Genomic DNA, 72,089 nt, shown 5'->3' with positions numbered 1-72,089 from the left:
ATAATCCTGCTTGGAACCCCATACCGACATATGATATTATGCTTGATGAACCGAGTGACTACTTGTCTCGTTACGTTGGTGTAAGAGGCAGCTTCGACCCATTTGGTGAAGTAGTCTATGGCGACTAATATGAATCGGTGCCCATTTGAAGCTTTTGGTTCTATCATTCCTATCATGTCAATTCCCCACATTGCAAATGGCCATGGTGAACTCAGAACATTCAACGGGTTTGGTGGTACGTGCACCTTGTCAGCGTAGATCTGGCACTTGTGACAGGTCCTTGCATATTGGAAACAGTCGGCCTCCATTGTTAGCCAGTAATACCCTGCTCGCAGTATCTTCCTAGCCATTGAGTGTCCATTTGCATGGGTCCCAAAGGTTCCTTCATGTACCTCCCTGATAATCTCCTTGGCCTCGTTTTTATCTACACACCTCAACAACACTGAATCATAGTTCCTTTTGTATAGGATGCTTCCGCTTAAGAAGAACTTGGATGCAAGTCTCCTCAGTGTCTTTTTATCAATTGTTGAGGCATTCTCCGGGTATTCTTGTTTTTCCAGGTACTCTTTAATGTCGTGGTACCATGGTTTGTTGTCAGACTGCTCCCCGATCGCAAGGCAATAGGCAGGTTCGTCGAAGTGTCTAACAGTTATTCGTGGTTCATGATTTGGCCAGGTCACTTTGAACATAGAGGAGAGCGTTGCTAGTGCGTCGGCTATTTGATTCTCTTCCCTCGGGATATGAGTAAAAGTGATAGTATCAAATTCAGCCGTCAACTCCAGTATAAGGTCTCGGTACGGGATTAGTTTTGCATCTCGAGTGTCCCATTCTTTGTTGACTTGATGGATTACCAATGCTGAGTCTCCGTATACATCAAGGAGTTTGATCCTTAGGTCGATTGCAGCTTCTAACCCCAATATGCATGCTTCGTATTCTGCAATGTTGTTAGTGCAATCGAAACATAGTCTTGCAGTGAAGGGTAAGTGCCGGTCATCGGGAGATGTCAACACTGCCCCTATGCCATGTCCTAGTGCATTTGAGGCACCGTCGAACATGAGTTTCCATACCAAACCCGGTTCGGGTCCCTCGTCGGGTCCTGGTATTTCATAGTCTCTTACTAGCATGATGTCTTCGTCGGGGAAGTCGAACTTCATAGACTGGTATTCTTCGAGGGGTTGGTGAGCAAGATGTTCTGCCAGTACACTCCCTTTTATTGCTTTTTGAGTTACATACTGTATGTCGTATTCGGACAACAACATTTGCCACCTTGCAATTCTACCCGTGAGCGCCTGTTTTTCGAACACGTATTTTACAGGATCCATTCTCGATATTAGCCACGTGGAATGATTCAGCATATATTGCCTTAGACGTTTGGAGGCCCATGCTAGGGCACAACATGTCTTTTCCAATGGTGAGTACCGAGATTCGCAATCCGTGAATTTCTTACTGAGGTAGTATATAGCGTGTTCTTTCCTGCCTTTTTCATCTTGTTGCCCCAGTACACACCCCATAGATCTTTCAAGTACTGTGAGGTACATGATCAGCGGTCTTCCGGGTACGGGAGGTAAAAGTATCGGTGGTTCTTGTAAGTAGTTCTTTATAGTTTCGAAGGCTACTTGGCAATCGTCGTTCCACTTTATAGGTTGATCCTTCCTGAGTAGTTTGAATATAGGCTCGCATGTAGCTGTTAGATGTGAAATGAACCTTGAGATGTAATTCAATCGGCCCAGGAAACCTCGCACCTCTTTTTCTGTTTTTGGAACGGGCATCGCTTGTATGGCTTTTACTTTATCAGGATCAACCTCTATACCTCGTTGGCTTACAATGAATCCCAACAGCTTTCCCGATCTTACACCAAACGTACACTTGTTCGGGTTTAACCTTAGCTTGTACTTCTTTAGACGTTCAAATAGCTTATGTAGATTTGTAACATGCTCTTCTTCTGTGCGAGACTTGGTAATCATATCATCTACATATACTTCGATCTCCTTATGAATCATATCATGAAAAAGTGTGACCATGGCTCTTTGATATGTTGCCCCTGCGTTTCGTAACCCAAAAGGCATTACTTTGTAGCAGAAAGTGCCCCAAGATGTCATGAAGGTAGTCTTTTCCATATCCTCGGGAGCCATCTTGATCTGATTATACCCGGAGAAACCATCCATGAAGGAAAACCACGAAGCTTGTGCTGTATTATCCACCAAGATATCTATATGTGGTAGTGGGAAATCATCTTTTGGACTTGCTTTATTTAGATCCCTGTAATCTACACACATGCGCACTTTCCCGTCTTTTTTAGGAACCGGTACTATGTTTGCAATCCATGGTGGGTAGTCAACCACAGCAAGAAACCCGGCATCGAACTGTTTGAGCACTTCTTCCCTAATCTTACTGTCCATATCTGGTCGAACCCTTCTGCGCTTTTGCCTGACCGGCGCACATCCTTCTTTGAGAGGTAACCTGTGTACCACGATGTCTGTATCCAACCCCGGCATGTCACGGTATGACCAAGCAAAAATTTCTGCGTACTCGTGGAGGAGCTTGATTAGCGTTGCTTTTACGTCCTTACCTAGCGTTGCCCCAACCTTAATGTTCTTGGGTTCTTTATCCGTTCCCAAGTTTATGATTTCAATGGCCTCTTGTGGAGGGAGCATGCTTTTGGATTCCTTATCCACTAACCTTGACAACTCTTCCGGAGGTTCATCGTCTTCCTCATCCCCTTCTTCGGCCTGATTAGCGAGAGCCTCGAGTTTGTATAGAGTCTCAGCAGTATTATTATCGGTGGTGTCAGAAAGTGATCTGCACATGTTTTATGTTTGTTTTCTTTTAGTATGCAGATGTGAACGTGCTTTGTTTGTGCAAGAAATTTATTTGTCATTTTCAGAAATGGAAAAGGAATAAATGCGAGGAAAGACAATATTTTCAATACCAAAATGCAAAGACAATTTTATTAATAAACTTCAAACTTGAAAGTAAATGGGGCCCTTACAAACTAGCTCTATGCTTCGGGCGAGGCATGAGCGTTATTGTTTTTCTTTTAAAAAAAAGGAAATAAAACACACAAAAGCAAATTACTTCGAAATGAAAACTATCTCCGGTATCTCCAGGCTTGTCCAATTCTGAAGCTGTTCTCCTGGCCTGATCTCTCGAATGAAATTGGACGTCCCTTCTCGAGAGTCCTGATTGGACACCATAGCCACATGTTCATACCCGCCAGTCACAAAAGTTTGCATTATTGGGGGAAATGGTCGTTCTTCCTTCTTAATGCTTGTGACCTTGGTGGGTTGGTATCCTAACCCCAGGCGATCCTTCTTCTCCATAACTTCTGGCAGCTTGCCCCAGCCTTTAGTATCTGCGTCTTGTAGGTCTTTCCATGAGGTTACCGCCCTTCGTATCTTCTCCACTGGTAGTGTGATAGCAGTTGCAATTTCTAGAGCTTGAAATGCGGTACCCAATGCTTCGTCTCCAGCCTCAATATATCTGTATGAGTTTAGATTGCTGACAAATATATCCTCTTCTCCATTGATAGTCACTATAGAGTTCCCATTCACAAACTTTAGTTTCTGATGGAGAGTGGAGGTGACTGCCCCAGCTGCGTGAATCCAAGGACGCCCTAGCAGGCAGGTATAAGCTGGCTCGATTTCCATCACTTGGAAGTTGATGCAGAAGGTGTGGGGACCGATTATGACAGGAAGGTCTACTTCTCCAAACACCGGACTCTGTGATCCATCGAAAGCCTTAACCACCAGACGACTAGGTCTAACCACAAGTCCTTCCAAGGCTATCTTGTCAAGTGTTGCTTTTGGCATCACGTTTAAGGATGACCCTGTGTCAATCAGAACTCTAGCCAAATGAGCCTTCCCACACTGCATGGAGATATGCAAGGCTTTGTTGTGTGACTTTCCTTGTAGGGGTAGCTCATTGTCACTGAAACCTAGGCATGCCCCAGCAGTTAGATTGGCCACCATTCCGTCAAATTGATTGACTGTGATGTCCTTGGTTACATGGGCAGCGTTTAGGATCTTCATCAGAGCATCTCGATGTTTCTCAGAGTGTATCAATAGTGATAAGAGCGATATCTTAGATGGTGTCTGTTGCAACTGATCTACCACTCTATAATCACTTTTCTTAATCAGAGCGAGAAACTCCTCAGCATTCTTATTAGAAGTTTCTTTATCCTTAGGTTCAGCCTCGTCACTTGGTCTTACAACCGCTTGTCCTCCAGATTGTGTCAAGTTTTCACTAGATGTTTGTGGTACTTGCGCAGTTTTGAATATGCGCCCACTACGGGTCATACCTCCAGGTCCAACGATGCTTGATACTGCAGTATTAGTATCGGTCTCATATTCCCATGGTACCGCTTTCATCTTGTCCAAAGGATATGGTCCTCTGACTGGGATGATCTTGGTATGCTCTTGCGTAGGTATCATCACTGGTGACCTTGAGCACGGGATGATTAATGGCTTTCTTGCCCCTTGTGCGGGTATTATTAAAGGCTCGTTTCTTTCCACCATCGCCACATATTCCTCTTCAGGGTGTTCCTCCAATTGGATCAACCCTTGATCCGTGAGTCTCTGCAAAGTGTCTTTGAAAGCTTCGTTGTGTTCTAGGACAAACCCCTTTATAAGAAGATACCTCTTAAGGGCATCTATGGGGGAGTTCCGTTGTTGAACCAACTCTTGCTCATTGACAATTTCTATTGCATTGACTGCGCCTTCATGGTGTGGCATCGGGTTCGTCTTCACGTTGGGTTTATCAAAGGCGATTGCCCCTGATTCAATCAAATCTTGAACGACGTGCCTGAAGGCCCAACATTTCTCCAGGGTATGTCCAGGAGAATTGGCGTGAAATTCACACCTTTCATTCGGCTTGTAGTTGGGTGTAACCTTGCCTGGAGGGAGAGGTGGCAGTGGCCTAACTTCTACCAAGGATTCATTTATTAAATATTTCAGAATTTCTTTCTTGGAAGTAGGTAGCGGATCGAATCTCCTTTGTCCTCCCGGAAACCGGTTTTGTTGTGGTGGATATGATATGGGGGGTCTGTTCTCCTGATGCCCTACAGCATTAGTCTCTCCTTCCTTCTTCTTTGTGAAGTTGGGGGTAGGCCTCTTTGCCTGATAGGAGTTAGATGATGCCCCTTGTATTTTCCCGCTCTTAATTCCGTCTTCTATTCTTTCACCAATAACCACTAAATCTGAAAACCCTGAGGACACACTCCCTACCATTTTGTCGTAGTATGGCCCTTGTAATGTAGCCATAAACATTTTTACGAGCTCTTTTTCCAACAGGGGAGGTTGGACTCGGGAGGCCATTTCCCTCCATCTCTGTGCATACTCCTTGAACGATTCCTCTTTCTTTTGTGACAAATTTTGGAGTTGCATCCGATCGGGTGCCATGTCCAAATTGTATTTATATTGTTTTAGGAACGTATTAGCAAGGTCGGTCCAGCTTCGGATGTGAGACTTCTCTAATTGCATATACCAGTCGACCGATGCTCCACTCAAGCTATCTTGGAAAAAATGCATCATCAGCTTTTGATCATGGGCATAAGCAGCCATTTTTCGCACATACATGCGCAAGTGACTCCTCGGACAAGAGAGTCCCTTGTACTTTTCAAAGTCGGGTATTTTGAATTTATGAGGAATAGTCAAATCCGGCACCAAGCTCATTTCATAGGTATCCACATCGAAGGCATCATATCCTTCCATTGCCTTCATCCTTTCTTCCAGCGCCTTGATTTGTCCACTCTCTTTGGAATTCTCCCCAGAATCAGCAGAGGTCAACTTTGGTTGAGGGACTTGATCTGTGTCATTAGTGTCCCCATACTGTAGGTTCAAGTAGTCCTCATCCCTAAGCGGATTGTTGATTGGAATGCGAACTGTGCGAGACGTCCCTTCTTTCTGAGTAGTAGGGATAAATCCTTCTTGAGAGGCCTCTCCCTCTTCATGGGTCGTGGTGACCCTTTTAGATGCGTGAGCATTAGTTTTGTGAGGGTCATAGCCTCGAACATATCCTAACAATGGGTTGCCATCTTTAGGTATTTCTTCATACTGATCATGAACCTCTTTAGCTTTGTCTTGCTTATCTTTGAGGTCTTTCATGAAGCTCAGCACTTGGGCCATTCCTCCCTGGAGGTCTTCAACAGTACCTTTCAGCTGGGTCATTTCTTCACGAAGGGCGGCTTGGTTCTGCTCTAGCTGTTCCATTGCTTTCTTCTTCTGAGCTCTGGTCTGGATGAGTGATCGAGTTGCAATGGTGTGACTGGAGATGAAGATAGTTTTTTTTTAATGTTTTGAAAAATAAATATGATATGCATGCTATGAATGATATGGTTATGCAATTTTTATGTCTTATCCACACTATTATAATACACATATATATTTATATATTATTTTTATTCCTCTCTTTTTTATATATACATGTACATTTTTCTTTTCTTTTTTTTTTGCACATATGTATTATGTATATATTTTTTGCATATGTATTTATTTTTCTTTTTCTTTTCTTTTGTACATGTATATACACATATGTTTTTTTTTTTAAGAGGTAAACAAGGTTGGCGAATATTTATAGAAACGATGAGTAACGAAAAAGAAACACACTTTATTGAAAAGAAAATACTAATCCATTGTTGGTTCACAAAGAGGAAGGGAAACTGAAATTAAAAATACTCAAAATAAATTAAATTAAAAGTACTTAAAAAAAAAAAAAGCAACAAGGAAACAACATAAAGCTAAGAACGCCTTTGGATGTCTTCTTTGAACTTGTCCACCATGCTCCTACAAAGCTCCATAAACTCTTTGACGACTTTAGGAAGGATAATGGGAGAGGATTCTGCTCTTTCCAAACTTTTTGGAATATCCAGGATTAGATCATTACACAAGAAGACTAGCTTATCATAATCATCGCGACATTTCTCATAGTCTTCAAGCATCTTAGGAACCATGCTCACATGTTCGTAAGCTGTAGAAACGATTGTGTATTGTCTTTCCCAATAGTCTCTTTCGTTCAAGGCTGCCTCGTGTATCTCTTTTTCTCTCATGAACACTTCCCGAAGTGATACCATAGCCTGAAATGCTCTTTCGTACTCACCAGTACGCTGTAAGAGTTCTTCTTCCGTGGTTAATCTTCTTGCGTGCTCTTGTTGTCCAGCATTGAGGGCTTCTTGAAGATCATATTTGAGATTCCTTATTTCATCCTCTTGATCTTTAGTCCTATCAGTTAATTCAAAGATTACAGCTTCCAGATTTTTCTCAGATTCTGCTTTGTCATGGGAAGCCTTCTCATAACGCCTTCTCCACCTTGCAATTTCCGTATTAGCTTGCTCCAACCTCTCATCATGAGCCTCTAAATTAAAGTTAGCACTTAAATACCCTTCAGTTGCACGCTTTCTTTTACTTCTTTGCCTATCATTTTCTTCTTTCATCGCTTGGAGTTCTTGATTTTTCTCTTTAAGGTCAAAGCGTAGTTGGCTCCTTTCATTAGTAAGCTGATGCAAATCAAGCTCTAATTTCTCTTTCTCCTTTCGGGACGCCTCTAGGGCAGCCCTAATTCCTTCTATCTCTTCGATGGATAAAGGAACAGGATCAGGAGAATCAGGCTTGTAGGCGGGATCCACAACAAAAGGAAGCAATACTTTCTTAACTCTTTCTTGAACCCATGTGGTGTAAGGTTCTTTTGCAATCGCATTCTTTGGCCCAAAATCTCTTCTATGAACACTACTCCAAGCTTGAATTACCTTCTTCCATGTCCTTGGCTCACCTTTCCCATTATCATGCAAAATCAATTCTTTTGTACGTTGCTCGGAAGGTTCTTTATCCATGGAATGACCCAATTGACGTAGTGCTAAATTAGGATTATAATTAATACAACCAAGAGTTCCTATCAATGGCACATTGTTGAATTCTCCGCATTTGTAAATGATCTTATCTGAATTTAATTTTCTTGCATACCACAGAATAGAGTCCGCTTTAAGAGCCCTTAATTTTTGAGACCAATCGTTCCTAGTTAATTCTTTGATAAAGCAACTAGCTTTGTAGAGATGGGAAGTCAACCAAGAATAAAGCAAATGAACGCAACAAACTAGCACTCCTCTCTTTCTTTCATACCTCATATGAATAGCATAGTAAATGTTAGCGAGGATAGTCGGAGTTGGATCTTTGTCAAAAAGCCTAAAAGAAGTAAAAGCATGAATAGCGGTAGGATCAACATAGTCAATATTCTTTGGCAATAAAACAACACCAAAAACCAAGAGAGCTAACACATGTCCACAAATGTCCCATTGTTTCTTTTGAGCAAACATTAATGCTTGATTTTCTAAATAAGATCTTTTGAACCCATGCACTTCTCCTTCAGTTTTATAATGAGCTTTTAGTTCTGCAGCGGACATTCCCAAAGCTTTCTCTAAATCTGAAAAGTCAACTTCTTTACCCACACCAGTATAGAATTCCTTTTTTATTTTTGAGAAACCCAACATAGCATCCATCTCTTCTATGGTAGGTGCTAACTGAAAGTCTTGGAAGGTAAAGCATCTCATAGGCGGATCATAGAATTGTACTAAAGCAGTGATAGCTTCTTCTTGCACTTTTACCCTTAGCAAATCCAAGATATTACCATAGCGAATCTCAAACCTATCCAAAGCACCGGATGGCAATTTTTCTTTGATGATCTTCAATTTCTTAATGTCTGGAGTAGAAACAGTAAAGTGCACGATTGTCTTCTTCATACTCATCCTTCCTACACATTTACCAACAAAATACATTTTACCAAATATATATACATATATGTGTATTATTATTTTTATTTGTGGATAAGACATGATGAAAAATGCAAATGGTTAGATGATGCATGCAAACACACAACGGCAAACAAAACATAATAAAAATAATGCAAACATAGAAAAACAAAACAACAAAAAACAAACAATTATCATGAAAATTCAAGAAACCCAGGTTCATAGGTTCGACGTAGGGGGCTCTCGGGAGCCAACCTTTATATGGGGGTTCTAAAAGGTCTCATGGGGTCGTTCGTAGCCTCCGAGACTTTTCGTCTCTTCGGATTTTGGAACAACTCATTTTATCCATGAGGTTCGAATTTTTGGGTAGGTTCCCGGAGAGATCAGCTAAGTATCCAGTCCAGCCCTCCACAAAGTCTAGCTTCGTTTCGGACCTTTCCAAATACCTAACCCACTCCGAGTGGAGTTATCAGTGAGATTCGTAAGGCGATTCATGTCCCCTTTTGGTCTCAAAGTTAACTCCCACATTTAAGGTTTAACCGACATAAAAATAGAGCAAATATATATAAAAAAAAAATAAAAGCAGATATTTTCAGGCAGATAAAAAAACATAAAACAAATAAACAAATAATACATTTATTAAAAGATGAACCTCCCCCCAAACCCTAATTGTGGCAAATTGCCATCCCTACAGTGCGCCACAAACCAAATCACAAACCTAACCCTAAACCCTCTCAAGCCTTAAGGAGCATAATAATTCACTAAAAGTGTTGTCCCCAGCAGAGTCGCCAGCTGTAGCAACCTGCCTAAAAAATTCAGCTTTCGAGTCGCCACCTATTCTGAAGGGCGAATAGGAAACCCTACGCAGATAAGAGATTGAGGGTAAGTTATTATAATCAGGCTGAGGGAAGGTGTTAGGCACCCTCAGCCCTTTCCTAAAGGCTAATGTTCAAAGATTGGGGTTGCATGGCAGGGTTTATAAAGAAATATGGCAAACAGAAATATAAGGACCTGATTAAGAATTTGAAGAGGGGGACTCGCCTTGTTGCCAAGTGCCTACGTACCTCCTTAGGGAGGATCAGAGTCTACGTAGTTCGGGAGGGGTTGTACGCCATTTAGAGTTTGAATTTGATTTGATATGTTTTTTAGAGGCTTTTGGTTAGCCTATTGCAGTTTGTTTGGTCTTTGTAATTTGAATGGATTTTAGAATGATTTTTTAGGGTTTGGGCGTACAACCCTGATTTGGCACAATTAACCGCAATGATCAATAGGTTTGATCACCATAGTTAAAAGATTAAGGATTTGCATTGTTACCAATTCAAATCGATTAATTCGATTATCACTAATAACAACTTATTGTGTTTCATTATTTATTAATCGGCGTTTTATATTGTTACCTCTCATAATCGATTAACACGACTACAAATAATAACAAATTAAATTGAACAATGAGGCAAGATTAATCACCCCAACCAATAAGATAGTTGCAGCCATTTAATCGAATTTAATTGGATTTTTTAATTTAATTAAAAAAAGTACTTTAATTATTTTTATCGTTAACCACAGCGATTAATCGATTTAATCGGCGCAAATAACAAATTAAAAATATTTAATACAAATGTCATATTTTTATTCTATAAATAAAATAATTTTAATATAATTATTAATTATTCACTAATATTTAAAATTATAAGAAAACAAATTAATTAGAATTTTATTAAGTTTTTATTAAGGATTTGATTAAGTGTGGTACTTTAGGAGGCTCATGTTATAGGGACTCAACCAGGGGCGTTTGATCTGAAGTTGATGGAGATCCAGTGGTGAGGATCTGAGGGTGCATGCTGGTAGTTAGGCCTTAGGCGCACAGGATCCAGAAGTAATTCTCAGAAAAAATAATATGTTGGAGGGAGGGTTCGAACCTGCGACCCTCCACTCCCAAACGTCACCTTTAACCAACTGCGCTACGCTAACAACGCGTTTGTAACACGCGATCAATGGACAAAATAGAATAACACTGCAGTGGATCAAAACGCGCGCGCGAATTTAAAATAACCAACCAGACCAAGACACGTTATCATCTTCCACCCCGGACTCACAAACCTCTGCAAATTTCGCTACGACTTAGCTACGAATTTTCCGTAGCAAATACAAGAACACAAAAATAGCGAATAGAGCATGTGCTTGAATAAATCAGGCGCGACCCCCTAGATCTACTTGTTTTCACCATACGAATCTAACCACACCATTAACGTACCCTAATTTTGCCTCTACAAAGAAACCCCAATTTAACCCTAAAACCTTCACTCGGCTATCAATGGCAGAACGCGATTAACACGCTCAAATTTCATAAAACCAATCCAGAAACAACCAGTACATTCACACAAACACGAATATGCAAATAGATTTCAGTGAGGATGCATATATTGTTCAAATCGAAAGGATTTTCAGAACGACTTACCTGGGCAAATACGAGGTATTTCTGGGGGTGTTGAAGTAGTGCACCTATCCAAACACGTTTAGAATCAGCCAAGGAAGCTTTTAGGACCTTTGAATCTCCTTGATTCCTCTTAATTTGCAAAAATCGACTTTGAGTTTCTTGGAGATTTTTTTGCTCTTATCCCTTGCTTTCTGATCCGCCTTTTCTCAACCCTTATTCCCTTGGTATATGTTAGGTACTTATAGGCAACGATTTAGGTTAACAAAAACTTCAGAAATCATTCTTGAATCAAATCTTGCAATATTGAGAAAATTGATTTGATTTCTTGATTTTTAAGTTACTAAACTTGGCTTCTTTTGTATCAATTCTTTCCATTTAATTTATGCACGAAAATATGATTATATTTGGTCATAAACTCTGATTGAGAATCACCCAAAATATACTTTCTATCAAATATTTGATTTTTCATTTAATTAAATCATTAAAAATTAATTTTAAATGAAATAAAATTATGTAAAATCAATTAAAATGATATAATTTATGGCATATGTTTTGGATAGCTTGTGGACCAAGTTTGGGTCATAGAATGTAGGCCCATTTGTAAGAATCTCAATTTTGAACCCTCCTTTTTTCACATTTGGTCCCTCAAAATCACCTGACTTTGATCAAGCATATCTCCTTCAATTTTTAAGCTATGAGAGAGATCTAATACTTTTTAGAAACCTCAAGAGGTCCTCTACAAGCCACTTTGGAATATATTTTTCATTTGAAGCTTTTATCTTGACCATATTCTCTTTGGGAAAAAACTGTTTCTGAAGGATGCCTGAAAATGACCTGTAATCTTTTGCTTTGTATCTCTTAAATGAAGCATTTCTAGCCCTGGTTTGTGAGACACAAAGTTGTAGAGAATCCAATTTCCTTCAAAATAGGCTTTGAGTGGGGAATTTTTGATGTTCCATGTGAAAGTTATGCCCAGTCAAAGTTGGGTTGACTTTCTCCTAAGAAACCCTAATTTGAACCTTTTCATGTTTGTTCATCTCTGAGTTTCTATTAATGGAATCATGATCAATTCTTGATCAAATGATGGTTATGCACCCCATACTTGATGTTTGCCTAATGATTATGGTTTGAATCATGCCTTGGTTGTGATTGACCTTTCAGTTTGAATTTGCTGACTGTGAATCATCTGGATTATTTGAATGAGCCATGCCTTGAGATTTGAACCTTGCTTTTGTTATGAGATAAGTGTGGAAGGTAAATTTTGGGGTATGACACTTCGTCGATATTTATTAGATTTTTTAAGATTGAAAAAGAAGAGAAATGAGAAAGGGAACTAACCTATTTTCTAATCTAATTGTCAATTGTTTTTCTAGTCTAAGTCTAATGTTAACATACTAAATTCTAAAAGGAGCATTAAGATGGTATTAACAACATAGGCCAAAAATATGACCAAAAACAAGTAACAAAATCACACAACGATTATACAAACATAACATGAAAGTGATACAAAAACAATTCAAGCATTAGTACAAAAATTAACTAAAAATACTACTATTTTTTATTGGTTTTATGAAGGAATGTGTTAGAAATTGAAGTGACAAAATTAACACCTTTTTTATGAACAATTTTTATGAAGAAAACTTGAGTTAGAACAAGTAGAGAGACTAAAAGTAATAGCCTAAAATTACTATTCTTTATTATTATTTTTTTTATCTCAAGAATTAGTATTAACGTCTAAAATGAATGCACAAAGATTAGCATTTTTATCACAAAGAAAATCAAATCTAAAAAATATGAACAGGGGGTGCAAATTGAATTTTATGGCGTAAAAAGTAAAACGGGCGCAGGGCCCAGGCCTTTTGGCCTACAACTATTTTCTGCCAACAAAACAAAAAAACAGGATGATGCTGGGCCTTGAGAGGTATGTGTAGCAATGGCGCATGGGAGGCCCAAGGTTTATTTGTTTGATTCACATTATTATACAGAATTTTGTTAAATCAGGAAAAATGGATTAAAAAAAACAATGGATTAAAAAAAAACAATTAACTGAAAATAAAATAAAAAAAGAGCAAAAAGGAATAGAGGGAAATTAGGGTTACGCTGCGTGACGATTGGAGTTCTCACGAGTTCACTTTCTCCTCTTTGACATGAACGGCGGTGGTGGCCCCTCTCTCCCTCCGGCGAACTTCCATAACGCCACTGTGAGCCAACTCCCCTCCGACGACTCTCTCTCGCCTCATCTTTTCCGATTCGCTCTCACTCTCATGACTTCGGATGAACCGCGGTGGTCTTCTTCGATGAAAGACTTCCTTCGCCACCGTGATGAGCACGACGACGACGGCTAGAGCTTATGATTCAGAATCCTCAGGTGCGTGCTTTCACTCTCGAACTCTTCCATTTCTCTTTTCGTTATCTTTCCCGATTCGAACCTTCACCTGATGTTGTTGTTGTTCTTCTGAATGACGTTTTGTTGTTGTGATGTGAAGACACTGATGAAGGTGGTTATTGCAGATTTGCTGAAGGTTGGTGACCGAGGATCTTGAGGTTGAAGGTGCGTTATCAGTGATTTGATGGATGGTTTTCTGAGTTATCGTGGAGCGAATCCAAATATTGAAGGTTGAATGGAGGTCGAAGAAGAAGGTTCAGAAAGTTATGGTGGTGGATGAATGAAGATCCAGATGTGTTGTTGATGAAGGTGATGATGAACTGAGATTGAAGATGGTGAAGATTCAAGAATATGGATTTTCTGGAGTTTTTTGATGGAGAATTGATGAAGAGTTGTTTGTGGTGGTTGAATTCAGAGAGTGAGAGGATGATGATGAAGAATCATGAGGTTAAAGTGATGAAGATATGAAGAAGATGAGTGGAACGAGTGAAGAGTCCCCAAAATATGGTGGAGAGCTGATGATATATAGAGGTTGAGGAAAAGTTCTATGATTCCAGGTTAGCCTTTTTTTTTACTCTCTTTTCTCTGTTTAATCTGTTAGAGGTTAGTAACTGAATCAGATTGAGTTCTGTTAGGTGGTTAGTTAGTTATGCGGTTAGTTGGTTATATGCAACTGAATGTTACTGTTAGTTTTGGATTGATGAGAAGCTGTTAGGGACTGGTTATGGTTATAGGGGTTGTTAGTTTAATTTGTTTTTGACAGTTAGAAGCTAAAGGTTCAAGTTAGTTTCAGTTAGGGGAAACTGTTAGTGTTAGTTAGAAAACTGTTTGCTGTTCTTTTTTGTATGCAGGATTTTGATTGAGGTTAATGGCTTGGTCAGTGGCAGGGTATAACATGACATGGAAAACTTGGAAGTAAAAGAAAGAGATTAGCTTTTCTGAATTTTTGATGACTGCTGAAAGTGTATGTGCAGAATTTTGTGGTAACTTGTTAGCTTGTACAGGTTAGGGACTTATTTTGAATTGTGAGAATATGTATTTATGGACTGTGTATGGTATGGTTTGCAAGTTCTATGAATTTGTTTGGAATATGTGTGTGTATGCTGCAGGGACTGATTCTGCTGATTATGTGGATTGAACTAGTTATTGTGTATTATTGATTTATGCATTGGCTTCTTTTCTGAATTTTGATGCAGGGGCTGATCTTGTTCATGTTGTTTCTTTGAATTGCAGGACTTTGGAATGGTGTAAACAGATTCAAGACAATACGAAGGCCATGATGCAGATGCTTGGATTTTTATAGATTAGCAGAGCCACTGATTTTTGTAGTGTTTCTTGATGGAAATATGTATAATCTTTGTAGTAGAGACTTGAATGCTCTTTTTGAATGATCTTTTTGTATGGATCTTGAATGAAATTTGACATGGAATGGAAAGGAGTTTGATAGAATCTTCTTGAACCACATTTGTATAAATGAAGACCTTTGAATAATGGAATGTTGAATTTTGATTTGAATGCGACAAATTCAAATAAATTTGAATTCTATTCTTTTCACTCCATCTTGTATTTGAAGTATCATAAATGAAGCTCTTGTACTCTTCGAACAAAATTATTTGCAGTCAAGTCGGCTTTGATGTCGAGATGAATTGTACCACCATAAATTCTTTTCCAAGCATTGAATTATAAACACCAAAAGCCCTTTGAACGAATAGTACTATCAAATGCAAGTGAATGAAACTCCCTCGTAAGAGATGAATAAACTCAAGGATCCATAAAATGTGAAAGCACTTGACCACCAATTCATATAACGAGGCCTTAACCCAAAGATGAAGTCAAATAAGCCAAATTATCGCCCATTATTTAGAGAATTAAACCTCGATTTATGACGGGGAATAATTTTACACACAGAGTGAGAAAGCAGTCCACAATAACCATAAGCTAAGACCATAACCCTCTTGATCTAAGCTCGTAGACGGTCTCAGATGAATCAAGCTCGAGCGAAACAGGAAGCCCAATATCCAAGATCCTTGATCCCATACCAAGTCTTACTGATTAATGAAATATGATGCATTGAATGACCTAATGAATGTATGCATATGAACGCGAAAGTTAAGCCAGTTAGAGATAAAATAGATGGGCAAATTTTGGGGTGCAACAGGGATGCTTATAAGAAGCCCGTGGGTCCTTGTACGAAGCCCAAGAGGAGGCTATCCGAGGGTCCTTGCATTGTAAGCCCAAGAGGAGGCTATGGGAGGGACAATCCAGGGTCCTTGCATTGTAAGCCCAAGAGGAGGCTATGGGAGGGTCACTCGTTTGTACGAAGCCCAAGGGGAGGCATGGTATAGTTGGTTTGAGCTCTTAGAGCGATTTCACCGGGAAACCATACTCTATGTCCTAACCTAAACTAGGGAGATTCTTTGCACGAAGCCCAATAGGAGGCTATGGGGAACCTAGTGTTGTACTAAGTTGAATAAGCATATAACACAATCACAAGTATGAACAAGTACGAACAAACATGAACAAGTACATGAACAGATATGAACAGTTATACATATATGACAAAGTGTGTGTATATAATGGAGTTTATGAAGGAAATATACCTGTAAGCATGATCCATTTGTATACACAAGGGCTCGGGACTTATACTCGATGAAAGGTCCACTTGAGTTTATTCAAAGCTATGTAAACAGGTATTTACAAAGGGGCTTGGGACTTATACCTACATGGAGGCCCATGGTATTTTTTTGGGAAGGTTTAAAGAAAACCTTCATTTTTGGTTTGTTATTCAAAGTTAAAAAAACAACAGATTGAGATATGTACAAAAGGCGTACAATGAAATACCTAATTTCATGTACTGGAATGGGTATGTACAAAAGGGGCTTGGGACTTATACCTACGTGGAGGCCCGTGTTTTATTTTATAAAACATGGTTGATTGTTTATTTACAAACGCGTCGTTTCGTCGTTTTGAAAACAGTTTGAAAAGTATTGTTTTGAAAGAGTTTTCTGTACAAAGAAAAACTGTGAAAAGAAAGAGGAAAGGGACTTATACTCTCTAATATTCGAGAGGCCCATATCGCTTTGAAAATCAATTGATCAAATAAAAAGATTTAATCAATAGTTTCTTTTGAAATCAAAAAGAGATGGTTTATCGTTTTTTTGAAAAGAATTGCGATCGCTTGTTTTAAAACGATTTGAAATTGAAAGAAATCAAATTAATCAAGATAAACAAATAGATTATGCTTAATTAACACCTAAATGATTAGGGTTTGATCACAAAATATTTATAAGTGATTAGGTTTGAAAATTAAATGAAAAAACAATATTTAAAGTATTAAAAAACATTTAAAAATGTATCATTTTAAACCTAATTAAAAACATATTAAATAAATCTTTTTTTGTGATTTTTGTTTATATTCATAAAATATATATATTAAATAAGAGGTGTGTAAAAAATGAATGAAAAATGAATTAATTTGGTTAGTTAAATAATTAATTGAAGTTGTGAAGAAAATGAAAGAAAATAGGTACCAAAAAATTGGTTTTGTCTCTACAAGGGTTTGAACCCACGACCTCACGCTCACCACTCAAAAACATAACCAACTGGACCACGCGCGTGGTCTGATTATCAGAGGCAAGGATTAGGTTATATTTTGAGTCAAGTTACTAAATTCAGCTTCAAAAATATGGCGCCAAGAACATGAATCCCAATTGAATTTGAAAATTCTGGAAACTGGATCAAATTGATCAAGTGAAGGGTCTAATTCACTCGTTTTTTCACAAGGATCACGATGGTGGTCTTTAATTCCATTTATTTTCACTCTAAGGGGGTCAATTCTCTGATGAACACGAAGAACCCTAATTCTATGATTCATTCTAAAATCGTGTATGTGCAAGTTAAGATGCAATCGATTGAGGGTTAATGATCCTCATAGGTGCAGAAACAAGATGGTATGCTCACATTTCATTTATGATGCGTGCAAGTATGAGTTTGAAGTTCATGAGACTTACCTTCAAAACGGCCAAAGTGGATATTGAATTCTTCAGTGGAGGTGTTACAGATGCTTTGCAATGATCTGGATAGCTTCAATGATGATTATGGAACATGTTTGGATGCTTGGAGTGAACTGAATTCATCTGAGCATAGCCATGGGACCCGATCTGCAGTTGCTTGGAGTGAGGATCGAATTTGAAGATTATGAGGTTACAGGTCATATGTGAGTGTTTGGATCATTCATATGAAGTATATGGAGGGTGTTAGAAGTGATAGTTTGGGCAGATATGGCTTGATGTGAGAATTGGCATGTTAAGGTTCACTTTATGCAAACATGGAGGTGAGATGGTGATTCTGAGTTTTAAGGTGTTTTTGGGTGTGTGGATGGATCAAACACATCACATTTGATGTTTATGGGATGTTAGAACCCTCACTTTGCTCAGAAATTGCAAGAAATGGAAATTGCAATTCTCCCTCTTTGAAACTCATGAAACTTGTAACTTAAGAAAGAAGAGAGAAAACCTATGATTATGAGGTTTTGGTGTGAGTTTGAAGATGATTTGAACCTCTATTTATAGGCCAAGGATTCTGAATGCAAAGCTCTTGCAAGTTGATCAAGAAGTGATGATTTGGCTTAAGAGATAAAATGGAATCTTTCACATTAAATGCAAATGGTTAAAAGTGACTTAACCATGGTTATTTCTCTAGCTTCTTATCCTCTTCCATTCTGATCTTCAAATCAGAAAATATCATTCAATTATTGCTTCTATGCATCATTGCTTGGATTATAGGTCATGTAGTCTTGAAACTTAGTGAAAAATGGTGCAAATCCAAGTGAAAATGATCACTAATGTCAAAATTCAAAACCATGGCTACACTCCATATTTTTTCATGCTCTTGGTCATTTTGGAAAGCTCATATTACACACTTCAAAATCCTAGTTGAAAGTTTCTTCAAGACCTTTAAGGAAATGGGTGAAAAAGATCCATGAACTTTGAAGAAAATGAAGTCTTAAGTGAAATTTTCAAAAGATACCAACTTTGAAGCTCCATATCTCTTAAATGGTTGATCTTTTGGAAAAAAATTATATGTGACAAAGTTGTTCATTGGATCAAAATCTACAACTTTCATGTTGGAAGTTTTTTTCAGTTTGTAGGTGAAATTTTGAGTTAATCCCTTCCAAAGTTTGAAAAAAAACCATGAAAAACACTTAGAAATTTTTCTAAGTATGGAAAGTCAAACTTTTGACTTTTTGATTCTTGATTGATTTTCTTGATTTTTCTTGATCAAATGACTTCATATATCATACATTGATGATTAAAAACTTCAAAAGTCATGGTTGACCAAAATTCCCCAAAAGTCAATGGTGATCTTGTACAGTTGACTTTTTCAGACGAATCGCGTTTCTGGAGATTTCAAATGAACCAAGCTATCCTCACCAAATGAATGGTATGAATGGATCATATTGAAGAATTAGAGGATATTGAGCCATGGTTTGAGTTGTGACACCATGTCCTGATTAAAAGGTCAGTTGTTCGGTGAATTAGGTCAAAAAACCCTAATTGTCGACCTGATAAAATTGATGACTGTGGATCTTGAATTGAGATGTAATTTCCATTGGATGTTGTCATAGGGATTATTTGAAGATGATTGAAACCTTTGATTGACTTCCTGGGGATTTTTAGGGTTTCCCAAATGTGATCCCTGATTTCAGTCCCTGATAGTTCAAAACCCTGATCTGAGGATCTGAGATTTCATTGTTGATCAATCCTTGTGTAGGAGATGTATTGAGCCAATGGATTAGGTCAAAATGATGCACTTGGGGTCTTGATATCATGTCCCAAGTCATTATGTCAAATTCTGAGTAAAAGTCAGGAGTATGCTATCTTCAGTCAAAACCCTAACTTGGTTGATTCAAAGCCTTTGAGCTTGTTGGAATGAAACTCTGAGGACCAAATGTTGATTGTAGATGAAGATAATTCTTTTGAAATGAAGGGAGAACAAAACCCTAATTGACTGTTTCTTGCACTGATGAGTGATCTCTTGATTAAACCCTGCTGAGCACAAGTAACAAACACAAGCTATGCAATTTGTTAGAGATGCAAATGATGCATATGCTATGATATGAGGTGGTATCTTAGGTCAAAAATTGGGGTATGACAGAAACCACACCTTCTGGAGATAGTAATCTGGAACAGCCCTGCTGGGGGATAAGATTTCTCGAATCACTTCGTTTGGAGAGAAAAATCTTATCGAGGAATTTGCTGAGAAATGCATCTCTGTTGGAGATTTTCTTCTGATGCTGGTTTCGGGATGATGTCCAAATGATTGGGACATTACCTGAATGCTGTTCCTGTTTTTCCTGGTAAACATCAATCATATTCAAATGCACATGTTCATTCAAAATTATCGTTGGGACGTTTACGTATTCAAAACAGAAAAAAGTGAAAATGTTGATTTTGAGCCTAAGCTGCATTGATTTTTGAAAAAGAGCCAGGATAGGCTGGTTAGTTCAAGGAAACAAAAATCCTAGTAGTAGGAAATTGTCATAAAGCTTTGGAAAATATTTATAAAGTGAAATAGCTATGTGAAAACAATCCAGTCAAGTTTCAATTCTGCTATTGCCAATCTGTCTTCGAGCATCTCATCCCTCACTTGTTGGAAGAAAGTAATTGGACTGATCGGTGTCTTTGATGTGTTGAATCTTGAAGGTGAATAGGCAGCTATACAGAACATAGTTGTACGCTTTATTCCCTAACTTTTGCCTAGGCTGCCTTTTCAGGTTTTCAGCCTACCGGGATAGTATTATTTAGTCTCTAATTTTTGCCTGGACCGCCCTTTCGGGTTTTCAATCCACCGAGACGCTCATTTTTTTGCCTAAGTTGCCCTTTCAGGTTTTCAACTTAGCGAGCTTTTCTTTTCAAGCGAAGTATTTTTTGACTATGTCCGCATTCACAGGGTGTGGGAAATCCTCGCCATCCATGGTGGTAAGCAACATGGCACCGCCGGAGAATATTTTCTTGATTACAAATGGTCCCTCATAAGTGGGAGTCCACTTGCCTCTGGGATCACCTTGTGGTAAGATGATGCGTTTGACAACCAAGCCACCGGTTTGGTATGCTTGACTTTTGACTTTCTTATTGAAGGCTTTGATCATACGCTTTTGGTACAACTGACCATGACAAATAGCTGCGAGCCTCTTATCATCAATCAAGTTTATCTGGTCCAACCGGGTCTGAATCCAATCGTCTTCGTCTAGATCGGCTTCTTTCATAATCCTTAGGGAAGGAATCTGAATTTCAATTGGGAGAACTGCCTCCGTACCATAGACTAAGGAGAATGGAGTTGCCCCTGTTGAAGTACGCGCAGATGTGCGATAACCATGAAGAGCAAAAGGTAACATCTCATGCCAGTCTTTGTAGGTTACTGTCATCTTTTGTATGATTTTCTTGATGTTTTTATTGGCAGCTTCCACTGCCCCATTCATCTTTGGTCGATATGGAGAGGAATTATGATGTTTGATCTTGAACTGTGTGCAAAGTTCAGTAATCATTCTGTTGTTTAGATTTGTGCCATTGTCTGTGATGATCCGTTCAGGGATGTCATACCGACAAATGAGATTGTGCTTGATAAACCGGGCCACAACATTCTTGGTGACAGAAGCAAAAGAAGCTGCTTCTACCCATTTTGTGAAGTAGTCAATGGCGACCAGGATAAAACAATGTCCGTTGGAGGCAGTGGGCTTGATTTCTCCAATCATATCAATACCCCACATTGCAAAAGGCCAAGGAGCCGTCAGAACGTTTAACGAGACTGGAGGTACATGTACCTTGTCTGCATATATCTGACATTTGTGACAGGTTCTGGAATGATGATGGCAGTCCGTCTCCATGGTAGACCAGTAATAACCTGCTCTGAGGATCTTTTTAGCCATCGTATGTCCACTTGAATGAGTACCAAAGGCACCATCGTGTATGTCTTCCATAATCTGTTCTGCTTCCTTCTTGTTTACACAACGAAGTAAAGTCGAGTCATGGTTGCGTTTTTATAGGGTTCCATTACTTAGAAAGAATTTGGCGGCAAACCTCCTTAGAAACTTTCTGTCGTTGATGGACGCCCCTTCAGGGTACTCCTGAGTTTTTAGATATCTTTTTACTTCATGGAACCATGGTTTTTCTCCCGTTCCTTCGGCATTGATCTCATTGCAATAGGATGGTTCATCTTGTCTGTAAATGGTGATCGTCGGCGCCTCATTGTCCCACCTGACTTTGAACATGGATGACATGGTAGCTAAGGCATCAGCTAGTTGATTTTCCTCGCGTGGGATGTGTTCAAAAGTGATTTCTTCGAAATAAGGAATCAAACTCAGCACATATTCTTTGTAAGGAATTAGATTCGGGTGCTTCGTGTCCCATTCCTCTTTGACTTGGTAAATTACCAAAGCCGAGTCTCCGTAGACCTTCAGGAACATGATTCTTAGATCGATTGCAGCTTTGAGACCCAGAATACATGCTTCGTACTCGGCTATATTGTTAGTGCAGTTGAAGCATAATCTGGCAGTGAATGGTGTATAACATCCTGCAGGAGAACTGATCACAGCTCCGATGCCATTGCCTAGTGCGTTAGAAGCTCCGTCAAATACCATAGTCCACCGGGATCCTGGCTCGGGTCCTTCTTCTGGTCCTGGTTGTTTGTATTCATTGACTAGCATAATGTCCTCGTCTGGGAAGTCAAAGTTCAATGCTTGATAATCATCTACTGCTTGATGAGACAGATGATCAGCTACCACACTTCCTTTGTTTGCTTTTTGTGAAGTGTATTGAATGTCATATTCTGTTAGGATCATTTGCCATCTTGCTATTCTTCTAGAGAGAGCAGGTTTTTCGAACACGTACTTGATAGGATCCATTTTGGAGATTAGGAAAGTGGTGTAATTTAGCATATACTGTCTTAGTCGGCGAGCCGCCCATGCTAAGGCACAGCAAGTTTTTTCGAGTAGTGAGTATCTTGTTTCACAATCGGTAAACTTTTTGCTAAGATAGTAGATTGCATGCTCCTTTCGGCCGGACTCGTCATGTTGCCCCAGTACACACCCCATTGAATCTTCTAACACAGTTAGGTACATTAGCAAGGGTCTTCCTTCCACAGGTGGTAACAAGATTGGCGGTTTTTGGAGATACTCTTTTATTTTGTCAAAGGCTAACTGGCATTTGTCATTCCACCTTTCCACTTGATCTTTCTTCAACAGTTTGAAGATCGGCACACAAGTAGTAGTCATGTGGGCAATAAATCGGGCGATGTAATTCAGACGTCCCAAGAATCCTCTGACTTGTTTCTCGGTACGGGGTATAGGCATTTCTTGAATGGCTTTGACCTTGGCCGGATCAACCTCAATACCTTTGCTACTGACGATGAAACCTATGAGTTTGCCGGATCTTACTCCAAAGGTACACTTATTTGGATTCAGTCGCAACCTGTATTTCTTGAGTCTGTCAAACAGCTTGTGTAGATGACCTAGATGTTCTTCTTCGGTGTTGGACTTTGCAATCATATCATCGACATACACCTCTATCTCCTGATGAATCATATCATGAAATAGAGCTACCATTGCACGTTGATAGGTTGCTCCTGCGTTTTTTAAACCAAAGGGCATTACTTTGTAACAAAAGGTTCCCCAGGGTGTTGTGAAGGTTATTTTTTCCATGTCTTCGGGTGCCATCTTGATTTGATTGTACCCTGAGAATCCATCCATAAAGGAGAATACCTTGCATTGTGCGGTATTATCAACCAGTACATCGATGTGAGGTAAAGGGAAATCATCTTTGGGGCTTGCCCGGTTCAGATCTCTGTAGTCTACACACATTCTGACTTTCCCGTCTTTTTTAGGTACGGGCACGATGTTAGCTATCCAAGGAGGATAACTTACAACTTTCAGGAAGCCGGCATTGAATTGCTTTTCAACCTCGTCTTTGATCTTTTTTGACATATCAAGCCTACTCCTTCGTAGTTTCTGCTTGACTGGAGTGCTACCTTCTTTGATTGGCAGGCGATGAACCACAATGTCCGTGTCAAGGCCTGGCATATCTTCATAGGACCAGGCGAATATCTCGACTTAGTCTTGCAACATTTGCATCAGTCTTTGCTTGACACTGTTTTCTAAATCAGCCCCTATTTTGACTTCTTTCTTTTCTTCGTTGCTGCCCAGGTTGATAACCTCAATTGGTTCCTCATGAGGCTGTATAGCCTTCTCTTCTTGTTCTAGCAGCCTTGCAAGTTCTCTTGGTACTTCACAATCTTCCTCACTTTCGTCTTCAGTTTGGTAGATTGGATTTTCAAAGTCATGACGGGCAATAGCAGAATCGTTATCGACTGGATCCAACGTGAATGTGAATCTGCATTTTATTTATGTGAGTGTGTGTAAGAAAACATAGCTATTTGAAAAGAAAAGAAAGAAAAGGGATCATAAAATTTGAATATGCAAACGTCCCATGATTTTATTGAATGCACATGCTCATGATATGATAGACCCTTATAAAAGGACCAGTGTGCTTCGGGCCAGGAACACGGCTTTCAAGCTTATGGTTCGATAGTACAGGAACCATTTTTATCTTTGCACAATATACACAAAGAAAACAGGAAATTGCATTTACTCCTGATCGAAGGAGATCACATCCTCAGTTTTCCAGTTGTTCAATCCATTGTTGTGAGCAGGGAGTATCCAGCTGTTCCAGTTGCAATTGTCTTCTTCATCTCCCACAGCATTGATTTCATTGGTGGGGAAATGAGTCGGTGATCTTTCAGGATAAGTAGGATGATCTGTTGGATATGAGAGCCCAGGCTGAGATATCTCTGTTGGCTGAGCGAGATGCTCAATAAGGCCGTCCCATCCAGTCGGGATGATGTCTTTGAGGGAGATTTGTGCAGTCTGCTGAGTAGTGTACTGTGACAGAAAGTAACCCCCGTTATTTGGTGTTTCCCTGGTGTTTTCAGGAGTAAAATTGTCATCATAATGTTCATCCCATCCAGTTGGGACAATGTCTTCCATGGCGATTTGTGAGCTCGGAGGAGCGGAATATTTCACCATAAAGTCATATTTGCCACTTGGCTCTCCTAGCGTATCCCAAACTTCTTTAGGTGGATTTTGATATTGCTGAGTGCTCGGACTTGTGAGATTTTTGTCATTTTCAAATTGATCACCCCATCCAGTTGGGGTAATATCTTCCATAGCAATAAAAGAATTCTGAGGTGCGGTATATTGATAATTATATCCGCCGCTTGGTTCTCCCCAAGTATCCCACATTCCCATGGAAATGGGTGGAATTTCATCTGGATATGGCTGAATGATATGGTTCAAGAACACTCCATCGTCTTCAATGGAGTTTACTCCTTGGCTGATGAAATGTGACATTAATCCTCCAGAACAAGGACTTTGATCATTCTTTTGATTTCCACTATCATAGCCCAGGCCTAGCTTGTCGGACTTGTAAGGTATATCGAGGAGCTGTCCCCATACTGTGTAATCACCTTTTTCGATCACAGCTTTGGCATCTTTGAGAGAAGCCATAGTTGTAGTTGGAGTAGCAGAAATATGCTTGGTAGTAGAGACATCTGGAGAGACCACCTCAAAAGATGGGCAGGGAGTTTCGATGAATTCGTCATCCAACTTGACATATTTGGAATTGCTCAGGTGACTAACCACATATTCCTCTTTGCCATAAACTGTGACAATCTTTCCTTTTATTGGATATTTCAACTTCTGATGCAGGGTAGAAGTTACAGCATTTGGCCCATGTATCCAAGGGCGTCCAAGTAAACAGGAATATGCTGGGTGAATTTCCATTACGTAAAAGGTAGAATCAAAGATCTGAGAGCCCACTCTGATTGGGAGATTCACCTTTCCGTACACTGTTCTTGTTGACCCATCGAAGGCTCTTACCACAACATCGCTTGGTTGTAACACAACTCCTTTGAAGTCAAGCTTTTCCAGTACTGTTTTTGGTAACACGTTCAAAGAAGAACCGTTATCTACCAGCACATGAGATAGAGTGGTGCCATTACATTCAATGGAGATATGTAGGGCTTTATTGTGATTCTTTCCAGCAGGGGTTAGATCAACATCAGAGAAACCGAGGCCATTGGTCACTGTTAGATTGGCAACACAATTTTCAAATTGATCGACTGAAATATCTTGAGGCACATGCGCAACTTTCAGGAACTTCGTCAGAGCTTTGGCATGAGCTTCTGATTACTTTAACAGAGACAGCATTGAGATTTTTGAAGCAGTGTGCCCCAGTTGTTCGACAATACTGTAATCACTTTTGCAGATGATTTTCAATATTTCCTCCATTTCTTGCTTCGACGGATCTTCAACAGTGACCTCCACCGGTATTTGAACTGGCTCAACTTGTGGCTTTTTGCCTCGAGCGTCGATATCTTGATTAGGAACTGGGACCTGGACTGGGCCAGTAGCAACATTTGGAGAAATTTCTGGTGAAAAGATCCTTCCACTTCTCGTAATCTTACTGGTACCCACAATGTTATCCACAGTTGGAGCAATTAACTTCGTGGCCTCTTCAGTCGAGGTACCCTGTTTAACTCCATGGACATAAACATTAGTGTCGTAACCCCACGGGACAGCTTTGTCTGAGGAGTATGGAAATGGAGTTGGACTAGCAATGATTACTGATGCCACTTTGAGTGTAGCGGAAATTTTGAAAGGAGCCTTGGCAGAGATTTTGAATGGTAAGCTGGAGATCACTGAGACATCCTCTATTCTCATCCCGTTTGCAAAGACTTCGCATAACACGTCCATAGAAGGGAGCCTCTCAAACATAATGATACGGCGATCCATCCATTTTTGAATTCCCATTCTCAGATTTTCACAACCATTGGGCAGGTATGAGCAATAAAAGCAATCAGGGTCACAACCTGGAAAGTAGCCAGCTTGGATTAGCTTTCCTTTGACTTCGAGGAGCGGAGTTGATAATTCGGTCACATCATAGATGTAAACAGTGTCTAGGATAGCGTTGACAGTTTTGTCATGCTTCGGCATGGGTGCCGTGATGACATTTGGAGTTTCTGGAGGATCGAACTCAATTTCCCCAGCATCTATCATGTCTTGTATTTTATTTTTCAGGGCCCAACAGTGATCTGCGTCATGTCCTGGACAGTTTGAGTGATACGCACACGTTGCATCGGGGCGATAACTCGGAGAGGAAGTATTGACATTCTTTGGAGGATCTTTTAATGTGATCAGATCTGCTTTTAGCAAATTCTACAATGCCTGAGAGATCGGCATATTGATTCTGGTGAAATTTCTTCTTGGCGCATCTGGTCGACGCGTATATTTTGGCTGTTGATCTTTTTGAGGTGCAGATGCGGAGATCAGAACTGCCCCCACAGATTGGTGCTGCTCACTTTTGCGACCTTTCAGACTGTGCATTGTGTTGACCTCATTTCTCCCACTGATGGGCCTTTTTGTAGTACCAGAGGAGGAGCCTATTTGAATCTTTCCATTTTGAATGCCACTCTCGACACGTTCTCCAGTCAATATCAGGTCAGTGAAACCTGATGATGAGCTTCCTAGCAAATGACTATAGAAAGGGCCAGTTAAAGTGCCCATGAACATGTCGACCAGCTCGCGATCAGATAAGGGTGGTTGAACCCTTCCAACCATATCTCTCCACTTTTGTGCATATCCTTTGAAACTTTCTTTTGGTGCCATGGACATGCCCCTTAGTTGAGTACGGGTTGGTGTAAGATCAGCATTGTATTGATACTGTTTGTAAAAAGCAGCAGCTAAATCTTCCCAGGTATGAACTTTGGTACTTTCCAGCTGGTAGTACCATTCGAGTTGTGTACCCGACAGACTTTCTTGGAAGAAGTGAATCCACAATTTGTTATCTGTTGTGTGAGGTTGTATCTTCCTTACATAGGACCTCAGATGTAGTTTTGGGCAAGAAACTCCATCATATTTCGCAAAGATAGGGACTTTGAACTTTAGAGGGATAACAACATCTGAGATGAGTCCCAGATCATTGAAATCTAAGCCAGGTATTTTTTGTATCTCCATAGCTTTCATGCGTTCTTCCAACTGCTGATACTTGTCATCATCCTGTTCGTCTCCAGAATGATAATCTTCTTCATTAGAAGAGAGAGAGGGTTTGGCAGAGCCCTGGTTGCTGTGATTGTCTCCTTGTTCATCATCACCGACTATTTCAGGGATTGGTGGCTTTTTGAACTTTTTGGCTGGGATTTTGATCTTTCTTTTCAGTTGGCTCAAGCCTACAGATCCTTTGGGCTTCTTTTTCTTCTTAATCATTAGGGCTTTCAGTTCTTGTTTCCCCTTTGCCAGTTCCAGAATTGCCACTTGAACTTGGGCGTTCTGTGCTTCGAGATTCTTGATGCTCGTTTCAGATTCCATCTCTTCTGACTGAAATAAACAGTGAGGAGATGAGAAATCTGTCATGTGAACCTGTTATGCAATGTGTATGAATGCAATGTATATGCAATGAATGAAATGTATATGCAATGAATGAAATGTATATGCAATGTTTTCAAGGATCTTAGAGTTTAGATTTGTTAGAACAAAAGAAAAACAAACATTTGTTAGTCAAACAATTTATTATTATTTTTTCTTCTTTTTTTTTTCTTTTTTGCCTCATTCGGGCTTACAAAACAGAAATAAATAAAGAAAATGAAGGATCCCTCAGGTCTCCCATGGACGCTTTCTCTTTGCACCCAGGAATGTGTTGATCTGCTGCTCTTCTTGGAGTTGTCCGGTGAGCTCCAATAATCTTCTCTCATAGTCTTGACAGTGTGCTTTGAAGGTATCTCTTTCCTCTTTTAATTGAACCCAAGATTTTTGCAACTCTTCCAGGTCAGTTGGCATATCCGGATGTAGAATAACTTGAGGTTCGTCTCCTTCGACTTCTGGCTCAATAGTCATAGATAGAATAGCTGGATATGGCATGATGAGTTTCTGAGCATGAGCCCGAACCCATCTGAGGTAAGGTTCCATAGGAATAGAATTCCATTGTCCCAAAGTTTTGCTTTCTATTCTATAGACACTTCCCCACGCATGTATGAACCTTCGTCGGTGTCTATGAGAATCATCCTCGTAATCAAACACAATGCCACGGATAATCATGTCATGAGGATCGTTGCTCCGTGCATATCCGAATTGGCGTAAAGCTAAAGAGGGATTGTAAGTGATGCCCCCTTTGATGCCAAGTAGTGGCACATTAGGGTACTCTCCACAATGATCAATGATAGTAATGTCTCTTTGAAAGAAGTTGTTCCACCGAATATTTGAATGAGACAAAGACATAATCCTGCGAGACCATTGCATTCTTTGTTCATTTCTCAACACTGATCGGGGAAGATGAAATTTAAACCACCTAGCCAGTAGTGGTATACAGCACATAAGAGTTCCTCGTTTCTTCATGGTACGAGTGTGTAGAGAATGTAGAATGTCTCCCAGCAATGTTGGTACCGGGTTACGGGTTAGGAAAAGGTTGATGACGTGCACACTTATGAACTGGTCGGGATTAGGGAATAAAACCAACCCATAGACCAAAAGAGACACTACCTCCTCAAAAGCTGGGTAACTTTTGTTTTCTAGTAGTAATCGAGCCTTTTCCATTAAGAACTTAGCAAGCAAACCCTTAACTCCACTCTTTGTTTCCCAATTGGACTCGATTTCTGACTTTCGCAAATGTAAGGCAGCAACAATGGTTTTAGGTTTTGGAATCCTTTCTAAACCAGTGAAAGGTAATTGATTTCGAACAGGTAATCCAATTAGTTTAGAGAACTCTTCCAAAGTGGGTACTAACTGGTAATCAGAAAAGGTGAAGCAATGATGTTCGGGATCAAAGAACTAGAATAGGACCCGTATCATGTCTTCTTCAAACTTTGAGGTACCCAAATGGAGTAGGTGACCGTGCTTTTCGGTGAATTGAACATTCCTGGGGAATTCTGATACTAAGTCTTTTAGTTCAGATGGCACCGTTGAGATGTTGATTCAGATGTAATCTCTGGTGGCGGGAGCCATTACCTGCAATAACAAAAGGTAAACTCTTTGATCCTTGAAATGATTAGTGAAAAAATGATATGCTTATGATGCTTATGATGTCAAACATGTGGCACACAAAAACAAATCAAACAATAGCCTTAAGTTTAAAGGCTTGCATGAAGTCCATAGGTGATACCCTCCCCACTGAAGTTGAGTTGGTTAAAACCTGTCCTAGAATAGTATTCGGGTTCTATGATCCTTGGAGGTAACATCTTAATACGGCGCTCGGACGGCCGATCAAAATATTCCTCGAGGATAACTAACTTCGATCAATTTCAAAGCTAGCCACTTAATAGGCCACAAGTCAAGTTCAACTAAAAGGTTCTAAGACAAATTAGTGTTTAATGACATTTCGGAAGCCTAATATACTCCTTGATCGTTTTCAAGGGACATCAGTATAAACCAAAGTATCGCACTAACGGTGACTACCAGATCAACCGTATCGGTACATATCGCACAGTTTCCTTGGTCTATTGTCACATACTTAAGGTATCTCGAGATTCGGGTTAGAATCTTTCACACAAGCAAAATACCCAAATAACCTTTTGAAAAATAGAGCAATCAAGTCAAACAATTGAAAACATCGGAATGATCTATTCTCTAAAGGTAACCCCTTTTGAAAACATTTTGTTTTTAGAAAGTATGTCCCCAGCAGAGTCGCCAGTTCTGTCGCGCGCTCGGTTTTTTGGCCATACCTCTCGTGGAGAGATACGCGAACTGACTCTTTTTGTTTCTGCTTTTGTGTTTGAAAATCAGAGAGTCGCCACCGACCTTTTATTTTATCCAATTAAGGAAAGGTTTATAAAAGAAACAGAAAAAAGACCTTTAAGAAATTCTGGGTAAGGGGGTAGGTTATACAAAGGGAAGGTGTTAGCACCCTTTGTATCCATGGTTATCCATGGGCTCTTTAATTTGCTTAGCTCACTTGTTTTCAATTGCTTTTAAATGCTCGTATGTGGTTCCAAATACCTTTGTAAATTGACTTTGTAATGATCCTTGTGCGGATGTATACAAAGTGTTTTTATCTTTCAAAAGATGTTTTTGAAAAAAGAACGTTAACTTCGTAATGATCCTCGTTTGGATATATACAAAGTATTGTCTTTTTGAAAGCTTTATTTTGAAAAAAACAATGATATATGAGAGATTTGTTTGTTTTGATTTGAGCAAGCAAATTAGGAGGTCTACCCTGAGTTATAAGGTCTTTATCCTATTTCCTTTAAAAATCTATCCTTTCACCGGATATAAACAAAAGTTCGATTTTGCGTTTGAAATAATAGAATTTGATTTTGATTTTGAAAAGAATGAGAAAGGGATTACCTTAAGAGATGCAAATGTGTTGTGTTTTGATTTAGGTATTTTATCTTTGAAGTTAGTGATCTAACGATTCAATTTTATCTTTGACATACACGCAGTTTTATATGTGCTGGAATTTAAATGCGGAAATGTAAAATGCGGAAAGTAAATCTACGCTATTACATCGATTTTGCGGGAAATGTAAACTACGCTATTTACATGAATTTGACAACCTATACATTTATCTAGGAATTTAAATTGCAAGAAAATAAAAGAAGAAAGAAATGCATGTTTTTGGTTTTTTTGATGATTGATTTTAATTAAAATTAATGCATGATTAATTTAATTAAAATGAGGAAAAAGATGAAAATAAATTTAAACCTAAAAATTAAGTTCAAAATATATTCAAAATGCTTGTTCATTAATTTTAAAACAAAACTAATTTTTTGGGATTTTTTGAAATTGATTTGAAATTGATTAAGTTAATTAATACATAATTATACAAATAATTAAAACTTAAAGAGAAAATTATTCTAAATATGTACAAAATTAGCCTATAATATATAAACAATATTTAATATAAAGAACAATTTTTTTATGATTTTTAATTGGTTGAAAATAATTAAAAGATAAATATATGCATATTATCTAATTAATTATACAAAATGTTTAAATTATGAAGAAAAATAAAATATTTTTATATCAGAAAATAAAATATTATTTTAGAAGCCTAAAAATATTTTTTGTGTATTTTTTGGATTTTTAAAACTATTATTAATTAATTTTGCAAAGAAATTAAAATAAAAATAGAAATATATATAAACAATAATCTGGTGTGGTTATTAAATGAAGTCCATGATGGGGGTGCGTGTTTTGAAGCGTTGGATTGGCAGATGGATGGATCTGATGGTGGAAGGCCTGAAGGCGTGTGACACGTGATATACCTGCAGCACACGGGATTAGAAAAATTAAATTTAGAAAACGCGCGCATGTGAACCAATGGGGTGAGGACACGTCTTCGTCTTCAACCTCCAGACACCACTTTTAACAGCGTTTTTATGCAAAAGCACTGTAATTGATGAACCCTAAATCTGCAAAAATAGCGAATAGGGGTAAACCAAAACAGAAATTTTTCGCGATAGGCTCTTTTGATTTGGTTTTCTCCCCTGAATTCAAATATGGCCTTAGTTTCTTCTAATTTTGCTTGTAACAAAAATCCCTAAATAGGATCTAAGAACCCTAAAATGGTAGTTTCGTGAATACTCAACCAAACCTTAATTAAATGTCCAGAAACGATCAGGACATCAAACTAAACTCGAATATATGTCTACATCTTGTTAAACATGCATGTATTATGAGATACGAGTTGATTTTTGTTTGAACAAATCGTGACCTGTAGTGCTTGATTCAGTGAGTTTCAAGGCTTGCAATTGATCTGGTTACGTTTAGTGAGGGCCAGGGAATGTGTTTGAGTACTTAGTTTGTGTTAAAACAAGCTGGAAATTAAAATTCGAATTTTAAATTTCCTTCAAAATTTCAAATTGATACAAGTGTGTTTACAAGCATAGAATGGTTCTCAATTCGTGTCTCCTTTGTTACTGAAGTGTTATAGCTCTTATATAGGCATTGAAGTGCTTAAGAACTAAGCTAAAAAGCATTAAGTGCTTTTGTTGAATTCTTGACTTTTTCAACACTTATGGCTTTGCATTTAAGCTACCATGGCTTGACTTTCAACCCTCCTTCTGCTGTACTTTGGCTTGGGGCAGAGTTTGATTGATTCCCTTGATGAGTCATGCTTAGAAATTAAGCCATCCATTATCCTTCCATTTTCCATTTTCATTTTAATCTTAAATGGCATAAAATTAAACCAAAAATGAAAAAAAATGGTGTGGGCTTTGTCTTGGTCGTGGGAGGCCCATAATATCATGGCAAACATGTTTGAACCATGAAAACTTGGCCCCATTTGGAAAAAATACATTTTTGAGCAATGTTGGTTTTATGCATTTTCCCAAAATTTAGCCAACTTCAATAAGGTGTAAATCCCTCAATTTTTGTCATATGAAGGAGATATTGCACTTTTTGGAAACCTCAAAGAGTCCTCTAACCAATTTCTTTGGTCTCATGTCAAAATGATTTTTGATGCTCCTTGTGTATCCTTTTGAAAAAAGTGTCTTTTTGTTGACTTTGAAAATGACCTGTAATGTCTTGGTTCATATTTTTCAAATGGTGAACCTAATGACCATGGGACCAATTTCATTTGAAAGATAATTGAATTTCCTTCAAAATGAGCTTTGGTTTGAATTTTTTGGATGAAGGATGAGAGAGTTATGACCAGTCAAAGTTCAGTTGACTTTTTAGGAGAAAACCCTAATTTTGAATCTTAGTGTTTTGTTGATTTTTTATCTTTCCTTGATGAATTATGATCATCCAATGATCAAATGATGAATCCTTTGACAAAATATGGATGTGGACAAAAAATTTCATTTTTGACTGTCTGTTGATTTTTTTGGTCAAACGGGTCGTCTGTTGACTGTTTGAGCTGCTGACGGTGCGTCTGAGTGAATTGAAGTTTGAAAATTTGTATGATGGTACTTTGAGATGTATGGAGGTCCATGAAATCCATTTGAGGTCTCAAAAACTTGTTTCTCCTGAAAAAACAATAAACCCTAATCAGGGACTGTTTGTGTAGGAGACAGTTAAGCGTACTTGATTTTTGTGCAGTGCTGAGTCTCTGCTAATCATGTGATATTCAGAAGACTTCTAGGACAAAAATCTTGGAATTTTGAAATGCAAAAGTTTTATTTGATTGATGGTACAAAACACGGAGAATTGTACTGTCAGCAGTTTGACTGTCAACTGACTATTCAGGCATGTAACAGTTAGAGTGAAAAATCAACAATCAAAGTTAATTTTCTTTTTGTTGTTTTTGTTTTATGTGAAATATGAAAGTTTATTTACATGACTTGTTAAAAAACACAGACATAATAAATAATTAATATTTACTGTACGCGAGCAAAATTACCGACAATAACCCTGAAAATCATTTAATGCACAGAAAAATAAATATTTGACTGGCAGAAAACAAACAAAATATTATCTGAATAATTAAGCAACAATATGACAAATAGTACAACATTTAATACTGACAGTACAAACATTACATACTATAATGAACGGTACGACGAGTAAACGGTACATTTAAGAAAATAAGAGATACGGCAAACTTTAAGAATGACGATTAATAACCCATGCTATGACCAACAGAAAATAGATGATCGGGAGTGTAACCATCGCAGGTCCACATTTTTCAGGACTATGCAAACAGAAGAAGGACATGATCACCGTAACAATGGTGATGACCATAAGAAAACATGTTTCCATCCGCTTCGCCATTTTGCCGGGGAGGAAGAGAGAATGGATATGAAGTAGAAATTTGAGAAATGATTTAGAATTTGATGTGAGATTTTATGGAAAAAATGAGAGGTATTTATAGAATGAAAAGAAGGATAGAGACGTTGGGGAATGAAGTGATTTCGTACAAAAGGAAAATTTGAGTGGAAGTAAGATTTGAAAGAAAGTGTATGATAGTGTTGGGAAAAAGAGAGATGTGTAGAATAAAGTTAAGATTTGATTTTTGAAAAAGAGATTTGAAAAGAGATTTTGAAAATAATGGAATATAGTACAAAAGTTAGTGGGAAACAAAAATTAATAATAATTTACTTGTTACCAGTACAGTCTGAATCCCGGACTCTGCGTCTGCCAAAGATTTAACTCTGTACCAATTGCGTCAGTACTACTTATCTGTAAATAAATATCAAATAAATAGCGTGTGTGAAGTAATAAACAGTAACTGGCGTTTGCGTAAGAATAAATTCAACAGCAGGCCAAAATACTGTATAAGAAAAAAATTCTAAAAATCAAGTATTCATAAATTAGGATGTGAAAATCCAAGATTATATGAAACTCTTAATTTTTAGATTGAAATTTTCTTGAAAAAAGATGCGGGCAAATTTTGGGGTATAACAACAACTCAAAGGGTTAAAGGCGTGGAGAACCTCAAAAGGTTAAAGGCGTGGAGTATTTCAAAAAAAAATCCAAACTGGGGCAAGGCGCACAGCAAAAGGAAAAGGTGTTCTCACACTTTACGACATCGAACAAATCTTTCTCCTAACTACGATCACCAAAAAAAACAGGGATTGGGAAGTCGCGCTAGCATCACACCCCACCTTATCAAACAAACCTACAACTCCAGCGAACTATATACGCTTTGGTTACCAACAACCTATCTGTCATACCCCAAAATTTGCCCATACTATTTCCCCTATTCAAAAGTCAAATCAAAATACAAAGCTCCAAGATACACTCTCCTAAGCAAAGATCAGAGAATTAGGGTTTGTTGTTCTGAAGGAAAATCAATGAATTAATAGCTCCAAGGCATTCCATATGGTTTATGATGTCTCACATTACCTCTATGACAAGTTTTAAGTCTCAGCTCAAAGGATTGGTCACTCAAATGTTCAGAAGGTCAACAGTCGACTAGACTGACTTAAAGGTCAACTGTGGTCAAAGTACAGTCAAAACTCCTAACTTTTTGCCAAGATCCTAATATTGAAGTATCATTCACCATTTGATGAAGTATTGATCATGGTTCATCAAGGAAAGATCACAAATCAACAAATATAAAAGTTTCTAAATTAGGGTTTGTATAGGAAAAGTCAACTGAACTTTGACCAAGCATAACTCTCACATGGAACATCAGAAATTTTCCATCCAAAGCACATTTTGAAGGAAATTGGATTCTCTACAATTTTGTCTCTCACATGCCAAGTCTAAAAATGCTTCATTTGAGAGATATGGACCAAAACATTATAGGTCTTTTTCAAAAGTCAACCAAAAGTCACTTTTTTCAAAAGAACATATAAGGAGCATGGAAAATTATTTTGATATGATACCAAAGACACTGGTTAGAGGACTCCTTAAGGTTTCTAAAAAGTCCTAGATCACATCCATACCTCAAAAATTGAGAGAGATAGGCCTTGTCAAAGTTGGGCAAATTTAAGAGAAAAAATGTGAAGAAAAAAGATTCAAATTGAAATTTTTTGCAAAGAGGCCCAAGTTATTTTGATTCAATCTTGATCCACAAGTCATCTAAACCCTAAAAAATCAATTTCCACGAATTTACTTGAATTATGTGATTTATCATGAATTTTTATTCATATTAAAAGTAATAAAAAATCAAAATAAATCATATAATTGCAAGAAATTTGATTTGATTCTATTTTTAACTAATTCCAATCTTCATTTAAACCATATATTCAGTTCAATACTAGTTGGAAAAGATTGAAATTGAGTCAATTTTGGAAGAATAAAAATCAAATCTCAATCAAAATTCAAGTCTTGATTCAATAAGAGATTCATCCATATTTTTAGTAACCTAATTGCTCACCCTATATATTCCAGCATGTGCCAAACATTAGGGGAGATTTTTTGGGACGAAATTCTGCAGACCTAACCATAGTTGAAGCACTTAAAATTTCAAGAAGAAGGAGAGATCGAATTCAAGGTTGAAGGCAAATCCAGGAAGTCTTGGTGATTCAAAAGTGTTCTTTGAACATCTCTGGAGGAATTTTGATCGTTTACCAAGATTGAAGCGCTCAGAAACACTCCTAATTTACCACGGTTTGCACATTCTTACTTAGGCTCGATTTCGTTGATCCATGCATTCTAAATGAATTATCGTTGCATATTTGTGATTAGTGTGATGTGATGATTGTTTCTGGATTTTTAATTGCGATTATGCGTTCATATAAGGTGTTCACCATTGTTAGAGTTTGAGACCTTAGGTTAGGGGTTTCCGTCTCAGAGCCAATTACAGGGATATGCAGGCACCGCTGTAATCGTGAGAGCGGGACGATCGCAACCCTAGCTCCAGGGCGAATTATTAACGTGTGTATAAGGTTTATGTGTGTGCAGGTCATATAGTGATGGCCATAGTCTGTGGGTAAAGGTAAGGAACCTAACACGACGGTTCCATGAAGAAGATGGGTGCGTGTCACCACGTGACTGGGCTAGTTTGAATCGCGCGCGTTTTTCCATTCTTACTGGCTTGTATATTGTATTATGTTTTATTTACATTCAGTTAACAACTAAAGCGCATTGGTTGAGAAGAGGAAAAGGTTTGTTCGTAAAGCTACAGAAGCGGGTTCGATCCCTCGCTTCAACATGTTTTTTTACAAATTAGGCAAAGATGGATCTCATGCATGCTACTCGGTAAGGGATCATCATGCACGCCCCTCTGAAACCTTTAGTTTGCAAACAGCTCAGATCCAACGCATCTGGAGTGAAGACATACCATGGATCTTCAGCCATTCACCACACTGAATCAAAAGCTAAGAATTTTACAATTTTTTTATTTTTAATGACACAAGTTGCTTTTTTTTCTTTATTTTCTTATATTTTGTTTATTGTTTTAAGTTTTCTTTTAAATATCAACAATTATTCTAAAATTCCTTTTTTTCACAAAAATAAAAATAATAAATAAAAAAAATTATTTAATTGTTAAATAATGTTATTTATTTTAAGGGTTTTAAGTTAATTTAAATTGTTTAATTGTTTTATTAAATAAAATTTTCATTAATTATTAAAAAAACACTTATTAGGGTTAGACATTTAATCAAAAAAATTTATTTTCACCGATTTAATTAATTGGGTTGAAAACCAACAATTAATTTGTTTTATTCTATTAATTATGGCTAACTTGTGCCCTAATCGGGGTTTACGAAGACCATGCCTACGCTAAAAAATATATTGTTTTTCTGTGCCTTTTTCAGGGTTACTCTTCAAATACACTCCGACTACGCGCCACGTCAAATTAAAAGCTAAGTTCTAACCTTTTTTTATTTAAATATTTTTTCCTGTTATTTTATTTAATTAGGGTTTAATTCCCACCGTCAATGAACTCCTCCTACACTTACTTTTTTTTTCCTTTTACTTTCCTATCAATTCTCAGATGATCAGGGTCAATGCTTAATGCTCAAGGCAAACTTTTGTCCATCAACCTTCATCAATCAAAGCTAAGTGTTTTTACCCCTTTTCTTGTATTTTTACTTTTATTAATTAAGGTTAGCTGTATTTGACTTCTGAACTGATAATGCACTCACATATATCTTGTTTCTTATTTTTCCCACCTTTACAGGGTTTGCCAATTGCCAAAGCTTCGAATATCGGTAACCCTAAACCCTGATCTTAATTATTACCTGTTCCGACCTATTTATTTATTATCCTCCGCTGGTTTCATCTCCCTTTTCCTCCACTGGTTTCTTTTTCCCCTTCCCCGTATTGCTTTAATTATATTTGTTTATTGACTGATGTGTTTAGTAATTTTAGGGAGTGAAACCCTGAATTAAATTAGAATCACTTAATCATTATAAGATAAATTTCTGAATCAAATCACGTGATTGGTGCACACACGCACACTTTTTGGGTAACCTCTCTGTTGCCTGTTGCCTGTTGCCTTGTTGCCTGATGCCTTGTGTTTTTGCAGAATAGCCATGTCCCTCGAATACGAGGATACCTCAGCCATGTTGCCTCGATTAAGATCATGGTCCCTAATGATGCTGCCTTCGATACACTAAACGTGATCTCGACCCTCGGAAGTTGCCTAACGAAAGGCTGGGGTATCCTCTGGCTGCCTACGAAAGGCTATTCTGGTTCTTCCCTTAGACTACCTGTCTCTCTATGGCACGGGACAGTCTTATGGCGAACGAACTTTCGATGACCCGTTAACATCCAAATGAAAGGCTTCCTGCCCTCTTATGGCATGGATAGACCCTTTCATCCTGAAAGGCTAAAAGAACTGTTTTCTACATTACTAAGGTAATTTCCCCTAATTGCTTTGCCTTGCTTTAAAACCTTTTTCATATTCTTTCTCATAAACCTTTAAAATGGCTACGGTTATTTACGAGCTAAAGTCCGTATTCACTTCTTCTACATTTCTGAACTCAAAGAGCAAAGTAATTAAGAGCCCATGGATAACCATGGATGCAAAGGGTGCCTTACACCTTCCCTTTGCATAATTACCCCCCGAACTCAGTAAATCTTTCAAAGGTCTTCCCTGTTCTTTTAGCCTTTCCAATTGGATAAAATAAAAGTCGGTGGCGACTCATGCTATCCGTAACATTTCTTTAAAAGTCAGTTCACCGTATTACAGAACTGGCGACTCTGCTGGGGAGAATTTTCTTATAAAAGAGGGGTTACCTTAAAAGTTTAGGAACACTTTAAATGTTTTCTATTGTTTGCTTTGTTTGTTTTATTTTTCAGGGGCGTTTTGGGAATTAACTGAAGGACGAATCTTACACCCGGATTCAAGTACATCTAAGATAGGAAGTGGCATAGTCATGGCGACCTCCTTCATGTATGTGGAGGATTGGTCAATATGAGAGTTCACGCTTAAGTTAGGCCTCTATGGGTGTTTGCATGCTTCTCTTGTATGAGGGGGACTACTCTTGATGTATGTTGAGAGCATAGTCGCTACCCGATACTACAACTCATATAGGTTCTTTCTCAAAGTATCATTGCATGGTATGTATGTATCATGTTCGAGGGTGCTTTAGGAGGGCTGACAATTCTGGGTAACTCGGTAGAACCCGTTGCTGATATCATCTTCATCCTTAGAAACACCTTTGGGAAGGGTATCTCACATGATTTAAAACTCCATGCAAGCCAAGCCTAAGGAAATTGTGTGATTTATGTGGACTTATTTGTGTTTGTGCATCATGCATACATGCATCATTCATACATGGCATGGCTAACCCATTTCAAGGAATTGGGGATTTTTAACCGTATATTGTTTTGTAGGTTGTTTGAATATGGAAACCAAAGGCCGTAAACCGTTTTTCCTCAATTTCAAGAAAGTACCTACTCCATTAAAGGTTTTCTGCGACAACATTTCTGGTTCTCTTAGATTCAGTGAGTCTCTCAACATGCTTATCGGTTTAGTACGAACTAATGTGGATGAGGTTCTTCTCAACACCATGATTCAATTCTATGATCCGTTACTACATTGCTTCACTTATAGAGATTTTCAGTTGGTACCATCTTTGGAAGAATTCTCACACTTGTTGGGGCTCACTGTGCTCAACCAAATCCCTTATACTGGTAAAGAAGAAGATCCTAAGTTGGAAGTCATCGGTGCTGCCCTACACTTGCCAAGATCTGAGATTGAGAAAGTTTGGATTAGTAAGAAAGAGTACTCTGGATTATCCCTTGATTTCTTCTACGAAAAAGCGGAGATTTTTGCTAAAGCTTCAAGTATGGATGCTTTGGAAGTTGTTTTATCTCTTTTAATCTATGGACAAGTTCTATTCTTCCATTATGACAAAATTGTTGATGTGGCTGCTATCAAGATATTTCTAAGTAAGAATCCTGTTCCTACTTTACTTGGTGATTTGTTACATTCTATTCACTTCCGAGTATCGAAAAGGAAAGGTTGTGTCCTTGGATATGCTCCGCTATTGCATAAGTGGTTTATTTCGCACTTACCTCTCTCCGTAAGAAAGAATGAAGGAGGCTTAACATGGGCTCAAAGAATTATGAAGCTTTCTTTTGACAACGTCATTTGGTACCAAAAGGAGTTTGAAAGAACTTTACTATTTGATAGTTGTGGGGAATTCCCTAATATACCGCTTCTTGGCGTTCGTGGGGGAATAACGTATTATCCTATTCTAGCTCGACATCAGTTTGGTTTTGCTTTGAAGGATAAGCCACGTTCCTTGTATCTCAGTTCAGAATACTTCAGCTATGATTCAGATAAGTCAAAGAAAAGAGATCTCTTCATCAAGGCTTGGTCGAAAGTAAAGAGAGTTGGTGAAAAAGATATAGGAAGAAGAAATTACATGCCATGGGACCCGTACTTCCAATGGGTTTATGATCGAGTTATGGAATTTGGGATGCCTTACCCTTCTGACACGCCCATAGTACCAAGGGTAGCTCCTCCTGCTGTCCCAATTGCATTCGAGCCGTATGTTCCTACTCCAAACGAAGATCTTGTTGCAACTGTTAACCAACTGAAGAGGGAAAGGGATGACTTTGAGAGACGCTTACGAAAGTTTGAAGCTGAAAAAGAAGTGTTGACACAAGATGCTAAAGAGCGAGAGACTTTACTTGACTATTTTTCTCGTAAATGGAAAATTGAAGATTTCGTTTCCCCGGATCAGATTAACTCATGGGAAAATGAAATTTCTAGGCTTGTTCAAGAAAGAGAGGAAATTATCAAGGCACACAAGGAAGAAGTCAGGGTTCTGAAAAGGAGGCGTCGTCAAGAAGACAAAAATCCTGGAATTTAGACTTTTATTTGTTTTTATTTGTCATTATTCATTTCTTTTTCAGTCTGATGTAACTAAAGAATTATGACCTTATGAGCTCGTAATTTAATTAATAATAATGTCTTTTTTCTCTTTTTTTTAATATGTGTTAAAAGTCCCTTTAATTCCTTGAAAACATTGCATATGCATAATCATAACATTCATGAACATTACATCACAGGTTTCATAAAAACAAATGCCTCATCTTTACGCTGTTTATTTCAGTAAGAAAGATGGATCTCGAACAATCTGTCAAAAATCTTCAGGCTCAGAACAACCAGTTCCAGAAAATAATCTTTCACTTGGCCAAGGGGCAAGAAGAATTGAAGGCACTTCTGATCGAGAAGGAGAAGAATCAACATAAGCATCAAGATGGGCAAGATAAATGGAAATCCAAACCTAAGCGAGCATTTACTCCGTTGCACGTGCCGCTGTCTCGAGTTTTGCAACAACTTCTCAATCAAAATTTGATAACTCTATTGCCTCCATATTCGTTTCCTACCGATCCCACTCCTGGGTACAAGTACCATGCAAGATATGGTTATCATTTGAATAGTCCTGGTCATGATACATAGGATTGTTGGCAATTGAAGCGCAAGATTCAAGACCTCATTGATGACAAGATCATTGACTTTAACTCACTTGAGAAGCCTTACATGGATAACGATGTGTACAACTTGAAAGGGCGTAATGAACACAACCAATCTGTGGGGGCAGTTCTGATCTCCACACCGACACCACAACAAAGTCGTCTAAACAAGCAAGGCACGCCTAAGCGTCAGTTCACAAAGATCAATATGTCACTGGCTCAGGTATTGCAACATCTGCTGAAGGAAAACTTGATTACTACAAGGGATCCTCCCGTGAAATCTAATACTTCCACTCCTAGCTATAAGCCAGATGCAAGGTGCGCATATCATTCCGATAGTCCTGGACATGACACCAATAATTGTTGGTCGTTAAAGAACAAGATCCAAGATATGATTGATGCTGGTGAAATTGAGTTCAACCCTCCCAAGACTCCTGTGGTGATCACCACTCCCATGCCTAATCATGACAAGACTGATTGATGTCTAGACGGACGAACTTTTGGATCATTAGTTTTACTTTCATTTGCGTAAATTCTATTCTGTTTGTTTAAACATTCGACTTATGATAGACATTATCTGTTTTAATAATCGTCATTAGTGCATTGCATATGTTCGTCTTGAATAAATTATTTCGCTATCACTTATTTTAAATTATGTCTTTACTTTGCATATGTTTTGTGTATATTCAACTCCTGCTAAGTTGTATGCCTTTTAAGGGAGGATGACGAAAACGATACCGCAACCTCATACAGTATGCTTTTGAATGGACTATACTGACGATGTACAGACATTGTTTCAATTCCTAAACAGTGGAGATATAAGGATGTTAATCCCTCGTCAACCCCGTTTGAGCCTAAGAAGTAGAAGTTTCTTTCTTGTACTAATTAAAACCCTTGATCATAACCTGGGGCAGGGTAGTTCTCAGTTAATTTGGCTGTGCATTCTATTTTAAGAGAATCATTCAGTACACCTTTCAACAAAGGTTTCAATCACAAGCGTTCATCCGCACACATCAAAGAAGTGTTGGAGATGTCAATCAAAAGCCAATGATGGTTCATCAATCATTAAGCAAGGCAGTCAATATCTTTCAAAAAGAAAAAAAAATGATGACAAAACATATATACAAAGAAAAGCCTGCTAAGTCAAAATCAAAAAGATGGCTTAGGCAAAAATCAAGGCATCCCGCTGACTGTAAGCTCAAAATAGACAATTCAGGCAAAAGTTAGGGATATCAAAAAGATGAAAAAAAGAGAAGTCAATAAATTCCTGAACAACACAATGTTGTGACTACCAAAAGGAAGAAGTGACTGCCATCTCAAAAGCTCTTTTTGCTTATGAACCATCATCATTATCAAAGGTGCAAATCCAAAAGTCTCTTGGAACCTGAATGCATAAGTTGAATTAACTGAGCTTAGGACTGAAGATCATCACGAAGAGGGGTGGGTACAACCAAATTTTGAGCCATTATCCTTTGTTTCTTAAACCGTGAACCAAGTCACGTTACAACCCTTGAAAGTCCTAATTGAAGCATGGTTAGTTCGAAAGCATACTGTCACCAAAAAGGTGTCCTGACTCCTTAAGGTTTACCAAAAATGTTGAGTTGATATTTCATTTTTTACAAATATCATGTTTCTACAAATATCACGTTGTTAAAAATATCATGTTTTTTACAAATATCACGGTGTTACATCTCCTGTTTTAAATGTTTTCAAAAAACCTCAAGACAGACGTATGCATTGCATCTCATGAATTCATTATTAAACATATTCTGCTACATAATTTCAAATGTTAGCATCAGAAAGAACTTGCGCAAGATACAACTAATGGCTGGAAGTTATCCCGACAGACAAGATTACTCCGAGAAGCAATGTCTCCTACGTATACAAGGGGCGTGGCACGCTTTGCCCAAATCAATCTGGGGCAATCAAGTCAAGATTCGAAGAATCTCTCAAAGGCCACACAGTCAAAGGCACACATCCCAATCAATCTGGGGCAATCAAGTCAAGATTCTGAGAATCTCTCAAGGGCGCCAAAACAATCAGTGGCATGCATCCAAATAGATCTGAAGCTACTTCCCAACCAACATGGGATATTGTCTTTGGCCTATGATTACTAGGGGCATGTCGCCCATAGTGCACGTCTCATAAAGTCCTCGCGAGGCGAATCTTTTCAAAGTCTCTACTAGCGGGGGAAAATCTATGCAAGTCCAGTTTGACATCTTGATCAATACTCAGCGGTGTGTCCTAATCAAATCCAGGAATGGTAGTTACTATAATACTGGGGGAAATGTTCAAGACATCCATGCCTTCCCACAGCTTCGATTTCACAAGATCATATCCTCACAGAGCAATTCTCAAGAAGATATCTTCAAACATACTCGTCCCGACAAAGACATGACTCCCCAACAGAGTTTACATCTTCAACAATACCGGTTCTCCAACACTTTGCTCTTCTCCAACATGGTGTATTAATATCTCTAATCCCCAATCAGGGTACATCAAGTTACTGATCGTCCCCAAGCAGAAATCATAAATCCCCAGCTGAGCATCTTCAAGATAAGATCAAACATCAAAATTACAATGACATGGAGATCCACCTTCTCAATCAAGATGTGTCAAATGGCATAAATCATAGTCATACGTCATAAATCATAAACATATTCATACAATTGCATACATGTTCATACATAATACATAATGCATCGCGACAAATGCGTACATAACATGCAAGGTTCTCACTTATTTTGAGAATCTCATCACATAAACGCATTACATGCATCATGACATGGCATAAAAAAACTAACTTTGCCTTTTTCAGGTTACTTCTGCAGTCAAATAAACAACTTCAAAACCTTTCAGATCTAAGTCGATACCTTGGACGGTTCCTTAATGATCTACCTTCGGATCTAAGTCGATACCTTGGACGGTTCCTTAACGATCTACCTTCGGATCTAAGTCGATACCTTGGACGGTTCCTTAATGATCTACCTTCGGATCTAAGTCGATACCTTGGACGGTTCCTTAATGATCTACCTTCGGATCTAAGTCGATACCTTGGACGGTTCCTTAATGATCTACCTTCGGATCTAAGTCGATACCTTGGACGGTTCCTTAATGATCTACCTTTGGATCTAAGTCGATACCTTGGACGGTTCCTTAATGATCTACCTTCGGATCAAAGTCGATACCTTGGACGGTTCCTTAATGATCTACCTTTGGATCTAAGTCGATACCTTGGACGGTTCCTTAATGATCTACCTTTGGATCTAAGTCGATACCTTGGACGGTTCCTTAATTATCTACCTTCGGATCTAAGTCGATACCTTGGACGGTTCCTTAAACAATCTACCCTCAGATTTAAGTCGATACCTCAGACGGTTCCTTAAACAATCAACTTTTCAAAATCTAAAGCGGAAACCTCAGACGGTTCCCTAATGATTAACATTTAAAATATAAAGCGGACACCTCGGACGGTTCCATAACGATCAACTTTCAAAATCTAAAAGCGGTAACCTCGGGCGGTTCCGTAACGGTCAACGCTCGAAGATCTAATTCATTTACCACGAACGGTGGTGACACAATCATTTCCAAAGATCTAATTCGTCTACTACGAACAGTAATGACACGATCAACACTAAAACAACTACTTCTCAAACACTCCAAACATAATCTAATACATGATTTACTGGATGGAATCTTTAAGCCCATCCCCATCATACACCTGGATGGCATCTTCAAGCCCATCTCCGACAAAAATCCCTACTTCAGCTAGGGCAAATTCTTGGGTATTCTAGTGTTCAATCCTCTTCCACCTTCAGATACCGACTGGTATACAAACCACTCTACATCTTCAGGTTTAAGAAAATTGAACAGGGGCAGCTGTCATACCCCAAAATTTGCCCATACTATTTCCCCTATTCAAAAGTCAAATCAAAATACAAAGCTCCAAGATACACTCTCCTAAGCAAAGATCAGAGAATTAGGGTTTGTTATTCTGAAGGAAAATCAATGAATCAATAGCTCCAAGGCATTCCATATGGTCTATGATGTCTCACATTACCTTTATGACAAGTTTTAAGTCTCAGTCTTGTTTAAGGCATATCATGCCTTTCTAGGTAGCCTTCTTAAAATATTTATCCAATCTTTTCTAAGACAAAACCTGTTTCCCAACTCCTATTATCCCAATCCTATTCCAATCCTATCTCAATCCTATTTCAAACCCTATTTCAAATCCCATTCCAATCCTATCTCAATCCTATTTCAAATCCTATTCCAATTTCAATTTCAATTTCAATCCAAATCGTGACCTATTGCGTTACGTCTTATCACGTTAGTCCTTTAGCGATGATATGGCACCGAGTTCTTAACCGAGACTCATTTTCAATTTCAATTTTCAATTTCAATCCAAATCGTGACCTATTGCGTTACGTCTTATCACGCTAGTCCTTTAGCGATGATATGGCACCGAGTTCTTTGGTACGTTAGTAACCGAGACTCATTTCAATTTCAATTTCAATCCAAATCGTGACCTATTGCGTTACGTCTTATCACGTTAGTCCTTTAGCGATGATATGGCACCGAGTTCTTTGGTACGTTAGTACCAAGACTCATTTCAATTTCAATTTCAACTCAAAATCATCACTTATTGCGTTAGTCCCCGAGCAGCAATAAGTTATGTCTTATCACGTTAGTCCCTTGGCAGTGATACAAAACTACGTCTCCTTGCAAATAGGGATTTATTTTCCCTGTTTTTCAAACAGTTCTTCAATTGGATTTATCACGTTAGTCCCTCGGCAGTGATCTTCTTCAAGATTTCAACAATAACAAACAAGGTTCTATTTTTCTTTTCCAAAGTTACTAACTTCAACTAACATAACTAACAATCATGCATCATTCAATTAACATACCTCATTCATACATAACGCATATGCATACATCGCTCTCATTTATTTTGAGAAGCTCACTGCATCATATATCGCATGCATCATAACATTGCATAAAATTCAGGTTACCTTTTTAGGCCATGTTACAACCAAAACACAGGGGTCCCTTTCAAAAGTATCTGCTTCACATCCAAGAAAAAGAGGGGTATTTACCTCGGATGGCATCTCTAAGCCCATCCCCCGCAGAAAATCCTTCCCGACAAATGCAAATTTTAGGGTATTCTCAGTGTTCAATTATCTTCTACCTTTAGATCACGATAGGCAGACGTGCCTATCTGACTCTTCAGGTTTAAGAAGATTGAACAGGGGCAGCTGTCATACCCCAAAATTTGCCCTCTTATATTCAATCAAAGGTTCCTCTATGCATCTTCAATGGCTCAAGTTTCAAAGGCTTATTCAGGTCACTCTCTCATATATCAAAGTATCTCCATCAAACTTCAATCCCAAGGCTTTCCCATTCAAATGCTCAAATGATCAATAATCGACTATGTTGACCTAAAAGTCAATTGTAGCCAAAATACAGTCAAACTTCAAGATTTTTGGTCAACATCAAGCATGTGAGGTTATATCCATCATTTGATCAAAGATTGATCATGATCCATTAATAAAAACTCAGAAATGAACAAATTTCAAAAGTTCAAATTAGGGTTTTTTATAGGGAAAGTCAACTCAGCTTTGACTGGGCATAACTCTCTCATACTTCATCAGAAATTCCTCACTTAAAGCCTGTTTGGAAGGAAATTGGATTCTCTACAACTTTGTCTCTCACAAGCCAAGGCCAGAAATGCTTCATTTGGGAGATATGATACAAAAGATTATAGGTCCTTTTCAAAGGTCAACCAAAAGTAGTTTTTTGTCAAAGGGCATATCATCAAGATAAAGTCTCCGATTGAAAAATATGTTTCAAAGTGGCTTGTAGAGGACATCCTGAGGTTTCCAAAAAGTCATAGAACTCTCTCATACCTTAAAAATCGAGGGAGATATGATTCGTCATGGTTGGTCGATTTTGGATGGAAAATATGAAGCAAATAAGGGTTAAACTTGGACTTTTTCCAAATGGGCCTATTATTTTATGATCTAAACTTGCTTAAAGAGTACTAAGAAGCTCCAAACTCAAGCCCACGACTATTCGATTTTTATTATGATTTTTAGTGAATTTTTATTCATTTTGAACATAATTTAAGTCAAAACAAATAAAAGAAATATGCAAGATTTGTTTTTAGTTTGATTTCTAATTAAGTCCAATCACTTAAATACCATAATCTCCATCAAATTTCATGCTAAACCAGATTGGTAAGATTGGATTAGGATTGAGTATATTTTAGGAAGTTTGTAAATCAAATTTTCAATCAAAATCTCAATTTTGGGTTGAATGAATATTGGACTCAAATGATAACCTAAATGCTGTGACTATAAGAAGACAATATGATCAAGTCAAAAGGGGTTCTTGGGACGGAAAATTGGAGGCATAAAGGCAAAACCGAATTCGTAAAAACGTGAAAAAAATCAAGTTTTGCTCTTGGTGTTGGAGGTTGATTCAAGGAGTCTTAAGCATACCAATCAATTCCTTGGTGTCTCTGGAAGCTAACCCAATCACCGCCTTCAACTCAGCCCGCACAGAAGCGAAATCATACGCTCACCAAAGAGCAAAAATTTCTTGAACTCGATTCGATGCCCACACGTATTCTGCACTTGAGTTAATTATATATTTGTGTTTGTATTGATGTTGTGGTTCTATCTGGGTACTTTAATTTGAGTTTCATTGCAGGCTGAGAGTTCCACCATTATTAGGGTTCTAAAGCTTTAATTTGGGGATATCGGATTACACAAGGAATTGGCCGGAATTAATGGCTCATTTGGATTCGTAGGGAGGATTATGGTCTACCTGGGTTATTATTATGCAGTAACGTGAGGATTTGTTGCAGATCGGTACCAAAGCCATGGGGACGGAACGACGTCGCGAAGAAGAAGAAGACAGGCCTTGTCCGCGCGCTTCTGCAGATTCAAAATCCATCAATTAATTCTGTATTTAATTCATAACGTGTGGTATAACATCAGCAAAAGTGTCGTAGCCTAGTGGCAAGGCACGTTTTGGGTTGGCATTAGGTAAAAGAACCTGGGTTCGATTCCCAGGTAAAGACCTTATTTCTAGCAAACTTAATTCTCAGATCCGGTGTGCATGGCTTTATGCGCCCCACCACAGGCCCTTCAATCATCACCATAGGATTGTTCCAGAGCTAAATCCAACGTACCAGAACTGAAGGCGCATGCCATGGACCTTTACACTTGCCACACAGGATTACTGTCCAGGTTTTTATATAATTTCTATTCACTTTATTATTTGAAAATCTAGATTTAATATTAATTGATTAGTTTTAATTTAATTGGTTTATTTAATTAAGATTAGAATAATAAAATTGGGATTAGGGTTAGGATTATGATATGTCTCGATTGTTTCGATTATTCGACTTAATTGATTTTAATTAATTTTAATTATTATAAATCACAAAAAACCCTAAAAGGATCTAAGATATTAGGGTTTGTTCAATCCCATTAGCTTTTTAGCCGAGATATTAGGATTTAATTTATTATTCGTTCCGACTAAATCTATTAGTTGCAATGGTTAATTAATTTAATTAATCAAATCCAATAATAAAAATATATCTATTTTGCTAAATGGTTTCAACCATCTTATTGGTTGCGATGATTAGCATATTTCCCAATAATGAAATTCGTTATTATTTTTAATCAAACCTATTGATTATGAGGGGTGACGATGAAATTAAATAATTAAAATACATCCATTTACTAAAAGTGATAATCGAATCAATCGATTAGAATTGCCAGTAAGTCTTTATCAATCTGTTAATTATGGTGATTAAATCTATTAGTCATCGCGATTAATAGTACAAATTAAACCAGGGTTGTACGCCCAAATCCTAAAACACTTCCCAAACCTTTTCAAACTACTAGTACCAAACTACGAATTTTCATCCTTTTCAATCAGGCAACTCAAAATGCCTTTCAAAGCACAAAACAACTTCAAACACCTCCATATCAAATTCTAAGGCGTACAACCCTGTCCCCGAAATACGTAGACTCTGATCCTCCATAAGGAGGTACGTAGGCACTTGGTAACAAGGCGAGTCCCCTTCCCCATAAATCTCATTTGACCCGATTTTGTATTTCCTGAATCATAAACCTTTAATATTAATAATTTTGCCTTTAACCCTATTAACTGTTTGTTGCCTTTCTTTATTTTTTTGCCGTAAACCTTGATCATTATAATGCAAGCCATAGGAAAGGGTTGAGGGTGCCTAACACCTTCCCTCGACCTGAATATAGTATCTTACCCTGATCTCTAAACTGCGTAGGGTTTCCTATTCGCCCTTCAGAATAGGTGGCGACTCTAAAAGTCTTAAATTTTTAGGCAGGTTGCTAAAGTTGGAAAAGATTGAAATTGAGTCAATTTTGGAAGAATAAAAATCAAATCTCAATCAAAATTCAAGTCTTGATTCAATAAGAGATTCATCCATATTTTTAGTAACCTAATTGCTCACCCTATATATTCCAGCAAGTGCCAAACATTAGGGGAGATTTTTTGGGACGAAATTCTGCAGACCTAACCATAGTTGAAGTACTTAAAATTTCAAGAAGAAGGTGAGATCGAATTCAAGGTTGAAGGCAAATCCAGGAAGTCTTGGTGATTCAAAAGTGTTCTCTGAACATCTCTGGAGGAATTCCGATCGTTTACCAAGATTGCAGCGCTCAGAAACACTCCTAATTTACCACGGTTTGCACATTCTTACTTAGGCTCGATTTCGTTGATCCATGCATTCTAAATGAATTATCGTTGCATATTTGTGATTAGTGTGATGTGATGATTGTTTCTGGATTTTTAATTGCGATTATGTGTTCATATAAGGTGTTCACCATTGTTAGGGTTTGAGACCTTAGGTTAGGGGTTTCCGTCTCAGAGCCAATTACAGGGATATGCAGGCACCGCTGTAATCGTGAGAGCGGGACGATCGCAACCATAGCTCCAGGGCGAATTATTAACGTGTGTATAAGGTTTATGTGTGTGCAGGTCATATAGTGATGGCCATTGTTTGTGGGTAAAGGTAAGGAACCTAACATGACGGTTCCATGAAGAAGATGGGTGTATGTCACCACGTGACTGGGCTAGTTTGAATCGCGCGCGTTTTTCCATTCTTACCGGCTTGTATATTGTATTATGTTTTATTTACATTCAGTTAACAACTAAAGCGCATTGGTTGAGAGGAGGAAAAGGTTTGTTGGTAAAGCTACATACGCGGGTTCGATCCCTCGCTTCAACATGTTTTTTTTACAAATTAGGCAAAGATGGATCTCATGCATGCTACTCGGTAAGGGATCATCATGCACGCCCCTCAGAAACCTTTAGTTTGCAAACAGCTCAGATCCAATGCATCTGGAGTGAAGACATACCATGGATCTTCAGCCATTCACCACACCGAATCAAAAGCTAAGAATTTTACAATTTTTTTTATTTTTAATGACACAACTTGCTTTTTTTTTTCTTTATTTTCTCATATTTTGTTTATTGTTTTAAGTTTTCTTTTAAATATCAACAATTATTCTAAAATTCCTTTTTTTCACAAAAATACAAATAATAAATAAAAAAAATTATTTAATTGTTAAATAATGTTATTTATTTTAAGGGTTTTAAGTTAATTTAAATTGGTTAATTGTTTTATTAATTAAAATTTTCATTTAATATTTAAAAACACTTATTAGGGTTAGACATTTAATCAAAAAAATTTATTTTCACCGATTTAATTAAATGGGTTGAAAACCAACAATTAATTTGTTTTATTCTATTAAGTATGGCTAAGTTATGCCCTAATCGGGGTTTACGAAGACCATGCCTACACTAAAAAATATATTGTTTTTCTGTGCCTTTTTCAGGGTTACTCTTCAAATACACTCCGACTACGCGCCACGTCAAATTAAAAGCTAAGTTCTAACCTTTTTTTATTTAAATATTTTTGCCTGTTATTTTATTTAATTAGGGTTTAATTCCCACCGTCAATGAACTCCTCCTACACTTACTTTTTTTTTCCTTTTACTTTCCTATCAATTCTCAGATGATCAGGGTCAATGCTTAATGCTCAAGGCAAACTTTTGTCCATCAACCTTCATCAATCAAAGCTAAGTGTTTTTACCCCTTTTCTTGTATTTTTACTTTTATTAATTAAGGTTAGCTGTATTTGACTTCTGAACTGATAATGCACTCACATATATCTTGTTTCTTATTTTTCCCACCTTTTCAGGGTTTGCCAATTGCCAAAGCTTCGAGTATCGGTAACCCTAAACCCTGATCTTAATTATTACCTGTTCAGACCTATTTATTTATTATCCTCCGCTGGTTTCATCTCCCCTTTCCTCCGCTGGTTTCTTTTTCCCCTTCCCCGTATTGCTTTAATTATATTTGTTTATTGACTGATGTGTTTAGTAATTTTAGGGAGTGAAACCCTGAATTAAATTAGAATCACTTAATCATTATAAGATAAATTTCTGAATCAAATCACGTGATTGGTGCACACACGCACACTTTTTGGGTAACCTCTCTGTTGCCTGCTGCCTGTTGCCTGTTGCCTGTTGCCTTGTTGCCTAATGCCTTGTGTTTTTGCAGAATAGCCATGTCCCTCGAATACGAGGATACCTCAGCCATGTTGCCTCGGTTAAGATCATGGTCCCTAATGATGCTGCCTTCGATACACTAAACGTGATCTCGACCCTCGGAAGTTGCCTAACGAAAGGCTGGGGTATCCTCTGGCTGCCTACGAAAGGCTATTCTGGTTCTTCCCTTAGACTACCTGCCTCTCTATGGCATGGGACAGTCTTATGGCGAACGAACTTTCGATGACCCGTTAACATCCAAATGAAAGGCTTCCTGCCCTCTTATGACATGGATAGACCCTTTCATCCTGAAAGGCTAAAAGAACTGTTTTCTACATTACTAAGGTAATTGCCCCTAATTGCTTTGCCTTGCTCTAAAACCTTTTTCATATTCTTTCTCATAAACCTTCAAAATGGCTACGCTTATTTACGAGCTAAAGTCCGTATTCACTTCTTCTACATTTCTGAACTCAAAGAGCAAAGCAATTAAGAGCCCATGGATAACCATGGATGCAAAGGGTGCCTTACACCTTCCCTTTGCATAATTACCCCCCGAACTCAGTAAATCTTTCAAAGGTCTTTCCTGTTCTTTTAGCCTTTCCAATTGGATAAAATAAAAGTCGGTGGCGACTCATGCTATCCGCAACATTTCTTTAAAAGTCAGTTCACCGTATTACACTATCATTGGAGCATCATTCAAATCATGCATTATATACATTGGTTGATACACTACACCACACTTTTTTAAGCAGTCTTCTTTAAGACAAAACTCACGATCCTTTCTAGGAATCTCTTCAGGTAGTTTTTTTAAGACATTACTTTTCTAAGAACCTTTCTAGGTAGTCTGCTCTAAGACAATCATCGCCATTTCCAAGAACCTTTTCAGGTAGTCTTCTTTAAGACATTCCAAGAACCTTTCTAGGCAATATTTTCTAAGACATTCATTGTCCTTTCTGAGAACCTTTTAGGTAGTCTTTTAAGACATTTTTCAGCCTTTCCGGGTAGTCTTCTTTAAGACATTCCTCATCCTTTGCTAAGAACCTTTTCAGGTAGTCTTCTTTAAGACAAATGTTCATATCCATTCCGGAAACCTTTTCAGGTAGTCTTCTTTAAGACAAATGTTCATATCCATTCCAGAAACCTTTTCAGGTAGTCTTATAGAAGACATTACTTTGTTCTACTCGTTACATCAATCAACATATACATAAGCATAAGCATTCATTACAAAGCCAGCATAAGCATAGCCATGGTGTAGGTGCAAATATGGTTTACATAGGTTCAATAAGGAGATAAAATCTTGGGATTGACATCAGCATACTTACATACGCATTAGCATATGCATATCATCTAGTGCATTCGCATGCTACAAAAGCCCAATTTCCAACCCTCGTGTTGTGATAGGTGTGTTTTTCCGACCCTCGAGTCGTGAGTTCCAACCCTCGTGTTGGGATAGGTGTGTTTTCCGACCCACGTGTCGTGAGTTTCCAACCCTCGTGTGGTGATAGGTGTGTTTTCCGACCCACGTGTCGTGAATATTCGACCCTCGAGTCGTGAGTCTCCAAACAAGTAAATCTTTTCCATGCAGGTAAGTTTGCTAGAACTATAGCAAATGATTTCTCTTATGCAGGTAAGCTTGTCCAAAAAAGGGCGAGTGATCCTAATGGTGCAGGTGAAATTTGTCCGAACCAGGGCAAATGATCCAAATGGTGTAGGTGAAATTTGTCCGAACCAGGGCAAATGATCCAAATGGTGCAGGTGAAATTTGTCCGAACCAGGGCAAATGATCCAAATGGTGCAGGTGAAATTTGTCCGAACCAGGGCAAATGATCCAAATGGTGTAGGAGAAATTTGTCCGAACCAGGGCAAATGATCCAAATGGTGTAGGTGAGATTTGTCCGAACCAGGGCAAATGATCCAAATGATGCAGGTGAAATTTGTCCGAATCAGGGCAAATGATCCAAATGGTGAAGGTGAAATTTTTCCTGTTATTTTAGCCTTTCTTATATTTGGATAAAATAAAAGTCGGTGGCGACTCTTGCTATCCGCACATTTCTAAAAAGTCAGTTCACCGTATTACAGTAGGCAACATTACTTTCAATTCACCTCTAGTGATGCCACGTAGGCAGGATCACTAGGCTTTCGCCCGGTGGGCTCGTATTGTCAAGATGGCGTGTTTGCACTTGAAGTTAACGCATTGGCATATAGACAAGTGATGGGGTCAGACGCAACTTAGGCAATGTCACGGTTGTAACTCATCTCGGATGGAATCCATTTAGGAAAAGAATCTTATTGGTCTTGTGATGTGCTTGTGCAAGTCTCTTGATGCGATGTACAGGTGTAACTCACCGAGGGTGTGGATTGCGTAGCCTAATGAGCGGGATGTAACTTACTCCTGGATTTCTCGTACATGGGTACGGGTCTGCATACTTGTGTGTTGTTTATGTATTTGTTGCTATCTCATTGGCTAGTTATGGGACTACCAATGGAGATATTGCCCTTGTTGTGTACTTGTACCTGACCGTGAGGTAACCCGGATTCTCGGGGAATTTGTTTTATTGAATGTTCCCTGTAGAACAGAGTGAACCCGTAAGATAGGAGGAGTCACTGGGATTTAGTAATCTCACCCCAATCATCTTATATATTTTCAGGTGCAGTTTGTCATACCCCAAAATTTGCCCGATCAAATCTACGTCTGTTAACCCATCAAGGTTCAAAATTAAGAGTCATGGGGTCTGACATTTCTATTGTCAAACCCGCTCTCTTATATATCAGGTTAAGTTAAAACAAGGGCGTGATTAACATGCATTTTGGACCCAAGACATTAGGCCCATTTATCTCGTTCCAAAGGTTTATCATTTTTTTACCATTTATTTTTATTGGGATATTATTATTATTATTAAAACTATAATTAGATTATTATTGGTTTAGCTTATTGTGGGATTATTAATTAATTTGGTTATTATTCAACTAAGGGGGTTAGGCTAGATTATTAATATAATTGTGTAAATATCACTATCATAGAATTGTTAATAATAAGATTATTGGTTTAAATATATAGGCTTGATTTTACTTGGATTATCATTTTAATTGCACATTAGGTGTAAATAAGATTTTTGGTTTTTTATTAAATCAAGTAATTAAAACAAAACATGCCCATGATATTAGAAGAAGGCCTTAGGTCCATCATTTTATGATATTTATTTAAATTTATTTGAATTTCTATTCATTTAAAATATTGAGTAAATTGTTAAAAATATGGAATAGGTAGAGTAAATCACCAATAATATTTGGAATCCTTATATTTAAATGACTAAAAATCGTGTAAAGAGGGATGGGAAATTGATTGGTGATTCAAAATGGAAAGTTACAATATCCCTTCCAAATCAAGGTTTCAATCTCTAAAAAAATTGGGAGATTTGATATGATTTCTTGGACCTATTTGATTCTCCATAAGTACCTAAGGCTAAGGGGGGAGCAGGAGGATTGGCCGCTAAAAAACTCTGGTTCAGAACTCAGAAAAATCGTGAAAAGCAATGGCTATGGCAGAAATAGTTGGAAGGCGATTCAAGCCTCTCTAGGCATTTAAAACGCTTCCTCGGCCTTCTCTGGAGGGAACCCGATCCTTACCAACATCTGAGGCATCGTGAACACACCACTATTCTTTACGATTTGACCAAGAAAATTTCCTTTTGATTATGCCAAATTAAGTGTCTTAAATCACTTTTGATTATATTTTTTTCGTTCACATGATTGTGTAGAGTATTTTTGGGCTGGTAATTTCATGTTTAGATGCAGGTTCGAAGGTATGCCATAGTTAGGGTTTCAACCTCTCAAATTGGGGAAACCTAACTATAAGCAAGATTGACCCAAATTGATGATGCCATATGATTCGGAGGCCGGTTTATAATCGATTCACGTTGTCATACGGAATTTTTTGGATACGTATAACAAATTTGATAAACCGCAGGGCTATAGCAACATTTACAAACCGTGGGTATAGATCTCTGCGTTTTTTCCAGGAAAGATGAAGAAGACGATACGTGGCCTCTCACCATTCGGCCATTTGAACAGCGCGCGTTTCTTTATTATTATTGCTAGGTTTCTTTTATTTTACTTTGCGTGCATATTACTAACGACTGAAGCGTGTTGGTGAATTGGCAAGGAGGTTGTCATGTGAAGCTAAGGACGTGGGTTCGACTCTTCGTCCCAACGTTTTTCAACTAATTTACTCGCGGATCTCATGTACGTCGCCAGAAGGTACCTACGGTGCATGCTCACTCTTGCACCTCTAGATCGTCAGAGAAATGAATCCAACGCCCCAAGGACTGAAGGCTCACCGTGGAGCCTCAAGAATCATCCGTATAAGATTGAAGCAAGGTTGTTTCACAAATATTTTTTATTCAATTATTAATATTAGTTAATTTTGTTTAATTTTCTTAATTTATTTAAATAAGATTAGAATATGGAAATTAGGGTTAGACTAACGGTTAGGATTTAGGATTATATTGTTTCTCGATTACTCAATTATTTCGACTAATTTATTTAATCCTTTTTAACTATTAAAAATCACAATAAAAACCCTAGAAAGGTTATATGCATTAGGGTTTGCTCGATCCCACTGCCATTTGGCAAAAATATTAATTTAATTAATTCTTGAATAATTCTCTCCTCGATCCGACTAAAGCTATTAGTCGCATTAGACGAGAGATAAAAGAATAAAACATGAGATAAAATTTATTAAAATACATTCAATTTGCTGCCCGCGACGATCGAATCTATCGATCAGAGTAACCAGCAATGCCCCATTCAATCCGTTAATTATAATGATCAAACCTATTGATCATCGCAACTAACGGTGACATATTAAATCACGGTTGTACGCCCAAATCTTAAAACACTCAAAACTCATCTCTTCGATACTGCGATTTTCAAAGCAACTACGATAAGGTAATTCAAAATACCTTGCGAACTTCGCATTTCAAAAACCACGATAGGTAACTCAAAATACCTTCAAACACCTTCATATCAAATTCAAAGGCGTACAACCCTGTGCCCGAACTACGTTGACTCTGATTCTCCATAAGGAGATACGTAGGCACTTGGATAACCAAGGCGAGTCCCCTTCCCCATAAATCTCATTTTTTCCCTATTCATTTTATTAGCTATTAAACCTGAATAATTTTAGCCATTAAACTGTTACCTTAGATTCAAAGCCATAGGAAAGGGTTGAGGGTGCCTAACACCTTCCCTCGACCTGATTATAATAACTTACCCCGAATCTCTCAACTGCGTAAGGTTTCCTATTCGCCTTGGTAGAATAGGTGGCGACTCTAAGTCTAAATTTTTATGGCAGGTTGCTACACAGTTTAGTAGCGTTTGATTGGTAGCAGGTTTAGATTGAAGACTTAGAAGTGGTGATGGCTCGAAGACCTCGTCAGATCTTATGTTCAGCTGTGTAGATCCGTGAAGACACATGTTTTATAATTCGTAATAGAATTTCATGTTGTATTTTTAATATGAATCTTCTTGTATCTTTGACTTTTGTATGTACTCAATATCAATTTTAACGTTTCATGCATAATATACTAGTCAGTTATGTATGGGGTGTTACATAATTAAATATTCAATTATTCTTTTTAAATTAATTCAAAATATCATATCAATAATAAATTTTAAATTTTAAGTTTTTAATTGAGCTTAAGACTCTATTTTTATAGATAAATTCTTAAGTACTCGTCTGTTTTAGTTAGATAAAGGTATTTTCAGGTAAAATGCATTCAAAAATAAAGGTGGTTAAACAAGTATATTGTATTCTCTCTAACATTGACTAAATATTACCTAGGGTTGTTCATGATACATACGAAAACTGAAATGAACCATAACCGAACCATTATATAAGGTCACCCGAACTGACCCGAACCGGGTAAATTTTTTTAGAACCGAACTGAACAAAAAGTTTTAGTTTGGTATAACGGTTCTGAGTTCTGAACCATACCAAACCATTAGAAGACAAATTTTTTCAAACTAAACTATTTGTTAAAGAACCTAACCGTTATATTTAGTTTTTTATTGTTTTTAATAAAAAAACTTCATAAATTTATTTTTCCGAAATTTTATATTTTCAAAAAAAGTCCGATTTTTTTTTTGAAAAATATTGATTTTTTTTCTTTCCAAAATTTCATTATTTTTCGGAAAAATCAATTTTTTTTATTTTTGAAAAAAATTGACTTAGATTATTTTTTAATAAAATTGACATTTCACATTTTCGAAATAAATTGAATTTCTTAGTTTCGATAAAAAACCAACTTTTTTAATTGACGGGAATAATCGATTTTTTTATTTCCGAAAAAAATCGGTTTTTCACATTTACGGGAAAAATCAACTTTTTATTTTTGAAAAAATTGACTTTTCAAATTTACGAAAAAAATGACCTTTTTTCTTCGAAAATAATCGACTTTTTTATTTTTTGAAAAAATTGAATTTTTTTATTTTTCATAAAAATCGAGTTTTTAATTATGAAAAAAACCGACTTTCCTTATTTTGGGGGAAAATCAATTTTTTTATTTTCAAAAAAAATCGTTTATTCTAATTTACAGAATAATTCAATTTTTTATTTTAAAAAAATCAACTTTTCTAATTTACAGGAAAAATTACATTTTATCCACTACTTATGTAGAATGATAGTTGTATGAGTTTATATTTCATACTACAACAAATACAACCAAATAAAACACTGAGAGATACAATATAAAAAATTAAGACACAAACCAAATAAAATCTTTTTTTTTTATTTTCAAAAAATCTACTTTTTTTAAGTTTACGAAAAAATCGACATTTTTTATTTTTGGAAAAATTGACTTCTTTATTTTCGATGAAAAAAACTGACTTTTCAAATTTTTTGAAAAAAAACGTGGGGATGGGAAAAAAGGGAGAAGAGATGTTTTGATCATAATGCCTTTTGGACATTAACATCTTTTCTTTTTCTTTCTTTTTGGAAACGGCACGCACAATCTTTCGCACGAAATTTGGAAGAAAAGGAAGCCTTGGGGGAATGTTTCTTAACCACACGAACTTTTAATTTATCCTAAGTTAATAGGAAGCGAAAAAAGATCTCAATCTACCCTAAGTTGTTTAGGTGTGGGGATTTCACCTAATAGAGTTTTCTAGGATCCGGGAGGCTAGTTATACTAAGGGAAGGTATTAGCACCCTAAATTGAAATTCAGATTACCAAAAGTAATTAAATCTAATGGTTATATATGTTATATCTTTTTACTTTAGTTTTAATTTCGTTTCAAACTACTCTTTCGTATAAAGAGTAGAATGACATAGATTATATAACGGTAACTACTTATATATATATATATATATATATATATATATATATATATATATATATATATATATATATATATATATATATATATATATATATATATATATATATATATATATATATATATATATAAAAGGAAGGTTATATTTACTCCAGGAGTAAGTTATTATAACTTACTCCAAATTTGGACCATTGATTCTTTTCAATCTAGTGGTTAAAAATAATAAGTAATTAAATGTGGAGAGAGAAAACTATTACTTATTATTTTTAACCATTAGATTCAGAAGAATCAATGGTCTAGATTTGGAGTAAGTTATAATAACTTACTCATGGAGTAAATATAACCATCCTATATATATATATATATATATATATATATATATATATATATATATATATATATATATATATATATATATATATATATATATATATATATATATAATTTTATGAATTGCCCTTTGTATTTTTCGGATGAGTTTTGCAATCTTTAGATTTTCTTTTATAGTAGCGTGATTCAAAATGTAACAATCGAAGATTATGTTTTTAATGACCAAGATTAGATTAATAATTTTACTATGTAATTTTTTATTTAATTTTGATTCCAATAGATGTTAAATCAATATTTTTCATTATCGTCTTTTAATTATTTTCATGCCTTTTATCAATAATTTATTTATAGTTGTTCGAGTATCTTTGGTTCGAGGTAGATGGAGGGGAGAGGAGGGGAAGGGAAGTGAATATTTATATTAAAATGTGTTTGGTTCAATTTTTAGAAGAAAGGGGGGTAGGGAGCAAAATCCCTACAAATTACCCTATTTAGGTCCCCCAAATCTGAGGAATTCGGAGAGAGAAAAAGTGAATTTTGATATTTAATAATTTAACATATTTACAAAAATTCCTTAAATTATTTTTATTATTTTAAAATTATTGTTTTTTTTTCGTGTTTTATCTTTTCTTTTTTTCTTTCTCTAATTTTACCATCAATTTATTTTTCAACTTCAAATTTTTTTTATTTTTTATTTTATAAAAATTATAATCACTATAATATTTTAATTTTTATTATAAGTTTATTTTTATGTTTATTTTTTTTATGTATTCTATTATATATTTTTAATATAATATTTTAAACCATTCATTTTTTGATATATATATATATATATATATATATATATATATATATATATATATATATATATATATATATATATATATATATATATATATATATATATATATATATATATGATACCTCCCTACAATGTATGCAAGTTTTTCTTTACCCCTGTAATAATATTTTTTTGGATTCTTTCCTTGTAATGTATTTTTTAAAAATTTCCTTCTAAGCGCACAATTTTAATATCGAAATTGGGGTAAATAAAAAAATTATTGCAGGGGGTACTTGTGCATTTATGGGAAAAAAGACAAAGAATTTTAATATTTTAAGGTGGTTCATTATTTTTTATAGGAGGTAAACTGAATCTCGCCTATATTTTAATGAGATATTGTATATTTAACCCAATTATTTAATATAGGGTTAATACTACTTTACCCTCCTGCCATATAGGCAGGATTCGGTTTACCCCCTCTAAAAAAAACTTATTGGACAAACCTTGCCAAACAAAGATTCCATCAAATTTGACCCTGATCAATTTTTTTGACCAAGATTCTTAGATTCTTGCCTACATGGCAATTTTGGTAGTGCTGACTATACAACACATAAGCAATGTGGCACAGTCAGCACTGCCACGTGGAATTTAATTTTTTTTTAAAATTTTTTTTAAAAAAATTTTTGTATTGATTTTTTAAATTTTTTTTTTTTAATTTTTTTTTGTTGATTTTTTTTAAATTTTTTTAAAAAAAATATTTGACGGTACCTGCGGATTTACATACGAATTTGACAATACCCGCGGATTTAAAAGTACATGCGGATTCACCTACGGATTTGACAATACCTGCGGATTTACCTATAAATTTAACAATACCTTGGGATTTACCTTTAAAAATACCTGAATTTGACAATACCTGCGGATTTACCTACGAATTTGACATTACCTGCGGATTTACCTGCGAATTTACGTGCGGATTTACCTACGAATTTGACAATACCTGCGGATTTACCTACGAATTTGACAATACCTGCGAATTTACCTGCGGATTTACCTACGAATTTGACAATACCTGCGGATTTACCTACGAATTTGACAATACCTGCGGATTTACCTACGGATTTAAAAATACCTACGGATTTACCTACGGATTTGACAATACATGCGGATTTACATACGGATTTACTTGCGGATTTACCTACGAATTTAAAATTACCTACGGATTTACCTTTAAAAATACATGCGGATTTACCTGCGAATTTGACAATACCTGCGGATTTACCTACGGATTTGAAAATACCTGCGAATTTATATATAATAAAAATAAAATTTAAATAATAATTAAAAAAAAATTGGAAAAATATTTTTTAAAAACGTAAAAAAAATATTAAATTTTTTTAAAAAAAAATAATTTTTTTTTTTAAAAAAATCAACAAAAAAATTAAAAAAAATCAATAAAAAAATTTTTAAAAAAAAATTAAATTCCACGTGGCAGTGCTGACTGTGCCACATTGCTTATGTGCTGTACAGTCAGCACTACCAAAAATGCCATGTAGGCAAGATTCTAAGAATCTTGGCCAAAAAAATTGATCAGGTCAAATTTGATGGAATCTTTATTTTGCAAGGTTTGTCCAATAAATTTTTTTTTTAGAGGGGAGTAAACCGAATCTCGCCTATATGGCAGGGGGGTAAAGTAGTATTAACCCTTTAATATATTTAAAATCTTTTTAATAAATAGAATTAGATGGATAGGTACTCAATCTGAGAAAAAAAAATTTAAATATCTAGGTTTCATAAAAAAAATACGAAAAAAACCATGTTTTCGGGGTATTTACCAAACTGTCTAGGTTTGGGATACCAGAACACTGAATGCGCCAAATAAAATGGCGCATAGGTGTATATTTTGGGTGCATGCGCCAAATGAAATGGCTTGCCCTAATATTCCCATTGCATGCGCCAAATGGAATGGCTCATAAGTCTAGGGTTTTGCCCTAGAAGCCAAACCATTTGGCGCCATAGTTCTAGGGCCTTTTTTTTTTTTATTTTTTTTTTTCAATTTTTTTTTAATTCATTTTAAATTGGGAAAATGATAATTTTATTTTTTATTTTTTTATTTGTTATGATGTTTACTTAAAAAAATTAGTAGAATATTTTTTTCGGCCTATTATTTTTTTCGATTTCGGTCTATTATTTTCGTAAAAACGTCTAATAAATCAAGTTTGTAAAATCTTATTAACCCTAAATAATGTAATGTATGCGTTATCGATATCGGTTTTTTATTAAAGCTCAATTTATTGATGAAAGACCGATGAACGGTTACAAGAGGTGAACGGTTACAAAAGGTGGTAAGCGAAACTGATACATTGCATTAAAAAAAATACAGATTATACTAAACTTGCGACGATGTCGTGCCACGATTAGGGCATCTCTTTATATTGTGCCCCACCTGACGGCAAATGCTGCATTTTCGTTCCATTTTGTCGCGGACGTCCATTTCGGTCCTAATCCGTGTACTATTGGGACGCCCTTTTTTCTTTCGCCGCATTGCGTCGTTGTGCCAAACTACCTCTCCATCATACTCAGGCCAGTAATCCTCCTTGGCCACCACAGGAAACGCAACACTGTAAACTCTGAGCAACGTCTGAGTCTTGTAAATCGGAGACAGTAGTGATATAGCGTCGCGGTGGGCATACGCACATGCAGCTATGACGTGTGAGCAAGGCATACGAAAAGCTTGAAACCTTCCACAGTCGCACCAATCTTCGTCAAGAAGAACCCTATATTGTTGCCTTGGAAGTCCCTCATTGTGGTCAATTGTCTCGCGCACACTGAACGTGCGATTGAATCGGTCGAAAGAAGTCACTTGATGAGTGTTCGCTTTTGCCGACTGCTGTTGCATAAATTTCATGCAACTATCGCTTAATAGTTGACCAGCTTGCCTAACATCACCCCATCTCCTGCCTCTTGTTGAGAAGAGTGAAGCCATCCTAAAGTATGTGGCTTCCACCAGTGCTGTGATTGGTAGGTTACGGATGCCTTTGAAAACGCCATTCATGGATTCCACGAGATTAGTTGTCATATGGCCCCATCGCACGCCATTGTCGTAAGCCCTTGTCCATTTGTCCCTGGAAAGATTATCTACCCAAGTACCTGCCTCTGGATTTGTCATTACAATCTCACTCCGATAATGCTGGAATGTGGGTTGGGTCAACGCATAACCAGCATTGACTAGGGCCTTTCTTAGATGTCTGTCCTTGATCTCCCGCATGAAGTTTTGGGCTATGTGGCGAATACAATATACGTGTTTTGAAGGGGGGTCATGCCATCCGTTCGCTGGATTGTTGTAAGCACTCTCTATGGAAGCGTGCCTATCAGAGATTAAACATATGTCAGGCTGGGGAGCAACATGTTCCCGGAGGTTCCTTAGAAAGAAACTCCAAGCCGCTGCAGTTTCACCTTCGACGATAGCAAATGCCACTGGAAATATGTTGCTGTTACCGTCTTGTGCAACCGCCATGAGCATGGTTCCTTTGTATTTGCCGTATAACCATGTCCCATCAATTTGAAGTATGGGTTTACAGTGTGCAAAACCTCGGACGCAAGGTTTGAACGCCCAAAAAAGCCGATGGAATATTCCGTTTCCCTGGACAGGGTTTCCATCCGGGGCATGCGCGGGCAGTGTCTCTAGAATCGTAACAGTGCCAGGTGCGTAACTGTGTAGCGCATTGAGGTATCGGGGAAGAATTTTGTATGACTCCTCCCAGTTGCCGTAGACTGCCTCAATTGCCTTTGTTTTTGCAACCCACGCCTTTCTGTAAGATGGAGTGTAGTTGAAGGTTGTGACGATGTGGGATATTATATTTTTAACCTTCAGAGACGGATCGGAGCTTATGAGAGGCAAGATCTCCTGGCACATAAGATCGGCACTGAGTTTTGTATGATCCTGGGAATTGTTAGGGTTGACACACGTGTGTTTCTGCGTAATCGACCCTATTTTCCATGCATTGCTTCTCTTCCTATAAGAGGCCAACAGTCTGAACCCGCACTCTGGATTTTTACAAGTGATTACATACCGTTCCAGGTTTGAACGATCTACTTCAAAATCAACGTTGTTCGCCATGTGCCATTTTTTTATTCTTCTCAGACATGCCTCCTTAGACGGAAACTTGTCTCCTTCCTTTAATTCTTCGTCGTTTTGGATGTAGGGCGTGAAGAAGATGTCAGATGATGGTTCGTCACCTTGGAGGTTCAAGTTACCCATATGTGCTGGAGGTGCGTACGCATGAGCTGGAGGCACCAAGGTTTGCTGCTCGTCGTCGGATTCCTCGTTGACCATGTCGTCAAATTCGGTTTCCAGATCGTCTTCTTCCTCGTCAATGACGTCAACCTCGTCTTGCTCGTTGACTGGTGGGTCAATAACCTGTGACTGGACAACATTAGTTTCTTGTGTCTCAGCCTGAAGAGTGACGTACAGCTCGATGGAATCCAACCCACAGTATTCGTGGGTGGTGAACATATCTTGCAAGTCTTCGTCATTGGCAATCTCCATTTCGTAAAACTTGACGGTGTTGTCTTCATTGAAATTGGGACATTGGTAAAAAACGCTTGCAATAGGACCCATTGCAATCTTAGAGTACAGTCGTTGAATGAAGTACGAAAATGTTGCTCTTTTGCTCAACAACAATGGTACAACCTGAGTGTTTCTCATCACAAAACCGGCTATCTCATGAGAGTAGGTCTCACCGTTTAGATGGGCATGGACAAGATACTGGGTTGATGAAGTCATTTTTGGAGGGGAAAGTGTGCGGGTGTTGTAATCTCAGGTCAGATTAGGTAAAATTGTTGGTGTGAGTTGTAATGTTCAGTATATGTTGGATGTCTTATAAATTGAGGTTCATATGTCCTTGCATTATCTCAACACATAGACACGCTGATCTATGTCCTGTACCCCATCACGCGTCTGAAATGATTCCTGATAAGATTCCTGTAACGATTCCCCTAGGCAGAGCATGCATGCAACCCTATCTGGCAGCTAGTTCTGCAATAATTATATATATATATATATATATATATATATATATATATATTTATTTATTTATATATATATATATATATATATATATATATATTTATATATATATATATATATATATATATATATAAATAAATAAATATATATATATATATATAAATAAATAAATATATATATATATATATATATATATATTTATTTATTTCTATATATATATATATATATATATATATAATTATATATAAATATAGATTAATATATATATATATATATATAAATATAGATATATATATATATATATATATATATATATATATATATGGTGGTTCTTACAGACCCACTAGTATAGGTCTGCCACTATCTTCCGAATTGATTATAAAAGACAGGCACACTGATCTAGGTCTGCAACAGGATTCCGTATTGACTGTAAAAGACAGACACACTGATCTATGCCTGCCACCAGATTCCGAATTGATTAAAAAAGGACAGTCACACTGATCTAGGTCTGTTCATATATATTTTATTTAATAAACAAATAAATTTGTAATTAACAATTATTTGTAGTTTAATAATATATTTTACTAATTATAACTATAGTTAATAATTACGTATATAAATTATCAATTATATGTATGTTAATTATTGTACCCGTCCACTAGGTTAAATATTGTCCAGACGAAAACAACTAACACAACAACCACATTTTTTTTAATTCCATGACCATGCGTTGACAACACAAAACCATCGGTAAATCACGATGTTACGTTGCAGAATACAAAAGAAGAGAAAAGAACACAGAACAACTAGTACTCTTTGGAACAAATAAAACAACAGTTAATCTAAACTACTCTAGTGTCACTGCAATAACAAGGGGATCTTCAACGCCTCGGTTAACTTCTCCACTGTGTGTCCAAAACATTAGATCCACGTCCACATCGTCTTTCACACGATCCCAATAATACATGTAGGTGCCTTCAGGGTTATTATCGGTCAACGTAATGTATGGACACCGGTATTCTAGCTGTTTAACTTTTCTGGTTGGACCATCGAGTTGACGAAATCCAGTGTTGATGGCTCTAACAACTCTCTGGAAATTCCAGTGAGGGTTGAGGCAAACCCGCATGTGACTACCTTCCTCATAGAAGACCACCGCCCAAACAGAGTTCATTTTTAAGTGTTTACACTATGACTGAAATAAGGGTTGGGACTTCAACTCCACACAGACACTGCTATTTATAGCGGGTGGAAGGCAGAGGGAAATTTTATTGTTAATTATTAATAACTTTAATAAAATATCATTTCATTGAAATATGTTAACAACATTTAATTGAAAGGTACAGATATGCTAAGAGCATTTAATTGAACAATACAGAAGTTACTGAAATGATATAGAAATAGTAGCGCCTAGGATATAACAACGGTTAAAACAATGTCTTCTCTGTCCTCCATCATTAGAGTGCATTGGATGTCGTCTTCCATAGTCTCCCACCAACGCTGCCTTCCGAGAAAAACACCTCCCCTTGTTCGAAGTCTCTTGATAGATCGGATTTGTTCGCCTGGAACGAACTCCCCGTCCAGAAACCTGAGGATGTTTCTCTTAAGCTGCTCCATGGTTTGGATATTCCAGAACATCACTTGCATGGGAGGTTTGACTGCCGAGAAGATAACGTAGCCGTTCCTTCTACGAACGTCCGGTTGATAATTCAGACGCCTAACAGGAGGTGGAGGCTCAGAAGTCCGGTGCGAACCATCTGGCCTTATTCGAGTTCTCATTTTTCAGTGTGGGTAATAGTGCGCCCGAAACCCTAATTTATAGAGGCATAGACGTCTTGCCGTTGCCTCATTTTCTCATTAGGGTTTCTTCTGGGAAGACCAAGTAGGTGACAGTACCAAAACCCTAATTCATAAACGGAAACCCTAATTTTGAAAAAAAAAAATGATCCTTCTAATGCGCCATTTGAATTGGCGCATTAGTGCCTTTTCTTTACAGGAAGTCGCCAAATGAAATGGCGCATTAGAAGAATTTTTTTTAAAAAATGCCAATTGATTTGGCGCATGCCTTGTTGGTGTGGACCACCACCTGGCCCCACATGGTCCCCACATGCATGTGCTGAAACGATTCCAGGAGTTACTGTAAACCAGCATGGAGTTACTGTTAACAAGCATGCGACTGTAAAAATTTCTGCTAAGATTCCTGATCAGATTCCTGCCAGGATTCCTCCTACTCCTGCATGCATGCTACCCGAGCTGTCACATAGACCTGAGCTGCATGCATCTAACCATGCCTTGTCACCGATACTTTGACTGCATGCATGCCAACACATCCTGCAGAAGCAACACCAAACAATTATGGCTGTGTTGACATGTCAAGCATGCATGATGTTACCGTTTTTCCCTCATCAATATATATAGCACTTGGAATTCTGCAGATACATCACCATTGTAACTCATCTACTCTTAGAACAATCCTTTTGCAATCAGCTTACGAATTTTCAGCCTTCAACCATGTCTCTCCTAACCATGGGCGAAACACACAGAGGAACCCCCCAGAACATCGCTACCTTCGTAAGTGTATTAGTGTTACTTTAAAATCACGCCTTGCTAACTGATAAACTAACTGATTTTTTTTGGCATTCTTACTCTTTTCAGAACGTTCAACGCTTTCGCACTCGTAGTAAACATACCATCGCCCCGGACGAACGCATTATACCATACCTGAACATTGCTGGTTTCGGTCCGATTAGCAGGATCGCCGAGTCTTCTATTGACCACAAGTTTGTTCTTGCTTTGCTAGAACGTTGGAGGCCAGAAACACACACCTTCCATCTTCCGACAGGGGAGTGCACCATCACCCTTGAAGATGTCCATATGCTACTAGGCCTTCCTGTTGATGGTAAGGCAATTAATGGTTGTGTTATGCAGGCGAATAGCTTATGCCAAGAGGCACTTGGAATAGACTTGATAGAAGGAGCCGTTGGTGCTAGGGGGCAAGGTGTTAACCTCAAGAGGTTAAAGGATTATTATAAAAATTTTCACTTGAATGATGCGTCTCCCCAAGAGACCATACTGCAGAAAACTAGGTGTTACGTATTGTTGCTTATAGGAAACGTTTTGTTCCCAGATAGCACTGGTAACACGGTTAACTTTATGTATCTTCGTTTGCTAATGGATTTTAGTAGAGTTGGTCTGTACAGCTGGGGGTCTGCGGTACTGGCTACCTTGTACCAGTCACTATGCAAAAACGCGGTTGCTGAGTCCTGCACATTCTACGGATGCGCCCTGTTGGTGCAGGTGTGGGGGTGGTGGAGGATGCCCATACTGGCCCCGGTTAACAACGGTAGTTGGGACTTTCCGTATGCCTTGAGGTAAGTTTGTAGTATACCATTTTCTCTTTACACAATCTACTCCATTCTAACTAAATCATTATTTTTTTGTTGTAGATATTGTGTGAAAAAAATGGACTTCACACGTAATCCTCGATCAAACATAACAATGTACCGATCTCTAATTGATCACCTTGGTCCCCATCAGGTATTATCTCTAATTCTTTTCTTCTGTTTTATAAGTATTTTCCGTAAATATTTTTTCCCAAAGTAATGTATAAATCTCATGCATGCAGTTCATATGGCGACCGTATCTCGAGTGCGAGTATGAGCCTAGAGCGCAGGATGCAGAAATCTGGACGACAAAGTGCTGCTTAATCCGGTACAACATAATAGAAATGCATCACAGCGACCGGGTAATGCTTCAGTTTGGGATGCGTCAACGGATACCCGACCCTCCTGTTGACTTGGGAGTGTGGCACCTAAAAAGAGTGAACCATCAATGGACACACCAACACTGGAAGAATTTTGCACCCGATCATCGCCAGATGTGGAAGAACCGTCGCCAGTATGTCTTGAACTTCCCCGTTAGTGACCATGAAATGAAACCATCTCCTGAATACATGAATTGGTATCATACAGCCACAACCCCAAACTTGTTTCTTGCAGCTCCGTTCTATTTAAATGATCCCCGTGCACAAAACTACATCTTGCCACAACAACAACAACCAGAAGAAGAACCACAACAACAACAACAACAACAACAACATGAACAACAACAACTCCGACAACAACAACGACTTCAGCAGCGACAACAAGAAAGCCTGCAACACCGCCAACAACAACTCCAGGAACAACAACAACTCCAGCAACAACAACAAAACATTTTCAGTACTCCATCCCGTTCCGCACGCAACATCCGCCAATCAACTATGTTCCAATCCCAATCTCAACCATTACAAGGGTATGAAGACCGCCATCCTTCCTCTGACCAATATCAGACCCACTCGCAACCATTCAGATTTTCAACATTTGCTGGGTCATCAAGGGGATTCGGCCAAAACCTAACTCCCGGTTCATCTAGCCTTCATCTTAGTCCCGACGATGGTCCTCATGGTGAATCCTCTTACCGTGGCGCCCCCTCCGGCTACGCAACACCTACAAACCAATTCGCCTTTAACCAAGGTAGTTCTAGTGCTGCGGGATGCTATGCGCCGGAAGTCTTTTCCCACCCCACTCCACCGCCACGAATAAGCACATTTGAGGGAATGGGTAACCGACTTTACAACAGCGGTTTTCCGGATAATTATGGGGGCATCGACGAATTCATAGACAGCGATCCACGTGACATCCCAGTACCAGCCCCGGTGACACAAACCCAACAAGAAGCACAAAGGGGCAGGGGTAGGGCTAGGGCAAGAGGCGGTGTCAATATTCGCGGCGGAATCAACGATCGCGGTAAACGGCTCATTACAAGACCAGGTTGCGGAACGGATGGCTATCTTGGTGATGGCCGTCATTGATCATTTTGTTGTACTATTCATTAGTCTTCTGTGTCGTTTCTGAATTTGATTGTAACCGATGTTTAGCTTTTAAATTATATTGTAATCGATGTTCAGTTTTTAAAAAATATTGTAATCGATGATTAGTTTTTAATTTATATTGCAATCGATGTTACACTTTTGATTATCGTTTTCTGCATTTCATTTTAAAGCCGAAAAAAATATTCTACTAATTTTTTTAAGTAAACATCATAACAAATAAAAAAATAAAAAATAAAATTATCATTTTCCCAATTTAAAATGAATTAAAAAAAAATTGAAAAAAAAAAATAAAAAAAAAAGGCCCTAGAACTATGGCGCCAAATGGTTTGGCTTCTAGGGCAAAACCCTAGACTTATGAGCCATTCCATTTGGCGCATGCAATGGGAATATTAGGGCAAGCCATTTCATTTGGCGCATGCACCCAAAATATACACCTATGCGCCATTTCATTTGGCGCATTCAGTGTTCTGGTATCCCAAACCTAGACAGTTTGGTAAATACCCCGAAAACATGGTTTTTTTCGTATTTTTTTTATGAAACCTAGATATTTAAATTTTTTTTTCCTCAATCTGACTCAAGGTTACTCTAGTGTTTGCTATTTATATATCTTAAGTTTTTTTTCAATTTACAATATTGAAATAAATATATTTAGTCTTATTTCTTATAAGTATTTATATATAAGTTCATTGAGTAGCATATATAATCTATATAATTTCGAAATAAATTAATTATTTAATGTATTTAAATTTTTTTATATATAAATAGGATAAGTGAATATGTACTCAATCTAACTCAAGGTTTACTGTTCACCATTTATATATCTTAAATTTTATTCATTTTAAAAATTTTCAATAAGTAAATTATTATTTCCTTTAGTCTTATTTATAAAAAGTATTTACATTTTAAATTTATTGAATAACATATATAATTTATATATTATCTAGATAAATAAACTATTTAACGTATTTAAAAAATAATTTTTTATATGTAAGATTAGATGAATATGTAAATTGTTCAAGGTTATTATATTATTCACTATTTATATATTTTAAATTTTTTGTATTAGAATTTTAAAATAAGTAAATTATTTTTTCTTTTAATCGTATCTATAAGTATTAATTTTTTTAAAATTCATTGAATAGTATCTATATGTTTTGATGGTTGTGATATCTTAGATATTTTGTCGTGTAAAGTAATTTTATTTATTTTCTGTATTGTTGTTTTAGTCTTGTTTGCGTTTGTTTAGTTGTAACAAATATGTTTAAGGAATAAATAAA

This window comes from Vicia villosa, linkage group LG6 (assembly GCF_029867415.1).
Source record: "Vicia villosa cultivar HV-30 ecotype Madison, WI linkage group LG6, Vvil1.0, whole genome shotgun sequence".
Lineage (NCBI taxonomy): Eukaryota > Viridiplantae > Streptophyta > Magnoliopsida > Fabales > Fabaceae > Vicia > Vicia villosa.
This window is presented reverse-complemented; position numbering follows the sequence as displayed.